Here is a 71867-nt window from a genome sequence, read left to right as displayed (position 1 = left end):
TCACTGGGAGGAATTGACCTCCAGGCCCATTGGCTGTGAGGATCAGCTGTGTCTACGCTGGGAGAACTTCTGTGCTGGAGACACCCTTATGAGACAAGACTTGCAAAAGCCTCTGTGTTCTGCTTGGATGGGGTGGAGTCTCAGGGTGGTGCAGACAGCAATGGCTTCCCATCAGCCCTGCCCTAAAAGGCCCCTGGGTCTCAGTGTCCTGCGGTAATCGCTGCTGCATGCACCTCAGAGAGAAAGCCTCCCTCGAGTTTCGCCTGCTGCCAGACAGTCCAATTTCTCCCAGAAATAGTCCCAGAGTCTCACCCGGAACTGGAGTTCAGAGCAGTCTAGAGCTTTTGTCTCCCTCCCGATTGAGAAAGCCAGCCACTACCCAGTTGCCAGCTCTCTCTGCGTGTGCCTCCATACATCTGCCTTCTGCAGCTCCTTGACTCTCGGTGTGCTTTTCTCCTTCCTTCTAGTTGTAGAATTTCCACTCAGCCAGCCTTCTTGTGGTTCTGGATGATGTCCGTTTTGTCTTTAAGTTGTAGTTTTGAAATTGTTGTGTGAGGCAGCAGTTCAGGTGTTTACCTATGCCGCCATCTTGGTTTCTCTCCATCTTTTCTCTGATTTTATTTATTTGGGTCCTCTCTCTTTATTTCTGGATTCATCAATTTTATTTATCTTTTCAAAGAACCAGCTCTTGGTTTCATTGATATTTTTGTACTGTTTTTTATTTTTTAGTCTCTATGTCATTTATTTCTGCTCTAATCTTTACTATTTCCGTCCTTCTATTTAGTCTGAGCTTTCCTTTAAAAAATTTTTTTTTATTGATTTTACATACATGAAGGGTGAGGTATGGAGAGTTAGAAACTTCAATGAGAGAGAAACATCAATAAAGAAATGGACAACACACAGAGGATTATTCAGCCATGAAAAAGAATAAACTCTTGCCATTTGTGATAACATGGATAGACCTAGAGGGGTATTATGCTAAGTGAAATAAGTCAGAAAAAGACAAATATTTTATCATTTAACTTATGTGTGGAGTCTAAAAAAATTAAACAAATGAACAAATAAACAAACCAACTCATAGATACAGAAAAACTGATAGTTTCCAGAGGGTTGGGTGGTGGGAGTATGGGCAAAAAGGTGAAGGGGATTAAGAGGTACACACTTATAACATATATTAGTCACACAGATGTTAAGTAAAGCATTGGGAATGCAGTCAATAATATCACAATAACTTTGTGCAGTGACAGATGGACAGTGATTTTTTTGTGATGATCACTTCGTAAGCTGTATAGACGTTATATACTTAAAACTAATAATATTGTATGTCAACTCTACTTTAATTAAAATTTACATTCCAGAATAAAAATTAGGTATGAGAAATAAAATTGTGGCATGTGAGTTTCCTGGATGAGTTAGTGATGTGGGCTGAGAATCACAAGAGATGTAGTAGAAAAGTCAGGGAAGAAAGATGTCACAGAAGTCCAGGAAAAAAGAATTTCAAATTAGTGATCAAAATCTCAAAATACAAGTGAAAGCCAAGTAATGTTTTACACTATTTATTTGTTTATTTTTAATTTTATTGTATTTATTATTTTTTAATTGTTTAAAGTATTACATAAGTAGTACATATATCTCCTTTTGTCCCCCGATTGACCTTCCCTCAGCCTCCCCTACCCCCTGTCGCATGCCCTCATCCCACCCCACAGTGTCTTGTGTCCATTGGTTGTGCAATTGTGTGCATACAAGTCCTTTGCTTGATCTCTTTCCCCCCCTCCCCAAAACTCCCAGCCTTCCCGCTGTAATTTGACATTCTGTTCGGTGCTTTACTGCCTCTGTATCCATCTTTTTGTTCATCGGGTTATAATGTTCTTTATTTTCCATAAATGAGTGAGATCATGTGGTATTTTTCTTTCATTGCCTGGCTTATTTCACTTAACATAATGCTCTCCAGGTCCATCCATGCTGCTGCAAATGTAAGAATTCCTTCTGTTTATAGCAGCATAGTATTCCATTGTGTAGATGTACCATAGTTTTCTAATCCACTCATCTGCTGATGGGCATTTAGGCTGTTTCCAAATATTAGCTATGTTGAATTGTGCTGCTATGAACATAGGGGTGCATATATCCTTTCTGATTGGTGTTTGTAGTTTCCTGGGATATAGTCCTAGAAATGGGATTACTGGGTCAAATGGGAGTTCCATTTTCAGTTTTTTGAGGAAACGCCATATATGTTCTCCACAGTGGCTGCACCAGTCTGCATTCCCACCAGCAGTGCACGAGGGTTCCTTTTTCTCCACATCCCCGCCAGCACTTGTCCTTTGTTGATTTGTTGATGATAGCCATTCTGACAGGTGTGAGATGGTACCGCATTGTAGTTTTGATTTGCATCTCTCAGATAATTAGTGACTTTGAGCATGTTTTCATGTGTCTCTTGGCCTTCCTTCTGTCTTCTTTTGAAAAGATTCTATTTAGGTCCGTTGCCCATTTTTTTATTGGATCATTTATCTTCCTTTTATTAACTTGTATAAGCTGTCTGTAGATGTTGGAGATTAAACCTTTATCAGTGATAACATTTGCAAATATGTTCTCCCATACAGTGGGGTTTCTTATTGTTTTGTTGATGGTTTCTTTTGCTGTAAAAAAGCTTTTTATTTTGATGTAGTCCCATTTGTTTATTTTCTCTTTAGTTTCCATTGCCCTGGGAGTGGTATCGGTGAAGAAATTGCTTCGGCATATGTCTGAGATTTTGCTGCCTGTGGATTCCTCTAGTATTTTTATGGTTTCCCGTCTTATGTTTAAGTCCTTTATCCATTTTGAGTTTATTTTTGTGTATGGTGTAAGTTGGTGGTCCAGTTTCATTTTTTTGCATGTATCTGTCCAATTTTCCCAACACCATTTATTGAAGAGACTGTCTTGACTCCATTGTATGTTCATGCCTCATTTGTCAAATATTAATTGAGCATAGTGGTTTGGTTCGATATCTGGGTTCTTTATTCTATTCCATTGATCTATATGTTTGTTCTTGTGCCAATACCAGGTTGTTTTGAGAACAGTGGCTTTGTAATATAGCTTGAAATCTGGTATTGAGATCCCACCTACTTTGTTCTTCTTTCTCAGGAGTACTGTGACTATTTGGGGTCTTTTTTTATTCCAGATGAATTTTTGGAGAGTTCTTTCTAGGTCTTTGAAATATGCCGTTGGTATTTTAATGGGGATTGCATTGAATTTATAGATTGCTTTGGGTGGTACGGACATTTTGATGATGTTGATTCTACCAATCCGTGAACATGGTATGTTCTTCCATCTGTTTATGTCTTCCTCTATCTCTTTTTCCAGTGTCTTGTAGTTTTCCACGTATAGGTCTTTTACCTCCTTAGTTAAGTTTATTCCTAGGTATCTTAATTTTTTTGGTGTGATGGTAAATGGGATTTCTTTTTTAGTTTCTCTTTCTGTAAGTTCACTAATGGAGTATAGAAATGCCATAGATTTCTTGGCCTTAATTTTGTATTCTGCTACATTGCTGGATTCATTTATTAAGTCTAATAATATTATGATGGAGTCTTTAAGGTTTTCTATGTACAGTATCATGTCATCTGAGAATAAGGACACATACTTCTTCTTTTCCAATTTGGATGCCTTTTATTTCTTCTTCATGTCTAATTGCAATGGCTAATACTTCCAGTACTATGTCAAACAGGAGTGGTGAGAGTGGACATCCCTGTCTTGTTCTTGTTCTTAGGGGAAATGGTTTTAGTTTTAGCCCATTGAGTATGATGTTGGCTGTGGGTTTATCATATATGGCTTTTATGATGTTGAGGTATGATCCTTCTATTCCCGTCTTGCTGAGAGTTTTTATCAAGAAAGGGTGTTTGACTTTGTGAAATGCTTTTTCTGCATCAATTGATATGACTGTGTGATTTTTATCTCTCAATTTGTTTATGTGATGTATCACGATTATTGATTTGCAGATATTGTACCATCCTTGCATTCCTGGGATAAATCCTACTTGGTCATGGTGTATGATCTTTCTGATGTACTGCTGTATCCGATTTGCTAGAATTTTGGCATCTATGTTCATGAGGAATATTGGCCTGTAATTCTCTTTCATTGTGTTGTCTTTATCTGGTTTTGGTATTCGGATGATGCTGGCTTCATAGAAGGAGCTTCAAAGTGTTCCTTCCTCTTGAATTTTTTGGAATAGTCTGAGGCAGATAGGTTTTAGTTCTTCCTTGAATGTTTGGTAAAACTTCCCTGTGAAGCCGTCTGGCCCCGGCTTTTGTTTGCTGGAAGCTTTTTGATGACTGCTTCAATTTCTTCCATAGTTATTGGCCTATTGAGATGTTTAGATTCTTCCTGATTGAGTTTTGGAAGGTTGTATTTTTCTAGGAATATGTCCATTTCCTCCAGGTTGTCCAGTTTGTTGGAATAGAGTTGTTCATAGTATTTTTTTAAACAATCCTTTGTATTTCTGTGGGTCTGTTGTTATTTCTTCTTTTTCATTTCTGATTTTATTTGGGTCCTCTCTCTTTGCTTCTTGGTGAGCCTGGCTAGAGATTCATCAATCTTGTTTATTCTTTCAAAGAACCAGCTCTTGGTTTTGTTGATCTTTTGTATTGTTTTTTTTTTTTTTTTTTTTGGTCTCTATTTCATTTATCTCCACTCTTATCTTTATTATTTTCTTCCTTCTGCTTACACTGGGCTTTTCTTGTTGCTCTCTAACTTTTTGAGTTGTAGGGTTAGGTGATTTATTATCATAGTTTCTTGTTTTTTGCAGTAGGCTTGTAGAGCTATGAACTTCCCTCTCAAGACTGCTTTTGCTGTGTCCCATAGATTTTGGATTGTTGTGTTTTCATTGTCATTTGTTGCCATGATATTTATTTCTTCCTTGATCTCTCTGGTAACCCAGTCATTGTTTAATAGCATGCTGTTTAGTCTCCATGTGTTTGATTTCTTTGGATTGTTTTTATTGTAGTTGATTTCCAGTTTTATGCCACTGTGATCTGAGAAGATGCTTGATATGATTTCTATCTTCTTAAATTTGAAGAGACTTTGCCTGTGACCCAATATATGGTCTATCTTTGAAAATGACCCATGTGCACTTGAGAAGAATGTATATTCTGTGGCTTTGGGGTGAAATGTTCTGAAGATGTCAATTAATTCCATCTGGTCTAGTGAGTCATTTAGTGCTGGGGTTCTTTTCCCAGCCTTACAAAGGGTTCAGTATTCTGGAGAAAGGGGCTGATGTGTAGATGATTAAAGAGTCCGGAGACGAAAGATAATTTTGAAAGGCATTGTGGGTCAGAGGAACTGAAGACTACTTCCTCGACTCAGGACCCTGTTTTTATTAACACAATTTGTCCTAAAGCAAGGTGGAGATAATAAACTTCAAAGGGTAAGGTTACAGAAGCATTATCAGTTTGGGGAATAGCCTACAGCTGTTCAGGTGCTTGGCCAACAGGAGGCAATAAAATGCCCTGAGTTATCTGGCAGCAGACAATCCTATTCAGGTTTGGGGGAAGTGCCATTTAGCCATTTCCAACAGGTAAACTACATATGTGACTCACCCTTGTTGAGCTGCCCAAGCTTCACCAACCTATTGGTGAAACTCTCATAATTATGACATGCTGGAATTGGTTCCCAGCAATTTAGGATTGATGTTTCTTTGCTGATTTTTTTTTTTTAGAGGATTTGTCCAATGATGATAGTGGGGTATTAAAGTCCCCTACTATGATTTTATTGCTGTCAATCTCTCCCTTGATATCCTCCAGTTTTGGTTTTTTTTTACATATTTGGGTGCTCCTGTATTGGGTGCGTATATGTTTTCCAGAGTTATTTCTTCTTGTTGGATTGTTCCCTTTAGTATTATGAAGTGGCCTTCGTTATCTCTTTTTATGTCCTTCACTTTGAGATCTAATTTGTCAGATATAAGTATTGCTACCCCAGCTTTTTTTTCATTTCCATTCACCTGAAAAACCTTTTTCCATCCCGTCACTCTCAGTCTGTGTGCGTCTTTTCTTCTGTGGTGGATTTCTTGGAGACAGCAGATATATGGGTCTTGTTTTCTTATCCAATCCGTTACCCTATGTCTTTTGATTGGGGCATTTAATCCATTTACATTTAAAGTTATTATTGATAGGTACTTGTTTGTCGCCATTTTTATTCTTTACCCCTGTTTTCCTTCTTTGCTTCCTATTTCTTTTTTTTACAGCAGACCCTTTAGCATTTCTTTTTTTTTTCTGTTCATCAGATTTTTTATTCACTTGATTTTTATTTATTTTTAAAATTTCTTTATTGATTAAGGTGTCACATATTTGTCCTCATCCCCCCATTCCCATCCCACACCCCTCCCCATGGATGCCCCCACCCCCCTGTTGTCCTTAACCATTGGTTAGGCTCGTATGCATGCACACAAGTCCTTTGGTTGATCTCTCCCCCTACCCCCAACCTCCCCTATCCTCCCTCTGAGGCCCGATAGTCCGATCGATGCCTCCTTGTTTCTGGGTCTGTTCTTGTTCATCAGTTTATGTTGTTCATCATTTCCCCTAGATGAGTGAGATCATGTGTTACTAGAAATATACTTATAAGAACCGAATGTGAGATGAGCAATAATAGTTATGCTGACAGGCAAATGAATCAGTCTGTAGTGAGTTTCTTTCTGGACCAACAGTTCTTTTGAGACCCAATTTCAATGTCCACCAGTTCCTTATGTGTACATGTCGGCACTGACTTTTCAGTTCTGGGTGGTGGACAAATGGTGGTAATGCAGGTCCGACTCCCTCTGGTTTGGTCTTGCCTGGACCCAGGGTCGCGGCCTCACCTGGACTCAGGGGCATGCGGCCTCACCCGGACCCAGGACCCAGCATCACCCGGGCCCCAGGGCACGTGGCCTCACCCGGACCCAGGGGTGCATGGCCTCACCCGGACCCAGGTGCGCGCCCTTTAGCATTTCTTGCATTGCTGGTTTGGTGGTGATAAATTCCCTTAGTCCTTTTTTGTCTGTGAAGTTCCTGATTTCACCTTCAATTTTGATTGATAGCCTTGCTGGATACAGTATTTTTGGATTCAGACCCTTCCTTTGCAGGACTTTGTATATTTTATTCCATTCTCTTCTGGCCTGATGAGTTTCTGTTGAGAAATCAGTCACTAGTCTGATGGGGGATCCTTTGTAGGTAACTTTCTGTCTCTCTCAGGCCGCTTTTAAGATTCATACTTTGTCGTTGGTATTTGCCAATTTAATTATATTGTGCCTTGGCGTCGGTCTTTGGGGTTCATTTTGCTTGGGACTCAGTGAGCTTCTTGGATTTGTGTGGGGTTTTTTATTCCCTATATCAGGGAAGTTTTGTGTCATTATTTCTTCAAACAGGTTTTCTATTCCTTGCTCAGTTTCCTTTCCTTCTGGCACCCCGATTATGCGGATGTTTTGTTTCGTGTTGTCTCAAAGTTCCCTTGGGCTCTCCTCCTGCTTTTTAATTTTTTTTTCCTAGAAGCTGCTCTACTTGGGTATTTTTTCCTAGCTTGTCTTCTAGCTCACTGATGCGGTCCTCTGCTTCTTCTAGTCTACTCTTGATGCTTTTTATTGAGTTCTTTACAGCAGCGATGTCATTTTTCATTTCTTCTTGGTTCTTCTTCATTTCCTCTTGGTTCTTACACATATTGTCGAATTTGTCTTCCATTCTTTTCATCCACCTTATGACCATTTCTCTGAATTCTTTCTCTGACAGTTTGCTTGCCTCCATTTAGTTTACTTCCTTTTCTGGTGTTGCCGGCTTTTCTTTCATATGCAGGCTGTTTCTTTGTCTCCCCAGGATCTCTCTTCTCTGGGTGTCTGGTTATGTATTTCTCCCTCTCCTTTCCGTGAGGAGTGTAGAACTCCTCTAAATCCGTGTGCTTGTGCCACTTGGGGACCAGTGTTCTCGGGTTTGCAGCATTTAGTGGGTGCCATAGTTGTAGATTCCCTGGGCTTTTCAAGCTTCCGATAACATCCACTTTCCCCTTCAAGATGGCATGGTCTCCGCGTCCAAGCCGGCCGCTCCAGGAGGGAACCCAGCAGCAGTGGGTGCTGCCCATTCAGGGGAGCCCCGTACGGCAGTCCCCCACAGTCTCCTGGAATATAGCTGTCCCTCAACTCACCAACAAACACTCCCCGTGTGACCACACACTCTCCCTTTTTTTCCTCACTCACGCACTATCTTGCAGTCTTCCTTCCCATCGGCAGCCATCTTCTTTCTCATGTTTTACACTCTTATTGAGAAATGGCCCTTGATTGGCAACATGTCTGTTATTGTTGGCCTGAGTGAGTGCCTTCATGAAGACTGGATGGGAAGTGGACACAAATTTGAAATTGTTCAGGCAACCTGACTGAGAAAAAGCAGGATTGTGTTTTTAATTTATTTGAATATAAGGGATATTTGCCTATTTGTGTGCTGAGAAAAAAGAAGCCATTCACAAAGGAAGTGTTTTGAGAGGAAATGGACACGAGCTCAGATATAGCTGAGAATCCAGCTTCATTCCATGTCTGAGTGCAATGTCTAAGAGCAAGATGTCTGGTGCAGAGTGGGAAATGGCTGATGGCCCAGTGAGGTACAGGGCAGAATTAACTAGATGAGCTTTGTCAACGTAAGACATATTCAACCCCGTTTTGTGAGTTTATTTGAGTCAAACTGTCAAGAATTGCCAGGAAGCAAAATCTCAATGGATTGAGATAATGCTATGGAGAATGGCAGTTTTGCACCTTATTTTATGCATTACAATTAAAAGAGGAGATATATGTTGGTTACATGAAACCCCTTGGTAATAGATTAGGGAGTCAGGAGAGAGCAAAGCAGGGAAATCTGTGGGATTGGATTAAAAGTAAAATGATGGACACATACTTCCTTTATTTAGATAGGTACAGGATAGTTAACAATTAACTCAATAACATGAGGGGATTTGTGGTCTCTCCAGAGCAGTGCTTGTGCTTTGAGGGGTTTAGAAAAAGGTAAATTACTTTCACATTACAACAATATGTTATCGTAGACAACATAGACAGGCTCAGTTAAGGTAAAGATTGACTTTTGTCAAGAAAGATATAAGCCTAGGACATGACTGCCACCATAAACTGCTTTTAGTTTAAAAAGTTTTTGTTTTTTTAAATATATTTTATTGATTTTTTACAGAGAGGAAGAGAGAGGGATAGAGAGTTAGAAACATCGATGAGAGAGAAACATTGATCAGCTGCCTCCTGCACACCCCCCACTGGGGATGTGCCCGCAACCAAGGTACATGCCCTTGACCGGAATCGAACCTGGGACCCCTCAGTCTGCAGGCCGACGCTCTATCCACTGAGCCAAACCGGTTTCGGCAAAAAAGTTTTAATTTCATTTTTTGTGGTTACTTTAGGTCTCTGAGCTAGTCAATTTAGCATGTGGCCTCTTTTCATCCACAGCTTGATTCCATATTTCCTGAGTACCAATTCTAACTCAGCCTAGCTGTGTAACCATGAACAAGTCATTTAACCTTTCTATATCCGTTTACTTATATGTCAAATGAAGAAAATACTGATACCTATATCAGTGATTGGGATGAAGATTAAAGAAGTTAATGTCCAAGAAAGTGCTTATAACAGTGCCTGAAAGAGCAAGCACATAAAAATGTCAGTTTTCATTCCCCTGGATGTATCTCCACAAATATCTTCATTCAAATTTCTGACTTACATAGTTTTCACTGAATTTTCATGTTTGAATACCTTATCATAATAGACTAGAGACCTGGAGCACGAAATGTGTGCAGGGGGCAGATCCCTCAGCCCAACCTGCACCCACTCCCAATCTGGGACCCCTCAGGGGATGTTTGACTGCCAGTTTAGGCCCGATCCCGAGATTGGACTAAACTGGCAGTCAGACATCCCTCTTGCAACCTGGGACTGCTGGCTCCTAACTGCTCACCTGCCTGCCTGCCCGATCACCCCTAACCACTCGCTTTGCCTGATCTCCCCTAACTACTTGCCTGCCTGATTGCCCCTAATCCTTCTGCCTGCCTGCCTGATTGCCCCTAACCATTTCTGCCCCAGCCCCCACCATGGCAGCTTCATCTGGAAGGACGCCCAGAATGACATCCGGGAGGTCTTTGGCTGTCTGGTCATATTAGCATATTACACTTTTATTATTATAGATTACACAGATACCCCCATTATGTCCCTTCTCATGATCAGCAGCACACCAACACAGCACAGACATGCCCCATTTCCCAGCCCCTGTCTGCCTGCCAACTGGTCTGTCTCCTCTCACAAACACAATTTTTGAGTTGATTCTAAAACATCCCTTTGTAATTTTCTATATAGTGAGTCATAAAGAATTTATTAACAATAAAGAAAAAGTACAGCTAAATATCGGACAGCCTGAGGAAATGAAAATTAAAATAAATTCTTATTTTGGGAAGGGACTGGGGGCATATATAATGTTTCAGCTAAATAATATCTGAAAATATATGACTATTAAAATGTGATAAAGCTGGGTGGTGGTTATACTGTGTTCATTATTTTATTCTGTACATTTTTGTTTGAAATATCTGAACTAATTAAGGATAAAAGTACTTACTGTGGTAGGGAAGACATAACATGATTGTGGTTAGAGTACAATGATTGCTGTGAAAGTAGGCAAGGTTCATGGGCATTTTTATTTTACTTTTATTTTTTTAAGGTTTAAACATTTTTTAAATCTTTATTGTTCAGATTATTACAGATGTCCCTCTTTTTCCCCCCATAGCTCCCTTCCACCCAGTTCCCACCCCACCCCAGGCCCTCAGCACCCCACTGTCCATGTCCATAGGTACTGCATATACACATATAAGATCTTTGTCCAATCTCTTCCCACACTCGCCATACCCCCTTCCCCCGAGAATTGTCCGCTTCATTTCCATGACCCTGATTCTCTTACATTCACCAGTTTATCCTGTTCATCAGATTTTTTATTCATTTGATTTTTAGATTCACTTGTTGCTAGATATGTATTTGTTGTTCATAATTTTTTATCTTTACCTTTTTCTTCTTCCTCTTCTTAAAGAATACCTTTCAGCATTTCATATAATACTGGTTTGGTGGTGATGAACTCCTTTAGCTTTTTCTTGTCTGTGAAGCTCTTTATCTGACCTTCTAATCTAAATGATAGCTTTGCTGGGTAACCTTGGTTTTAGGTTCTTGCTATTCATCACTTTGAATATTTCTTGCCATTCCCTTCTGGCCTGCATAGTTTCTGTTGAGAAATCAGCTGACAGTTGTATGGGTACTCCCTTGTAGGTAACTAACTGTTTTTCTCTTGCTGCTTTTAAGATTCCCTTTTGTCTTTTGCCCTTGGCATTTTAAATATGAAGTGTCTTGGTGTAGTCCTCTTTGGATTCCTCTTGTTTGGGGTTCTTTGCACTGCCTTGACTTTCACCAGGTAAGGGAAGTTTTCTGGCATTATTTCTTCAAATAGGTTTTCAATATCTTGCTCACTCTCTTCTTCGGACACCCCCATAATTCGGATGTTGGTACACCTGAAGTTGTCCCAGAGGCTCCTTACACTATCTTCATATTTTTGGATTCTTTTTCCTTTTTTGCTCTTCCAGTTAGGTATTTATTGCTTCCTCGTATTTCAAATCTTTGACTTGTTTCTTAGGATTCTCTAGTCTACTGTTGAATCTCTGTATATTCTTTATTTCAGTCAGTGTGTGCTTAATTTCTGACTGGTCCTTTTCCATTTTTTTTTTTTTTTTGGCATTCTCACTAAGATCCTTGAAGGTTTAAGTTCCTTGGAGGTTTCTAGAAGATTCTTGAATCACCTTATAACTGTGGTTTTGAACTCTATATCCAGTATTTTGCTTTCTTCCATTTCTTTCATTTGTGACATGTTTGTCTCCGCATTTTGGCTGCTTTCCTGTGTTAGTTTCTATGTACTGGGTAGCTGCTAAGTCTCCTTGAGTTGATAGACTGGCCTTGTGTGGTAGGTGTCCTATAGGGCCCAGTGGCTCAGCCTCCCCAGTCACCTGAGGTGGACACTCTTGGTGTACCCCTTTGTGTGCACAGTCTTCTTGTAGTTGAGTCTTGATTGCTATTGGTATCACTGGGAGGAATTGACCTCCAGGCCAATTGGCTGTGAGGATCAGCTGTGTCTACAATGAAAGAGCTGCTGTGCAGGAGAAACCCTTATGGGGCAGGACTTGCTTCAGTGGGACTTTTGTGCTGAGTCTGCCCCTTGAGTGTGTCACTTATGGATGTGAAGAGTTGTATTCTGGTATGGTCTCACACTGACCACAGGCTACATAGGCTACATTTGCTCTTGGATCTCCAAGGAAATGCAAAGTCAGCCACTGCCTGGGGCCACCCAGCAGGAGCTACAGAGGGATCTGCAGATTCCTCCTCTTTGTATCATGTTTGAAATTATCCAGATGAGGCCCAACTGTGAAGCAAGGCAGGCTGCTGCTGGTGCCAGCCTTGGGCCTTCTTTTGATAGCTTTGAGGCTCCCTGACCTAGCTTCAGCTTGTTTGACAAGTTTTAGGCTGAGAAAGGACAGGCCATTCATACGCAAAAGCTGCTGTGCACAGCTTGGGTGGGGCAGGGTCTCAGGGAATCTCCTGGGCGGAGCAAACAGCAATAGCTGCCAGTCAGCCCTGCACCAGGGAGGTCCCAGCACAGGAACAATGACCATTGCGAGCACCTCTGTCTGAAAGAAAGCTGCCCCCATGTTCCTGCCCCGATGCCAGACAGTTCAGTTTCTTCCTGTATGTATCTGGGTCCCTGAGAGTCTTGCCCAGCACTGGAGTTCAGAGCAAGCGGGAGCTTGTATCTCCCTCCGATTAAAAAGCGGCACACCCTGTTTCGTGCCTCCACACCTTCTACCAGTCTCAATGTGCTTTCTTCTTTACCTCTCTAGTTGTAGTGCTTCCACTCAGCTAACTTTCCCATGGTTCTGGTTAATAGTTCTGTATTTTAGTTGTAATTTTGATGTGGTTGTGGGAGGCAGCAAGTACAGGTGTTTACCTATGCTGCCATTTTCAAGCTGAACCTTTATTAACCCTTTGCACTCGCTTGCTTTTCTCTCGATTCCTTTATTCTACTCGGAATTTAATTTTTTAAATACCCCAGATTTTACAAAGCACAGCAGAAGAATAAAAAACTGGAGTTTCTTTTCATACAAACTTATTTATTTGGATTTTTTTATATTTCAAATTATTGATACATTCAATACAATTCGACATACGAGCTGCTACCGACGCTAACCGTGTCGAGTCACACTCGACATCCGAGTGCAAAAGGTTAAGATTTTAAATTTGATTTTTAGAGAGGGAGAGGGAGAGGGAGAGAAACACTGATCAGTTGCCTCTTGCATGCCCTCTACTGGGGATACAGCCAGCAAACTGGGCATGTGCCCTGTGGGGTACTGAACCAGCAACCTTTTTGTGCAAGGGATGTTGCCCAAACTGAGCCACACCAGCAGGGTGATAGTTTCATTTTAAAGGTCTCATTGAAAAATGCACGAACATACACACACCACACACAAGTTTTAGGCTGAGAAAGGACAGGCCATTCATACACAAAAGCTGCTGTGCACAGCTTGGGTGGGGTTGTAAATTGGGGTTAAAAATCCTTTAAAAAGGATTTTTAAAAACAACTGTCAGGACTGAAGGGTGTCCCCCCAAAATACACACACACACACACACACACACACACACATACACACACACATATATACACACACACATATACACACACACACACTTTATGTATGTATTTTAATAAACATCACCTTTATAATTATTCAAAGTGTATGTATACATTTTTGGGGACTATATATATCTAGAAAACATTTCACTAAAACTAGTTAATATGGATTTATGTTGTACATATATTAAAAGGACAGTAATTTTCAAACTTTCAGAGTTTATTTATTTACAAAGAAAAATATACAGAATGATTCTAATAAACAAAGCACCCGATTCCTACTTAAAATATATATATATATATATATATATATATATATATATATATATATATATATATATTTTAAATGATTTCAGAGAGGGAGAGGGAGAGACAGAAACATCAATGATAAGAATCACTGACTGAGCCTGCAATCTGGGCATGTGCCCTGACCAGGAATTGAACTGTGACCTCCTGGTTCGTAAGTCAACACTCAACCACTGAACCACACTGGCTGGGTCCAATTCCTACTTTTGTAGTGGGGGAAAAAAGGAAAATGTATGTGATACACAATTGTCATGGCCTGTATTGATTAATTTTGCAAATTAAATTGACAAAACTATAAAAATCTAAATTTTAGAGTGCTAATGTTGTCAACAGACATGTATGTCTACATTTATATAAATTTAGTCTATAACCATATAATTTCTTTTGACCCTTTCCTAGTACATTTGACTTTCATCACCCCCTTGCTGCCCCATCTCTAGTGTTGTGGAGCACCTGTGCCCTAGTCCTTTGCTCCCCATACATGTGCTAATCCACTGAGATGTACCTGAAAATACTAGATTCCAAGAAGGGGTGGGTACCTGGCACATGGCCTCAACTTCTACCAAGGAGAGGGGGCCTGGATGTGTTCCCAGCCTCCATGCACTCTTTTACTTGTATTCCCACTAGGCCTGCTTTGCATCCTTAGGAGATTCACAGGAAAGAGAGGGGCAGACTCTTTGTGCCACAAGATGACTGGAACCAGCAAATAAGTCTGGGCATTTCTCCATCCCTGGTGGTGCCCAGAGAACACAGGCAGGTTGGGCAGGGTGGGGCACTAAATCCACAGCCCACGTGGAAGGAGCTGAGGTGGGGAAGCATTGGGAGCAACTGGGTGGTTGCTGTGGTCAGCAGTTCGAGGTCTGATGATCTGATAAATGCCCTCATGTTCATTGGGCCCAACAGCACATCCCACCACTGAAGGTCTTGACTGAAGCACCCCACAGGATTCTTGGGTAATGGACATAAGGGGGGTCCCTGGTGGGTGCACGTGGTGTTCCTCTAGGCCAGAGCCCTAGGCATGGCTCCTCTGGGCTGTGTGAAAACCCCACCCCCAAAAGGGTTCTGCAGGTAAAAGGTGCCTACCCAGTCCTTACAGAAATAGTACAAGAAGGCAGGGCTGGTGTACTCCAACCAGGTCCCCAAAGAAAAATGATTGAGGGACTGAAGGATGCTATTTAAGGACCAAATCTTACTCAGATCCCTTCTCAGTCCTGTCTTCCCCAAGCTTCTGAGTCCACCAGACTGGGAACTTTCTGAAAGAAATGCCTGGGAACCTCTCAGGACCAGGACCAGGTGAAAGAATGTCAGTAATGGTCAAAGAAATCCTTATCTAAAACTGTTGCTGTGCACTATTGCCCCTACCTCTGGGCGGCACTGTCACCTCTGAACATGAACCCCTCCAGGGGACAGACTGGGTCCACCATGAGCCACTTCCTCCTACAGAAAACTGGTCACTGTTCAAAGACCTTCTTCCAGAGTAATATGCCCACCTCCTGGACCCCCGAGGCTTTCTTCTCCTGGTCTCAGCTGTGCCATAAATTCTCTAAACGATGTAGTTGGGCCGAAAATGAGTGGGAGGATGGAAGTCGTTGGCTTTGGGGGCCTCTTGGGACCAAGTCCTTCATATTCAATACCTACCACAGTGCCAAGACCATATGTGTTCTATAACATTTAAATAATGGTTGCATAAAATTGAAGTAACAAGAAACTCAAAGCAGAAGAAAAGCTTTAGGAGAGAAGTATGTGAGCATGCATGGAACAGGGCTATTCTGTGGCCAGGTTGGGTCTGGAGCCCTCACTACTGCCAGAATTTCTTTGAACCCCTATATGTCTTTATATACAGAAGCCTTGGAGGTCTAAGTGACCTCCCCACTTGGAGGGAAGTATCTAGAGGATGGGGGTATGTATCTGGACTACGTGTGAGCGTGGAGAGGCAGGACAGCACAAATGCTATGGGTTTCATTCTCAGTCTTCAGCTTACAAGATCCCTCCAGGGGCAGATACTGAGCCCAACCTGGCTGGGCCCTACTGAGTCCCACCACTCAGGAGCAGACTCCAGTCCTGGCAGCTCCCCTCCCCCAGGGCCACTCACATTTTTTTACACAGATAATCCATGGTCATGGTTGAAAAATGTCACCATCGCTCTTTATTGAAAGCCAGCACAGCACCAGACCTGTTCTCTCCAGCCAGTGGCACGTGGGCAAGGGGCTCCGACCCCCGTCCAGGAAACAGTGGGAGCCTGGCCCCGCCATCACTCTTCTAGGGCCAGCACCCTCCTCAGTGCCTGGGTTGCTCGCTCAGGTTTGTTCAAACTCCTGTTCACAGTAGCCTACACTGAGGGGCTGGGCCTGAACACCTCGTCTGCAAGAGGACATGTAGAAACAGGATGAGATGAGCCATTCAGAAGGGGATCAGTCTTAGGCCACAGCAACACCTCACCACAATAAAGTATTCCTTTCCCACATTTCAGTGTGTCACAAACTGTCACTGTCTACCAGTATTACTTGGATTCTCACCTCCAGAGATTCTCACTTCGGGTGGGGCCAAGTGCTGGCAAGAATCTGCATTCTGAACAGGTGCTCCAGATGATTCTGATACAGGGACACCCGGGAACTTTGGGGAGCACCTCCATATTTCTTTTAAAATTTATTTTATTATTTTCCAAATAATTAAAGACCATTTTATTACTCTGTGAAGATTAATAGTCCTAGTCAAATATTTCATTTTCAACAATAATCCGTTCCATCTGTAGAATCTAAAATGTATACATGCTTTTGCTATAATAACGATGTGAACTAATGCGCACTCTGCCGTGGTCTATAAGATACTATTGATTTTCAAAGGGATGTGAATTAATATTAATTTGGTAGCAAAGTTTTGTTAGATACTGAGCTTTTTTTTATTAAAAATTTTAATGTTGACATAATTGCAGGTGTCCCCATTCCTCCCCCTTTGCCCACCTCCACCCACCCTTAAGTCCGCCTCCCTTGGCCTTTGGGGAATGCCTATTTCTTTTTAAATTTATTTTATTTAAAATTTTTTATTTATTAATTGATTTTAGAGAGAAAAGAAGAGAGAGAGAGAAAGAGAGAAACACTGACTTGTTGTTCTACTTATTTATGTATTCATAGGTTGATTCTTATATGTGCCCTGACCAGGGATTGAACCCACAACCTTGGTGTACCGGGACGACGCTCTAACCAACTGAACTACCTGGCCAGGGCAGCGCCTCCCTATTTCTGACCTGTCTGTCTTGGTACCCCAGTCCTTAATACTCAGTTCCTTTAGAAAAAAAGTAGATGCCTGACGGGTATGCAGTATTCCTGGCCCACTGAGTCCCCCTTTAAGGGTTCTAAAATACTGTGAATGTGGTGGAGGTAGGGGACTGAGATGCTACCCAATCTATACAGGCATGAAAATCTGTCCTTCGTTCTCAGCCTCACCTCTAGGCATGACTCCTTCATTATCCAAGTAAGCGATGTGCTTAGAGACGGTCGGGAACTAGCTCAGTCACCCAGTGAATTACAGACAGTTGAGACGCTTGGCTCTCAGCCTGGGGCTCTGCTCTGCACTAGGCTGAATCCCTTAGGTCCTCAACCCCTCGTCAATAAATCGATCAGGGAAGTAACCATCTTATATAGTCTTATCCCCAAGAGGGGCAAAGGGGTCACGAGAGCCCAGTAAAGCATAGCTTAGTCTCTAAAGTTGGCCTGGTTCAAATCCTGATTCTAAGTGACTTTGGGCAAGTTCCTTAACCTCTCTGTGCCTCAGATGCCTATCTCTAAAATGAGGATAAAGCTATGTCTGCTATATGGAGTTGTGGTGAAGACTCAACAAAATAATGCCTGTAAAAGGTTAAGCACAGTGTTTACCACCAGTTAGCCTCTACCAGTGTAAGTGTTAGCGATTATTGTGTTCTTTTCCTGTCAGTAAGGGGTCCCAACCCCCTGACCCGCTCCCCTCCTTGGGAAGGCCCTATAGCCTGCTTACCTCAGCAGCTCACAGCGGAAGTGTGCCAAACGTTTAAAGGCAAAGTCCGGGTCAGTCACCACCTTGTTGCTCCACAGCCTTTCAGCAACAGCCCCTGCTCTGGGCCTGGAGGAAAGAGGATATGCACCAGGTTTCCCGGGATTCCCTGCAAGGAGGTGGGACACCCACAGGCTATTGCCTCTTGTTTAGCCTCCGGGCCAAGGGATGTGACCAACACCTATTCAGAGCGACAACCTGGCTGAAGGGCTCCCAGGGACCTCAAGGTTCAGCTCTATCTTCATTAAATGTGGTAAGTGATCCCACTCTTCTCTCCCACAGACCGGAGAACCAGAGCAAGTCTTAAAGGCATCATGTTACTGACAGTATCGGCAGTGGCAGGTGTTGTGAGAATATCAATTCCACACCCTCCCGGCGTGGTGAGGCCGCTGAGGCAGTCTAGGAAAGTCTTGCCATAGGAATCATGGACTCCCGTGCTGGATCCTGAGCAAATCATCTGTGCTCACCAGGCCTCAGTATCTCTTTCTGTCCTACATACCTAACTGGTGTTGGAGAAGCACAGGTGGAAGTCAGGTGAGAGGTGGGTATTACTACAAACAGAAGGATCACTGCAATGCCCCTCTCAGGCCTGAAAGAAGGATACTAGTCTGGGGGTGGCTAGACAGGATTGAGTCTGTACAGGAGACCCTATACCCACAACCCCAACTTCCATGTCCTCAGAAAACCCTTACCAGAGCCTGGGGACCAGGTTTGTGCTGTCCACATACTCTCCCCACATACAGGCCTCTCCACCAATCACCAGAGCCTTCTGCTCGGGACCACCTATGGGAAAACAAGCAACAACAGGTAACTCTAAGGTTCCCCTTCAACCACCTTCTCCTCAGATAGGTTGTTCCATCTCCTAACCTCAAATACCCAGCCCAGACCCTTCTGCCTTCCACCCTATGCCCAAGCCCAGCCTCCTTTGGTCAGTAAGGAGAGCACCCTGCTTTCACCTTCAAATGACAGGGGATCCACCCTGTAAAAGTCCTCCCAGTCAGGGCCATAACTTATGCGGTTCAGGTACCAGGGGGCAGAAAGCAGAGCGCGGAAGCCGGCTTCGGTGATCAGTGCCAGCTCCTTCAAATAGCTTACTGGTACTTCTTCTCGCCATACCTGGATGATTGTGTCTGGCCGAACCTGTCACAAAGGTCAAAGGGTGGTAATGGCATGAAGCTGAGGAGATTCCTGGGCCACACTGTTATACAGGCAACAGGCCAAGGGGTGTGTACTCCCTCTGCTTTCCAGCAGCAAAGTACTTCTCTGTGGCTCTGAACCACTGAGCTCCTAGCCCAGTGCAGAGGTCAAGGATTCCACAGGCCATCGGAGAGCTCCCTGTTGCTTCGTCCCCCTGTCTGAGATAGTAATACTGGCTGTGAGCTAAGGGAGGCAAGCAGTGAGGCCCAGCAGAATCATTGGAAGCTACCATGTCCGAGTCTCTAGATATTTCTGAGGATGCGACAAGGTTCCTGGGGAGCCCTGGCATGTGGAAGGAAGCTGGGATCTCATTGATGAACAATGAAGGAGAGGGAAACCCTGCTTTTGCAGACCTGTAAGACCTTAGTCTATGACTCGGGAAGAAAAACCTAACCCATTAAGCCAGTCTTGGGAATCCAAGTTACCTAGCAGCAGAAATAACTCTTGATCAATCTGTAGTGAGGGAAGCTACAGAGAGGCTCCAAAACCCACACCCAGATCTCTGCAACCTTTCTAGAGGGGAAAGAGGAGATGGCTCCTAGTATTCTGAACATTAGAGCCTACTCCAAATCAGGAGGACCAGGCTACGCAGGGAAGGGCTGGGAGACCAGAGGGAGGCACTGAAGGTGGTTCATTCTCCCCCTGCCCCTGGCTCACCTTTACTTTATTATCAAACACCTCCTGCCACACCACGTAGCCCTTGCCATAGGCAGAGACGATGTCGAGCAGCCTGAAGAGTAAAGAAAGTGTCTGCTCAGCTCAGAGAGGCTCTAGGCTATTGGTGCCAGTGATCTGGGGGTTGAGCCTGGCTAGGGGCCCATTCCTGATTAAACAGTGTCTTCCCCACTTTGGAAAGGACCACGCTAAGACAAGAGACTCTTTTCAGGGGCTCAGTGAGTTTGTCAAGAAAGGACCTCGCCCTGGTATGGTCTCCCATATGAGGTGACCCAAGGGATCCTGCCCGCCCTCCTTCCTTCCTCACGTCTGGATGTAGAAGGACTCCAGCTGTTTGAAGTCATTACCAAAGCCTTTCTTCTTCATAAAGGCCTGGACATCTGGGTTGGACTTCCTAAATCCCAAGAGAAAATGAAGATTAATTCTTTCACCATCCTAAAAGCCTTCCAAAGCCTGGGGACTAGTCACCTGGCTTCCCACAACTTCCTTTACACCTGAAATAATAATTAACGGAGGATCTCAGAGACCCCAAATATGGAAGGTATTGCTGAACAAAGCTGTATGAAGGGGCCATTGATATAGGCTGAGCCTGGGCCTGAACAGCTTTAAGTTCCAACTCTCTAAGAGAACACATACTGATCTCTCTGGACGGTGGCATGGAGCTCTGAGGTCTTGACCTGGGGCTCTGGCTTCCCTCTCCAACCCCCACCCTGGGCATGTTTTGTTTTTCTCTTATTCTTTATTCTCTATTCCAGTTGGATACAAGTGTTGTTGCCACTCCCTTGCCCCACAATGTCTTTTTTTTGCTCACATTTTCTCCTGGAAAGTTTTTCTCCTCTTCCATGTCTTGGAAAAAACCAAACCGCTTCCCCAGATCCAGCTCTAGTGCCCACTCCTCAGAGAAGCCCTTCAACCTCTTCTGAGCTAAGTAGATCTGAGGATTTGGAACTTACAACTTAACACTGTCATCTATTAGTCTCAAATTCATCCGTGTCTTGCCTCTTCAACCAGACTATTTTAAGCCTTCAAAGGCATAAATTATTTTCCCCTATCCTGGATTTTAACAAAACAATTCTGGGCCTAGAGCTGGTTTTCCCATAAATATCTCAAGGATATGGCAAGAGGAAGGGGGAGTTTCACATTCACAGCCTTGCCAAAACCAGGCAGGGCCGCTCCGTAGCTGGAGAGGGGAAAGGCCCAAGACCTGAGCCATCCAGACTGAGAAAGAATGCTGTCTCAGAGGTCAGTCCCTGAGCAGCACCTGGGACAGGTAGCCTGGCAGGGCTTCATCTCTAAACTGAGCAAGTAATTCATCAGGCTGAGAGGGGAATAGCAAAGGGCTCATACCAGCAGGCGAAATCAACCTCATCTCCTCCAAGGTGAAGATAAAAATCCGGGAAGACAGAGCTGACCTCCAAGAAGAATGTCTTCATGAACTCATAGGTACTGTTGAGAATGGGATTCACTGGTCCAAAGGTACCAGAGGGCTGAGACCCAGAGTAGCAAGGAGTCAATAATCCAGAGACACCTAAGCCAGTGGAGAACCCCACACAAGTATCACAAATACATAGACCCCCTTGCCCAGCCATATATATAAGGAATTAAGTCACACTAAGTATCATAAACATTATACTCACACAGGTAGAAACACCCAGGGACTCAAAGACACTGGTAATCATGAGTGTTTAGTCACAATCAAAGAAATACATCTATATCCACAATCACAGACAGATAGAGGGTGGCAGGTAGTCAAACTGTCAGCACACACTCTTGCCTTGACACACTGCTTCCAGCAGGGGTCACCCTCGCTCCCAACGGCAGCTCTCAAACTGCCTTTAGGAAAAGCAGAGAGCCAATTCAGCCAAATTGGCAAAATCTTTCCTCCCACTCTAGGGCATGACCACCCACAAGGGATTCATTAAGACAAGGACACCTGAGAAGAATTTGCCCATATTTTAACATTAAGAAGTGGTCTCCTTCGCCCAAAGTAAGTTCTGCCTATCTAATTCCCAGGTGGCAGAGGTTGACAGAAAACGTTCTTCTAGGAGAAGGTATGGCGCTAATGCCCTAAAGCCCCAAGGAGGGGAGGACTTCCTCCAACCCCTGACGTTATTCTTACCTCGTCCCCAGGAAAGAGTGTGGCCAGGAGTGTCAAATTCTGCCAATACACGGATCCCCCGAAGCCGTGCATATTCAATCACCTCCTTCACATCCTGTGCTGTGTAGATGTGGGTGGCAGGGTTATAGGACCCCTGAAAGCACAAGACATCCTTAAGGATCTTATTTCCTGAAGGCTTATATATTAGTGGATACTAACAATGCCTCCAGGACTCCCTGGATATCAGAAAATCTACCCATAGCCCTTTGGTATCAGGGACTATCTTTATAGAACTTATTCATAAATTCCCACAAGTTATCACATATATAGTTTTATTTGTGTACCACAACACCAGTGGAGTGAACAAGGTAGGTATTATGCCCAGCTGACAGAATATAAACAAACAAACAAAAAAAAAATGAGACCAGAAGAGATTGTCTCCTGAAGGTTACAGAGCAAATTAATGGCACAGCTTGGACTCGAACTCAGGTCTCCTGATTTCAAATCCAGTGCCCTTCCCATGTCAGTGTGTCCCTAAAACTGGCTGGGTAGGAGGAGAGCTAGTGTCCTTGCCATCAGCTCCACAGCTAGGTTCAAACATCATCCCATAAACTTGGTCAGGGTGAAATCAACACATACCTTTCTGGTGAGCTCTGGAAAAGCGAAGCTCTCGTATGGGAAGGAAGAGTCGTCGACCAGATGCCAGTGGAACACATTGAATTTATTGTATGCCATGGCATCCTGCAAGTTAGAGCATGCACTGTGAACTCACCACAGATGTTCCAGACTCAGCCTCTAGCCTGGGAAGCTGGGCAGACTTCCAGGCTGCTCCACATACCCTCAGCCAGCCCCAGCGTCCGGTTAAGTGTTAACAGGATCTATCAAACCTTCCCATCAGGGAGTGCCTGACATGGAGGGGAGACACGGCATATTTCTTCTTTCCCCAGGGCACAACCAAAGACGGCTGACAGAATCAGAGCCTCCTCTTTTTGAGGTAAGTTGTTGCCACACTGCGAGGAGGGTTGTAGCTATGTGTCCCCTGGAGTCTTCTAAAAGCTCCCAAATACCCCAAAGACTAACACTTCCTCCTGCCATTTGTTCTAGGTAATAAAAAACAAACAAGCAAGTAAATAAACAAATTGCTCCCAAACTGACTAGTATTTATCCAAATTGTGCGGTCTATTGTGAATTTAGTAGCCCCATAACCCATAAATCTCAGAAGCCAAGACTGATGGATGCCTCCACTCCTATGATTCCACCAGAGGAGCGAAGGAAAAGGCAGGCACCTGAGTTGGATCAGAACTGTCAGATAAGACTGCCCATCAAACTCAAGACAGTGAGAACCGTCCCCGGGAAGGCTTTGGCACATCGCCTTCCTACGACCTTGTCCTAACTAAACTAAAGTCGGCTCAGCTGGTCAAAGCAGCCAATCCCATAACACCGTCTGCATCCCAGAAGACAGGCTGGACACTGGTCCACAGTAACCAGGGGGGTAAATTTAAATCACCCTTGTTATGTTTTTGAGTTTTAGAGCACACCAGCCTTCACATTTTTCCTAGGAGCCCATAAAATTACTTATACTCTCCAACTCTTGAGGAATATGGCACCTGGGCTATCCCCTGACCCATCACCACAAAGAAGGCCTTAAGGCCTGGGTACCAGAGTGTCCAGGATGCTCTGCAGTGGGAGATAGTGTCGAGATGTGTCCAACAACAAGCCCCGGTGCGGGAAGCGAGGAAAGTCCTCAATCTCCGTCTTGTTAATAAAGAACTGTGTGGACCAAACAGTAAACATGTCAGGGTTCAAAGGGAACTCACTATGAGGGTGGGGTGGGGTGGGGTGGGGGATGAGGAAAAGTCTCCCAAGATCTCTGAAAAGCCACCCTGTGACCATGCTGCAGGGTAAGTGTCTCCCCAAATGTCCCACACCTCTACCCCAATGACAATAAGCAGGAACCTGACCAGAGGGCAACTGTCCCAGGCTAGTTAAATACAGTTGTCCCACAACCTCAGCCTCCAGAGCAGGGGTCCTCAAACTTTCTAAACAGGGGCCAGTTCACTGTCCCTCAGACCGTTGGAGGGCCGGACTATACTTTAAAAAAACTATGAACAAATTCCTATGCACACTGCACATATCTTATTTTGAAGTAAAAAAACAAAACGGCAAAAACACCCGCATGTGGCCCGCGGACCGTAGTTTGAGGACGCCTGCTATAGAGTCTACATTTTCACTGTTAATACGCTGTTTTCTTCAGAGCGATGTGTAAGTCTCAAGTCATTACTAAATAATAACTCAGGGGAACTAAATTACAGTGACTCCAAACAGGCCAAATCTACCAAACCAGTTTCCACGCTGTACACTCTTGCTGAGGCCATTTCAAGCCTTCAGGACTTTGTCTTAAAGCAAAATAAGATTTCCAGGACTATGGACATTGGTAGCAAACCCAAGTTTTAAAAGGAGCCCTTTTTTGAGGGCCCACACTTACTGTGCCCTCAGGAGATCTCCAAACAAGCTGGCTAAACGTCTCCAGACCTACAGGAAGTAGAGGCAAAATAAAGACTCCAGGAGGTGGGAAAAGATGGATCCATGTGGGAGGTGCCCCATGTGGCAGGGGATGACATCGGGGCATAAAGTTAAAGTGGGTGTAATGGAGGCTTGATGATTCTCAACACTACGAAAGGGGGATATTAGGATGCCAGTATCAATTTTTACTCTATTTTATTTTGGAAGGTGGCTGTATAAGGGGTTTTAGTGCCCCTTCTAGAAACACATTAAGCCTAAAAACCTACCTCCCTCCTACCCATATTTCCAAAGGTGTGAACTCACAAGAATAATAAAAAGATGTGTGCTTGTAAGGACAGATGCAGGGACAGTCGGCCTGCAAGAGCTTAAGGCTTTCTAAAGATAATACTCAGAAGAGCTAAGGGAGCTGAGAAAAGAACACCCAGTTTGCTGCCCCTTCACATCTCCTAGACGGAATTGTGAAAATATGATCATAAGATTGATTTCCACATCTGGACCTACAAAAAATCATCCCCCTTTCCTCCTCAGGGATTGAGAAGAGACCCAGCTAAATGGGTCTGAGGTGTAGCAGGCAGCAGCCACCCCAGTCCACAGGACACAGACTCCTAGATTTTGGCTAGGCCCAAGGGCAGGCAAGTTGAGTCCAGAGCATTGTATATTCTCAACAGCTGGAGGCCCCACGAAGGAATCCCAGTCTCCAGTTTTCAGAATGAGAGAATCCATGGTCACTCAGCACCTAATTTGAGGCAGACCCTAGGATACTGTTTGGCTTTTCTCCACTCTGACTCTGACGCCCAGCGCTCTGGAGTCACAGATTCCCCCTGTCTGACCGAAGTAATCATTAGCACGTGCACAAAAGGTACAAGAGGGCAGAACGGGAGTTGGCATGCTGTTTCTCCAAAACATAGGAGAGGGGAGAGGGGAGGCAAAGGAATAAAGACAAACCCAACCCAGGTTTGGAATTCTCGGAGAATGTCCCTCATCCTTTACGAGCAGGTGTTTTAACAAAAGTGGAGGTATTTGGCTAAGTCTGTATCTAGGGACCAAATTCCTTTTCAGTAAACCAAGAGGAGGGGCTTTTTTTACATTTATTTCTTTGATGTAGTTTCCTTTTTATAAAGCCTGGCCAGCTGAGTGTCTTCAATGAGAGCTGGACAGGCAGTGTTTGTGGCAGTCGCCCCTCTCCTCAGCTCCCTATCCCCCCTGGCACCCTGAACAGCAGCCTGCAGGGTCTCCCACTGTTTCCCCAGAGCACCCGCTCAGCGGAGCTGCTGCCACTCACAGGTAACACCTGTCACCTTCCCGGGAAAGCTGCAAGAACACTCTGGGGGCTGGGGAGGGGGGGAGAGAATATTCTACTTGCCCTCTACAAAGAAAGCTTCTGAAAATGCCAGTATGCGGGTAGTCACTGGGTCCCCAGTCCTGTCCTCCCACCCCACCAATGCCAACTGTCCCACATCACCGCTGGTCTCTCCCAGCCTCAGCTCCACCTTGTTACCTCGAAGAGCTCCCCAGACGGTCTCAGACAGAAGGAAACACTGCTCATTGTTTATGGTCAGGGTGTCTGGAATGACAGAAATGACCCAACGTGGTTAAAGATTTCTACTCTCAGATTACATACCACATGTTCTGTATTAAAAGACAACAGCAAGATCACTTTCTTTTTCTTTCAAAGAGGAGACATCCCCAGAGCAGGGCAATCGCAAGGCGGCCAGGCCTGAGGCCAGAGTGGAAGGGTGGTTACTTGGGGCTCTGCAGGCCCTAGGAGACGACACATGACGCGGGTCAGGCTACAGCAGAGTCCTCTACAAGCCACCACCTGCTTGTGGGCCAGTTTCTCCCCCCAAAAACATGAACTCCTGCCATCCTTTAGCTGGAAGTATGAAGTCTCCTGCTGGCAAAGGAACAGTGATGCTGGGGAAGGAACAGTGATGTTCGGACGGTGAGTGCAGGTTCTGATGTTCACAAAGACTTTGTAACCACCCTCCTTTCTCCAAGCTTCAGCAACCTCATCCAAGAATGTGAGGAAGAAGCCAAGACTTGAATTTCACTTTGGAGACTGGGAAGTGCCCAAATGCTGCCGATCAGGAAAGACAGGCAATTACAGGACTCGACCTCATCTCAATTCAAATGACCCAAGTCCTCCTCTTCCTGTGTAAGATCTCTCAGACAGTATCAGCAAAGTATACACATATTCCCAAAATGGCAAAAGAATTATGCTCAGTCCCGAAGGTCGGTGTACTCTGGGGCTCAGTTAACCGCCAGTGTGACAGTCCAGTCGGCCTGCAGGCACTGGTTAGAGGGCACAGGAAAAACCCACCGTGTATGGCTCTTGGCATTTAGTGGCCCCTTAGTCCCCACAGCCATGGACGGCTCCAGGCCACCCAGAGCTCCAGCTCCAGACAAGTGCTTGCTCTTCCAGAATGGGAACAGGGTACTTACAATTCTCTGCTGACTCCAAAGAAGGAAGCTGGTCACATCCAGGAGTGACCACAAGGATAACCAGTGAATCCTTCTCCAAAGTATGCTGTTCTCCTGCAAGGACAGTGTAAACTTAATGTGGCTGACCTGCTACCTGAGGCAGCAGGCAAAACCAAACCCCAAAGGAGGGTCCCTAGCTCTAGTCCCTTCAGTTTGCCTGCCTGTGGCAAGAGGGGAGGCAGGGCAGGGCATGCACCCTTGGCACATGCGCTGCCTAGTCATCTGTGCAACTTTTTCATTTTGGTTGTGCTCCCCTCTCACTATGTATGAATGATCCAGTGTCAGCCCTTTGTAACCGGGACTGTATATTTCTGGCTGGATACAGTCCAAATACACATTTTTAAGGCCCTAGCAACTGCTTTGAAACTAGAGGCAGCTCTAGAGCAGTGCTACTCAAAGTGTGCTCTGTGGGTTAGCTGCTGATCCGCACACTGTGTTACTGGTTGGTCACCAGACAGGAAGCTTGTATGATGCCAGAATGTAAATCAATTATGTCAGAACAAACACACTGTTAGTTCCAACATTTTTTTCACAGCTTCACATTCTGGTATGTATGCTTCCCATCGCATTGCAGACTGGCACTTGATGTAGCACTGCTCTTGAAGGCTCCAAATGAAGACTTTTCAACCTTGTAAAATGGGAGCTAATGTGAGCAGATGAAGACAGGGGGATCTCCTATGCGAAGGAGGCCTGAGATGATCCAGCTGGTGTCCTAGCAAAGGCGTATGGTCATCAGCCCATTCTGCTTCCTTCCCTCCTCTTCTCTATCCAGGCTTTCCCATCAGTGGAAAGCCACCTGGTCTGAGCCCAACAGGCTATCATAGAGTCTTACAAACCCAGTATACAGTGAAAAAAAGACAAGATACCAACGCTGTCTCTTCTCACCCTCCTACTAGTTCTTCTCTGTGACCGTCAGGGTGGTTGTGATTGTACTGTCCCAAGCCTGAGCCTCAACCAGTGAACTGCCACGTGTCCAAAATGGAAACCATCCTTGCGTCTATAGAGGCTTATGTCATACAAAGGGTCAATGATCTCTCTCTCTCTCTCTCTCTCTCTCTCTCTCTCTCTCTCTCTCTCTCTTACTCTCACTCTCACTCTCACTCTCTCCTTTCTGGAGCCACATGCATTGGCACTGGCACCACAGTATCTATGATTCCTATGGGACTACAAAGTCAGGGACAGAATGGCCTGGCAGAAGGCAGGGAGAGAGAATCCAGAACCAAGTTGGAATAGCAAATGTTATTTGTCTCTAGGCAGAAGGAACCCAAGAGCCTTGAACCATCTCAAGGAAAGCTTGCTCACCCCTCCAGAGCATGACTCCCGGCTGCATCTGAGCTCTCTGGTCTGCCAAGAAGGAACAATAAGGGCCCTTTCCAACTATCCTGAACAAAAAGATTCTTCTCCCTCCCAATGAACAGCCTGTATCCTCACTTTAATACCTACCTAACCTCTGCGGGGAAAAGGAATTTGAGGTACTCTGGGCCAGGCCAACTCACAACTCCATTTTAAATCCTAAAAACTCAACCCCATAAACACAGAAGGACAATCAGGCTTTCAGGGCCGGGACCAATCTCAAAGGAGGACTCAACTGAGAGGTGGTAGTGAAGAAACTATAAAAGAATATCCCTCCTTAAACTACGCCTTCATCCTGTACCTCCTTGATTCCACTCGGTCACATATCTCAGAGCCTCAATATCACTATGTGGAGAGTGCATCTGCGTATCTATCCAGGCAGCCTTCCCAAAGAGGGCAAAGTCATTAGCTTTAGTATTAATCCTCTGGATCTCACTCAAGCTATCAAACAGGAGAAATCACAAATAATCTGTATGCAACTGCCATGGTCACTGTCCCAGGGACAAGAGAGACTGTACAAACACCAAGTTTATCTGAATTATTACTTGAAGACAAGAAAACAACTAATTTTTGTTGTTGTTGCTCTATCTAATTTTTCTAAAACACATCTGCACTCTACTCTCTAAATCCATAGTCATTCAGGAAGAGGGTCACAGATTCCTTTGAAGATCTAATGAAAATTAAGGGCTCATCCCTCCATCCGTGCCACTAATCTCATGGTAAAGAATCCCTGTCCTAAGTGCCCTCAGTGACTCATCTGGGTTTGGCCTGCTGCTTAAACAAGCTGAGGGGGAAAATCTGGGGGAGATGGTGGTGTGAGAGCTGCAAAACAGGAGGGACACTGGTCACTTTAAAAGGAAGTAAATAGAGTATCAATGTGGTTTTCCACCTCCAACTTGCTATTCCGAGAGAAGAAAATAGGCTAGCCACCTCTACACATACCCACACAGACTGCACAGAGAAGCACCCAAGTGTGGGAGGCACAGGACAGGAAACAGCCCATCAGCAGCAACCTCATGGGCACATTCACAGTAAGCCCAGAGGGGACAGCAGGAAATCCTGAAGCCTCAAGAGCTCAGGAAGCAGCCTGGAAAACAGAACAAGGAGCTGGGAAATCAGGAAAGGTTAGGTTCTGGTTCTGGTTCCATTGGTGCCAGGCTGAGTGGATCTCAGGCTCCCATTTCCTCCCATGGAAACAATGACAGGGCGGGACCACATCATGTCTTCCAGGCCTCATTTCATGATGTGAGAAATATGGTGAGCCCCCCAAGTCGGGGGTCCTGGTAGAACACAAAACATACTCAGGAGCCAGGCAGCAAAGCAAAATCTTTACTTCTACATAGAAGGGTACACACACATGGTCTGGGAGCCCACACACACCGAGCAGGTGGTCTGCTCAGGATTTATAACCCCTGACGCATGTGATCTGTCTCTTGCTCTTGATTGGAGCTCAGGCGCACAGTCTTTTGCGATTGGCTAATTCAAAGGGAGGGGTTGGCCTTTGCTGTTTCAAAATGGAGACTCCAGGGGAGCTGCAAGCCATGCGGCCAACATAGTGGCTGCCAAGTCACTCAGTCCAAAATGGCGGCTGTCTAAACTGTTCTTTGACAGAAAAGATGACTTGTTTATTCTCACAACTAGAGGCCCGGTGCACAAAATTCGTGCACGGGGTGGGGGTGTCCCTCAGCCCAGCCTGCACCCTCTCCAATCTGGGACCCCTCGAGGGATTGTCTGACTGCCTGTTTAGCTGGGATCGGGCCTAAACGGGCAGTCGGACATCCCTCTCACAATCCAGGACTGCTGGCTCCCAACTGTTCACCAGCCTGCCTTCCTGATTGCCCCTAACCACTTCTGCCTGCCAGCCTGATCACCCCCTAACCACTCCCCTGCCAGCCTGATTGATGCCTAACTGCTCCCCTGCCAGCCTGTTTGCCCCTAACTGCTCTCCCCTGCAGGCCTGGTTGCCCCCAACTTCCCTCCTCTGCCGGCTTGGTCACCCCTGCCAGCCTGATTGATGCCTAACTGCTCCCCTGCCAGCCTGTTTGCCCCTAACTGCCCTCCCCTGCAGGCCTGGTCCCCCCTAACTGCCCTCCCCTGCAGGCCTGGTCATCCCTAACTGCCCTCCCCTGCAGGCTTGATTGCCCCCAACTGCCCTCCCTTGCAGGCCTGGTCCCTCCCAACTGCCCTCCCCTGCTGGCCTGATCGCCCACAACTGCCCTCCCTTGCAGGCCTGGTCCCTCCCCACTGCCCTCCCCTGCTGGCCATCTTGTGGTGGCCATCTTGTGTCCACATGGGGGCAGCCGTAGGAAGCGGTTATAGGGTTAAGCCTCGGACTGACCTGCTGGCAAAGTCGCAAACAAGTCCCAGCTTGAAGAGCACAGTCCTCTAAGCATAATTAAGCTTGATCTTGTAACTGCTCCCTAGATCTTTCCTGGATAGCTAGGGGGCTGTGGGAGGGGCAGCAAGTGCTGCCAAAACAAGTGAAACTTACAACATTGTAAATTACCTTGTTTGTCCCTGACTATAAATAAAGCCTCAGCTTTGCAGTCTGGATCTGTTCTGTGGCCTCAGCCAGGCACAGAAGATCCACCTAGACCCAGCTTTTTCTCTTTGTCTGTCATTTCTCCATCCTTCACCACCGCCCTCAGGCTCGTCGAACCCTTGGCTGTGCTGGCGCAGCACAGGCAGCCATCTTGTGTGTTGGAGTGATGGTCAATTTGCATATTACTCTTTTATTAGATAGGATAGAGGCCTGGTGCATGGGTGGGGGCCGGCTGGTTTGCCCTGAAGGATGTCCCAGATCAGGGTGGGGGTTCCCTTGGGGCGTGGGGTGGTCTGGGCGAGGGGCCTGTGGTGGTTTGCAGGCTGGCCACGCCCTCTGGCAACCCAAGTGGAGACCCTGGTATCTGGGATTTATTTACCTTCTACAATTGAAACTTTGTAGCCTGGAGCGGAGCCAAGCCTTCTGCTTGCTCCTTGGCAGCAGCCATTTCTGTTGGGGTTTATGTATCTTCTATAATTGAAACTTTGTAGCCTTAAGTGGAGGCCTGGGCCATCCAGGGTGTGTGGAAAGCTTGGCTTCCTCCATTGCCGGGGGCAACCCTAGCCTCCAGCTCTTTCGTGCTCCGTGGCTGCCGCCATTTCTGTTTGGATTTATGTATCTTCTATCATTGAAACTTTGTAGCCTGGAGTGGAGGCCTAGGCCGGCAAGGGCAGGTGGAAAGCTTGGCTTCCTCCATTGCTGGGGAAACCCAAGCCTCCCTCCTGCTCTCTGTGGCTGTAGCCATCTTGTTTGGATTTATTTGCATATTTGCTCCTGATTGGCTGGTGGGCATGGCTTGTGGGCGTGGCTTGTGGGTGTAGTGGAGTGATGGTTAATTTGCCCTCAGGACAATGAGGTTCTGGCCCTCATCAAATAATCTCAGGAACAAAGCTTCTGTCTGTTGACCACAGAGACAGAGTTTTGGCCACACTAGAGATACCATCTAGACCTCAGTTGTGTTTCAGCTCCAGGCCCAGAAAAGCAGCAAGGCCAACAGGGGTGGCCATCATGGCTGACAGCAGGATCAGCTGTGATGACTAATGACCCCCTGTCCTGGTACTGACCAATCAGTGGAGACCATGACCCTAAAAGAACACACCTAGAAAAACTGATGAATATTCCCTTGAGATCCTCCCTTGAGACTCTGCCTACAATTCCTGCCTTTATTTTTTTTTAAATATATATTTTATTGATTTTTTACAGAGAGGAAGGGAGAGGGATAGAGTTAGAAACATTGATGAGAAACATCGATCAGCTGCCTCCTGCACACCTCTACTGGGGATGTGCCTGCAACCAAGGTACATGCCCTTGACTGGAATCGAACCTGGGACCCTTCAGTCCCTAAGCCGATGCTCTATCCACTGAGTCAAACCAGTTAGAACCAATTCCTGCCTTTAAAACCCTTCAGATTAAGAACCCAGCATTGCCTTGGCCAGTATGGCTCAGTTGTTAGAGTGTCAGCCTGCTCATCCAAGGGTCACAGATTCAGTTCCTGGTCAATGTTTCTCTCTCTCTCTCCTCCTCCTCCTTCTCCTCTTTCTCCCCCCCCCCCACTATGCCCCCCCTCCTTTTTTTTTACCTTTCTACTCTCTTTGAAATTCAATGGGGGAAAAAATATCCTCAGATAAAAAAATAAAAAAAAAGAACCCACCATGTCTTTCTCCACCCCCTTCTTTCCCCAACATTCTGATCCCCTCTCTCCCTCTCTCGATCCCATCTGCCTTTCCTCCCCCTTTCTTCCCTCAAGGTGTACACCTTTGCTTTCTCCTAAGGTCCAAGGGCCCTTCTTTTGCCTCTGTAATTTGTTTCCTGAGCCCATGGACCTCACTTCTTCCACAGCTCACTTCTACCTCTGTGACTTTCTAAATAAACTTTTGCTAATATTTGAGTCTTGGCCTTGAATTCTTTCTTAGCCAAAACTCAAGGACTGTGGTCTAACATCTGGCATCATTCACTATTAACAATACAACTTTCAAGTCTATAGCTTGATCACCACCTCTGTTACTCTCAGGGGACAATTAGAAGAACTCTCATCCATCCCTACCTTCCTTTCTCCTCCCTGACAAAAATATCTACCGTATTTTCCAGCGTATAAGACGACTTTTTAACCCAGGAAAATCTATACGCCCAGTTGTCTTATACGCCGGAAAATACGGTACAACACACACTTGGTCTTCACCTTCTCCTCTTCCTACCCTGGTAGAAGGGATTTCCTTTCACCTGCACTCTAGATTTCTCCTTAGGCTCCTCTTGTATAAATTATTTCCCTTTCCCCCCAAAATCTTCACGTTATTTCTTTCGGGTGATTCTTTCCCATTAGCATTAAAATATTTGCAAGTCTCAACTGTATGTCATCTCAAACAGTCACTCTTTCACTTGCCATTCAGTCACAAAGAAACTCTGGAGGAAATGTAGCCTGAGCAGTCAGGTGCTGACAAAGTCAGACAGATCTGGGTGGAAGTCTTGGTTTTACATTTTGTTCTAGCTGTGGGACCATGGGCAAGTAATTTTCCCTCTCTGAGCTATAGTTTCCTCGTATGTAAAATGGGGATTGTAGCAATACCTACTTTAGTGGGCTGTTGGGAAGATTAAGAGTGCATGTAAAGTGCTTAGCTCAGTGTCTAGGACATGATAAGTGCTCATGGAGATGGCCATCCTAAGTCTTCTTTTCGTAGCCACTTCCTGGCATCCTATCTACTCCTCAGTCTACTATAATCTGGCTTCCTTCCACCACTACTGTGAAAATGCCTTAATCAAGGTACTGTGATTCTGTGACTAAATCCATTTTTCAATTCATTCATTCATTTAACAGTTATTTATTGAGTGTATATGTGCCAGGCTGTTCTAAGTGCTGGGGATAGTGCAGTGACCAAAACAACAAAAATCCCTATTGTCATAGAACTAATATTTTAGTAACCATTCACTCCCTCTGAGGTCTCATGGCAGCATCAAGCATCCCAGACCTTCTTAAAACTAAACTCCCTTGGCTTGGGAAACACTGCTCTCTCTTCGTTTTCCTTCTAACTTCTTGAATAAGCTTCATCATTCTTCTTTTTTTCACCAATGTCTATGTGCTAGTGTTCCCCAAGTCACACACTATACTCTTTTTCTCCTCACTTATGTTCTCCCTGGACAATCCCATCCACTCCCACGTAGGCTGATGACTCAAATCTTACTTTCTATGCCAAACCTCCTGAAGCTCTAGACTCATACACCTCTGCTCAAATGTCTCAAAAGCACCTTGAAGCTTAAATACAGAACTGAATCAACTCTTCATTCCTTTTCTTGGCTGATCATCTCAGTTTGATAACAGCACCATCTATTAAATCAATAGATCATAAACCCAGACCATAAACCTCCTCCTCCTCCTCCCACCTTTTTAAGTAGCTCTCAAGTTAATTCATTCAATATTTACTGTATGTTTATTATGTGTCAAACACTGTGTTAAGCACTGAGATTACAACAGTGGAAAAGAAAAATCCAATTAAGTCTTATAACTACAAATCCTTATTATCACAACATCATCATCATCTTCCCACTTCCATTGGTCAATGCCTTAATTCAGCCTCTCATAAATTCTCACCTGGATGACTATAAAAAAAATCTCCCAGGTGGTCTCTCCCTGCCTCCATATATACCCCATTTCAATCTACTACCCTTTGTGACCTTTTAATATGAAAATCAGATTATGACAATCTCTGCTCAAAGTCCTCCAATGGCTCCCATAGCGTTCAGGATAAAGTCCAGCATCCACTGGATGACAATAAACTCCAGCCGTGTCTTTTCCTGTTGTAGAAACTCTGTATAGAAACTCTCACAGTCGCACAATGAACTCTTTACAGAACCCTGAATACCTCCAATTTTCTCCATACTTTTCTTTGCACACATTGCTTCTTCCAAGTGAAACAAATCTGCATGGCTTCCACATCTCACCTGATGAAGAAACAGCGCTGGGTTTCCTTTTATAAAGCTTTGCTATTAGGCCCCCACCCTATCCTAAGAAACCTCCCTATGTGATCATGAATCAATACATACACACATCTTTCATGACATTTATATTAATATGCATTTATCTTAATATACGCTGTTTGTCCATTTCCTCACTGAGGCTGTGAGTTCCTCAACCGCAGGGACTAATCTCAGTGTCTTTGTATTCCCAGCACCTGACACAATAAATATTTCCTGAAAATAATGAATGACGCTAGAATTTAAAAATGCATACTTAATGTTATATGTGCATAATGATTAGGCTACATGATAATCAGGTATAAATGACAACAGTTAATGTAGAGATTACTTTTATACACCCAAACCTAGTATTTTGGGGACTGGGGTGGGAGATGGTAAGAAGATATACAGGCATACAGAAAGTACCTTTTTAGACACTTCTCTGAAAAGGGGTCCATACATCTAAAGATTCATGACTTTTCACTTTTCTAGACAGGACAACTCATTGCTACATTAAGGTATCAAGAAAGTCTGTCTTTACCTCAACGCACAACAGCCTCTCCCTCCACCAGCCCTTCTCCTCCCTCAATCAAAACATTTCTATCATATTGATGTGTTTAATTCACAGAATCTTAGCAGCATGGAGAAAACACATACATTTTGGTTATAAATTGGCATTTGGTTTGCTTTCTGGAGCGGAAACTAGGAAAGTCAACCCAGCCTTTGGCACATGCCCACTCTTTCAGGTCTACCCTGCCCTGTATCTCCTGTACTTGCCTAGGTTGGTGCCAATGTTACTGGTTCTCCACGCACTTTGTTCCCCTCCCCCAACTCCTTTATATACGTAACATCAGGCTTCCTTTCCAGATACTCAACCTAATAAAAACCCTTGAAATAATTCATTTCCCACTCATTTTTTCATTCCAACCAAAATATACTGAGCACTTACTGTGCATCAGGAACTGTGCTAGGTGCTGGGCCGTTAAAAAGAAAAACAAGCCCTGGTCCCTGCCCTTGAGGGGCTCACAGTCTCGTGGGAGAGACAAATACAAACGACAATTACAAAACAGTGCGATAAGGACTGCTGTAGATATCATAGCTAGCTCCAAAAAGGGAAGCAGGCTTAACCTTGGAGGGAACGTCTGAGCAGGAACCTTGAACCCCAAGTTGGTGTTTGCCAGGCCATCAAGAGGGGATGAGGAACTCCAAAGCCTGGGAAGCAGTTAGTGCAAAAGTACACTGGCGTGGTTGGGGAAAAAGGCAAGGCCACCCTGTCAAACTTCTTATCCCAGTAAAGCAGGAGTCTGAGAAAGCAGCTGCCCTGAGCTCGGAGCCCCTCCATAGTGCTGCTGAATTCAGTTTGGACCATGGTGCATCCTCCAGAGACGTCTAATTACTACTCAGAAGTGCAACTGGTCCAGACCACAGATCAATCTTGGATGCTCCTCTTTCCATCTTCTTTTGTAAAAGTTGTAGTTAAAAGTTTTATTTTTCCCTCTACTTTTAAAACGATGTATTCTCCTCCTCTTCCCCTATGACCCCATTGAAAACATCTCCCTGTAATTATACATTCCAAGAGATAACCTGGTTAACATTTTGCAGTCTTTCAATTTTTGAAAAGACATAGATTATTAATTTTTAAAACAAAAAGAGAGCCTAATAGATATTAGTAACTTTTTTCCACTTACCAAAATGACCTGCAGATCTTTTAATATCAACATATATAAACCTACATCATTTTTAGATGCTGAATAGAATCCCGTTTTTGAGATATACTTTAAAGATTTAAAGTCCTGCACTGACTGGTTTGGCTCAGTGTATAGAGCGTTGGCCTGCGGACTGAAGGGTCCCAGGTTCGATTCCGGTCAAGGGCATGTACCTTGGTTGCGGGCACATCCCCAGTAGGGGTTGTGCAGGAGGCAGCTGATGGATGTTTCTAACTCTCTATCCCTCTCCCTTCCTCTCTATAAAAAAATCAATAAAAATATTTTAAAAAAAGATTTAGAGTCCTAATTTCTTTCCTCTTTGTTGACATCTGGACATACTTCTAAGTTTTTGACACAATAAACAATATCTAGTAAATAGTTGTGTGTATCCTTTTTAAAAAGTGGTTGTGAGATTTCTGTAGGAAAATTCCTAGAAGTGAAAATGTTAAGCCAAAGATATGAAATATTTTTGTTTTGATACTGTCAAATTACTCTTCCTAAATTATTGCACTGATTTACATCTGAACCAACATATGTGATCCCATCTCTTCACATCCTTCCAAAACTAGACTGTCTCAATGCTTTTTCATTAATGCCAGCCTGATAAACATATCATTTTAAAATTTGTATTTCTTTAATAATGAATAAATTTGAGCACTGCTTTGCATTTACTGTCCGTATTCTTTGTACTTTTTTTGGTTAATTTTCTTTTATTGATTTGTAAAGGTCTTTCTAGATTTTAAACTTGTCTTCTAAAGTTACAAATATTCACTCTATTTTGACTTTTATTCTATCATTCATTGATTCATTCGTTCATTCATTCATTCATGTTCATTTTCACCTGAGGATATTTTTCCATTCATTTTCAGAGAGAATGGGAAGGAGGGAGAGAGGGAAGAGGAAAGACAAGGAGAAACATCAATGTGAGAGAGACACACAGATTGGTTGCCTCCCACCCGTGACCTAACCAGGGCCGGGGACAAACCCACAACCCAGGTCATCAAACCCAGGATCCTTCTGTGCACCGGCCAACACCCTATCACTGAGCCACACCGGCCAGGGCATGACTTTTATTTTTTAATCTTATGGGTTATTTTGCTTTACTTTTATGCAGTGAAATCTGTTCATTTCTTCCTTTATGGTTTCCTTTATTTGCTGGCGTAGCAAGTGCTCCTCTACCCTTAGGAGTATATGAATAGTCTCCTTTATTTCCTTCTAATATTTTTATGGCATACCTTTTATCTTTAGATCTTTAATCTACCTGGAATTTCTTTTTGTGATTGATGAGGTAAAGATTTAATTTTTTTCCAAATGGATAATAGGCAATCCCTACCCATTTATTGACTAATCTATCTTTTCACTTTTAATTGGACATTCATTCTGTATCACCTATTAAGTTCTCATGTATATATGAACTCTTACTTATTTCTGGAACTTATTTTCTTGGCAATCTTACAGGCAGGGAAGTCATATTTCTATCACCTTTTGTCACTCTGCCCAATATATAATTGCCTCTGCTCATTTTTGGACCCACACTCCCATTCCTGTCTAAGTGTTTGCTCTCCTCCACAAACCACCTGTACTACATGTCACCCACTCCTCAGTCTTTTCTACTTCCTCCTTAATGGAAGTTGGCTCTCCTAGGAATGCTACCATTCCTACAAGTCATTCTGAGATGGCTCCTTCTCACATCCTCAGGTTGGGATTTGGAGTTGCTGTCAGGTCCTCTAGCATCAAGTAAAAACAAAATAAAAACGCACCTGACTGGTGTGGCTCAGTAGTTGAGCATCGACCTACGAACCAGGAGGTGATGGTTCAATTCCGGGTCTGGGCATATGCCTGGGTTTTGGGTTCAATCCCCAGTAGAGGGTGTGCAGGAGGCAGCCGATCAATGATTCACTCTCATCATTAATGTTCCTATATCTCCCTCTCCCTTCCTTTTTGAAATCAATAATATATGTTTAAAAAAAACACACACAAAAACGCTCTTCTGTGGCTCATGCCATCCAGCTGTAAAATCTTGGGCCTCTCCTTGTCACAACAGTCTGCAACTTCCTGGTTACTTCTTTATTTACCCAAGACTTTGGATCTTCCTTCCCATCCTAAAGCTTGCTATTATCCCAGATGATTTTAATACTCAAGAAGAAGAACTAACCCACATTCTGGCTTAGCAGTTATCCAACACCTTTTTCCTCCTTCCCCCACCCCACATGGTTGGTCACCTTCTGGAAATTCTTGTCCCCGGGAAGTGCTCCAACTCATCCTCTCAAGCTTCAGTTCCATGTAGCTGTTTGCTAGAAACCAGACACTTCACACTTACCAGGTCCAAAATCAAACTCATTTTTTATTATTCTCACCCCACTTCTCACCTCTTAATCAGTATCTGTCTCTTTTCATTCCATCCTCCGTCCCTTCCCTTCCTGTTGTTTTCCACATCTTTGTAAGTGGCAGCAGAAGACATTCAAATTGCTACATCATAAATCTGGAGTGTTTCTCAGATGATCTGGGTCTACTTCTCTAGCTTCAGAAATTGCTGGCTCACCCTGGAACTGTTTGCTTCAACCATACTGAACTCGAGTTCCTTTAATATGGCATGAAAGCTTCTTTCCTGAAGGCTTTTCCCACATGCAGTTTTTATGTGGATTACTACCTCCATCTCCACCAACTCCTACTTTCAGATCTCATTAGACAGCTCTTTATGGAAGCCTCTCAAAATGTACCTACAAATGCACACACACACTTGGTTCAGGTGCTCCCAAAGCACATTATACTTCAACTAGAAGCCCGGTGCACGAAATTCGTGCACGGCGGGGGGTTGTCCCTCAGCCCAGCCTGTACCCTCTCCAATCTGGGACTCCTGGAGGGATGTCCGACTGCCCGTTTAGGCCCGATCCCGGTGGGCAGTCGGACATCCCTCTCACAATCCAGGACTGCTGGCTCCCAACTGCTTGCCTGCCTGCCTTCCTGATTGCCCCTAACCGCTTCTGCCTGCCAGCCTGATCACCCCCTAACCACTCCGCTGCCAGCCTGGTTGATGCTTAACTGCTCCCCTGCCAGCCTATTTGCCCCCAACTTCCCTCCTCTGCCGGCCTGGTCACCCCTAACTGCCCTCTCCTGCAGGGTTGATCACCTCCAACTGCCCTCCCTTGCAAGCCTGGTCCCTCTCAACTGCCCTCCCTTGCAGGCCGGGTGCCTCCCAACTGCCCTCTCCTGCTGGCCATCTTGTAGTGGCCATCTTGTGTCCACATGGGGGCAGGATCTTTGACCACATGGGGGCAGCTATATTGTGTGTTGCAGTGATGACCAATCTGTATATTATTCTTTTATTAGATAGGATAGAGGCCTGGTGCACGGGTGGGGGCCAGCTGGTTTGCCCTGAAGGGTGTCCCGGGTCAGGGTGGGGTTCCCTTGGGGCGTGGAGCGGCCTGAGCGAGGGGCCTGTGGTGGTTTGCAGGCCGGCCACGCCCCCTGGCAACCCAAGGGGAGGCCCTGGTATCTGGGATTTATTTTCCTTCTACAATTGAAACTTTGTAGCCTGGAGCGGAGCCAAGCCTGCTGCTCCCTCCAAGGCCGGCAGCCATCTCTGTGGCAGTTAATTCACCTTCTACAACTGAAACTTTGTAGCCTTAAGCGGGTGAGCCCGGCCAGGGTATGCGGAAAGCTTTGCTTCCCCTGTTGCCGCTGGCAACCCTGGCCTGCTCTCTCAAGCTCCATTCTGCCGCCATTTGTTTGAATTTGTTTACCTTCTATAATTGAAACTTTGTAGCTTGGGTGGAGGCTTAGGCCTGCAACGGCTATGGAAAGCTTGGCTTGCTCTGTTACCTGGGAAACCTTGCTCACTGTGGCTGTAGCCATCTTGGATTGGGGTTAATTTGCATACGTGCCCTGATTGGCTGGTGGGCGTGGTTTATGTAGCAGAGTGATGGTTAATTTGCATATTACCATTTTATTAGAGAGGATTACCAGCAAAAATCACACTTCTTTGTATGCCTGAATTCCCACTCCCAGAGACTGTAAATTCTTTAAGGATGGGGGCAGTTCAATCAATATTCTTTGCACCAGAGCTACTGACAAACTATAGTTGCTTAAAATCCTACTGGTACTAAAAACTATAGTTGCTTACAATCCTAATGGATGGAAGGAAAGAAGCCAGCCAGAAATACTCCTGGAATATTGATCATGATGGGCCAGGTATCAAAATATTCATAGCCTGAGTGCTAGTGATTAGATAATTAGATGTTAGAAGTGTGATTCAAATCTCTAATTGTTAAAATATTTGATGAAGGTATTTATGAGTTCATTACCCCAGGATTGCACAGTAAAAAGAGCACAATATCTGTAGTCAGACAGGCCTGACTGGAATTTTTGCTCTACTACTGCCAGCTGTGTAACCCTGGACCTATCATTTAGCCTCTGTGAGGTTCAGTTTTGAAGTTGGAGATAATACCAATCTCATAGAGTTGTTATGAAGGGCATAATATACAGCAAGTGCCAAACATTCAATAAATGCTAGTTTCTTTCCATTTTCTACTTCCATTTTCCCCATAAGTCAGGGACTGGGGGCCTTGTGGGATAACCATACCATTAGCAGCAACTTCCCCAGGAGTGTTTCATGAACTTCTTTCAGAAGCCTGAAGGCTCCATGGCTGTGTGATGCCACCTTGTATGACAAACAGGCTGATACTCCAACATATAAGAGGAACATAAGCTTGGCACTCTGAATCTGCCTCAAACTAGGCTGTGGCCCCAATCAAAAGATCAAAACTACTAATGTGGGATCCCAGTACTAGTTACCATCAGAACAAAGTCAAACAGGACAGCATTTAAAAGTTTTCAGTGTACCTGGTAAGCCATTTCCCTTGTTCCCATTCTAAAGCTTTACAAAAGAAGGGGAGACTGCTTACTGACACCTGAGCTGGCAAATGCCCAAATTCTACATCTGAGCACACATGTCCAAAGCAAAGAGCTCTACACTATAGCCAAACCCCAACCAACCTCAAATGTGGCCACAATGATAGCACACCACTACTGGCTGGAGATCAGGATAGAGTGCATGGCCAGGAAGCTTCCAGCGGTCACCAACCAGTGGTCCACAGACCACTGGTGATCCATGAGGTCTGAAAGGTTGGCGACTGCTGGTTAAGCAATAACTGAAGCTTAAAACAGAAGCAAAGGAAATGAAAGAGAGAAGTTCCTGACCCAATAACAGATCTTATTAGCTAGAACCAGGAATAGAGAAGAGAATTTCTCTATGACAATGAACTACAGACCATAAACCTTGAGGCAGATCACAGAAAACCATTCCACAAAAACCTATCTCACGTCTACAGACACAACCTCCTCTCTTCAGCTGACCTTGCTGTCGGTGCCCCCACAAAGTGGGAGAAAGGTCCTACTTAATCCAACTGGTTAAACCTCTTGATGGTGCACACTGACTCTACTCTTATCACTTATTTCCAGGGCCAGAAAGGGAAATTTACAAAAATGCAGAAACATATCAGTGACCTCCTTCATTTCTAAAAGAAGCATTGGCTAGGCAGTAAAACTTTCCTTTTGTATAATCAACAGGATAAGGATTAGTTTTATGCCTTTAACAGGCTAATATATTGACAACAAGCCCCAGAAAGAGGCTGTACAGCTCTAAGAAAAAAAGAAAAAAAGCCTATACCTGCGATTAGAAACAAAAACAAACCAAAAAAGAAGGTACCGACAGGCAAAACTCTACGATGCCCTGCTTCGCTCGTTTGGTGAGAGGAAGTGGGTGAAAGAAGAGCAGGAGGGACGCCACTAGGGCTGACTTGTTATTTTTGTTTTGTTTTAAAGTCACTGGGCTCTTCCTTCTACTGACATGTGAAGACATTCATCACTGTCTCCTTGTTGTCTTCAGAAATGTTTGGAACATAGGCAGATTATTTTTTTAAACGCAGCAGTAGCTGCTTGGAAATTAGGCAGGTTGCCTGTGGGCACATCCTATATAATAAAAACCTAATATGCAAATCTACCGAACAGTGGAATGACCAGTAGCTATGACGTGCACTGATCACCAGGGGGCAGATGCTCAACACAGGAGCTGCCCCCAGCCCACAGGCCCCAGGCCAGCCAAGGCGGGTGCCAGCAGGGGGGCAGGGAGGGAGCCCAATCGCCCTGCCCGTTGCCCCACAGATTGGTCCTGATCACCAGCCAGGCCTAGGGACCCTACCCGTGCACTAATTTCATGCACCGGGCCTCTAGTAGTTAAATAAGTGACTAGTAAACATTCTCTGGCTGATTCCTGAATAAATCATGCTCCAGACCAAGTACTCCACTGTATACAGTCTTCAAGCAGAAAATACAAGGCAGGGGGAGCAACAATGGCTCAAGGAAATAAGACTTAATTTTTCACTAACCAGGTCCAGACTACCACACGCATCTTGATCAGGCAGAGCTCCCTGGGCTCAGTGCTATCCAGGGTTATCTAAAAAGCATTACAAACTAGTAGTAAAGAAAAAAAACAGGGAGAGGCTGATTGAGGCACAACAATTATTCTGCTCCTAAAAACTAGATCCTTCTACCTATCTCCTTTCCAAATCTTATTATTTCTCCTCCTTTATGTGTCCCTCTATTCTCCTTCACAAGAAAAATAATTCTACTATAGAATTCTATGTTGTTTTCTTCCTCTTTTGCTTTTAAAAGAAGAAACTTAGTGGAAATCAAGTTAATCATTATTAACTAAAGCCTTGTCCTTGTTATGGGAAAGGTTAAAGTGTACACAGCTACTAGTCCAATTAGAGTGGAGAAAACTAATCAGCATTAGTTTTTTATTCTTTCTCTCCAGCCATTAAATACTATGGCTTCAATCAACTAGTTTCAGGGAAAGCAAAGAAGACAGCAGGCAAATGACATAATCAGATTTAGCCACTTATCCTGAGAAATTAGGGCTTTATCAGCTCCATTAATCACCCAAAAAAGTATTTGGGCAACATTAGATGGGTGCCATCCCAAATGATCAGATCTTTGATTTGCAAACATGATGTGGCTTAATAACAAAACACAGAAATAGATATCTACAGCCTAAAATAATTCCATTTAACAGGTTTAACAATATGTAGCACACACTCTCCAGCTGACAGAAACACCCCTCAATGACAGGTAGCAAATCCTCAACATCTCCACAGATCACTTAGCAGCTGGAGGGCTATGGCTAACCCTGGAAGGTGAATTCAGAATAGAATGGAAACTCAGTACTAGACTTGTTTTTCAGAAAAGGGAAGTATGAATCTCACTGAATTCGAGGTTCAGATCAAAACCAGAAGTTGTGCTGCATTAAGAAAAACACTGGCCTACAACTACAAGGAAGTTATTTGGAGGAACGGGATGAAAAGCAGTTAGTTAAGATTTAACTTGCCTATGTTGTTTTCTTTACTAAAATCAGCCCCCAGGAGAAATATACCCTTGTTTGGGCCTTGTTGATGGTACTTTCCCCTCCATCAATTCATCTCTTCCTACCCCCTCCCCAGAAATAGGATTATAGGTCAAGTCATCTGAAAGCCTCCCCAGAAAACTGTGTTTCAAAGGGAAGGCTCCATGGGAAGAACAACAGAGAAAGAAGTCTTTGGTAATGTTCATCCAAACCAGTTTTTATTATCTTTCAATGGATAAGAACTCCTCAACTAGCAGAGTAAATTCATTCACAAAAAGGTAATAAAATGAAATAAACACTTTATTTAATTTCTTTTTAATTTCTTATCTGCCTCCAAATCTATTTCATTAGGAATTTACAGCATCCTACTGTCACATAACCGTGGTTTCTATTTTCTTGATTAAACTGTAGCTCTACTGTAATGGAGGTAAAGGCTTAATTTAGAAGTACAGGATTATCCTAATTTATACAATAGTAGTAAACATCCTAATTACCACATTTTGAGCATTTTATAATACATTGTGTCCTTTTGCTTCATATTTCCCCACTTGGACTGCAAAGCTTGAACCTAGGTCTTCTACTTTTCTTATAATATCCATAGTGCCCACCACTGGGATAGGCACAAAGCAATTCATGACAGATCTGTGTTTTTTTGCACAAGCCAGGCCCTAACTGTTCTATATAAAACTAAACATACTTTGAGTGCCAATCCTGTGTAAGGCATTCTAATATTTGTCACAAAGTAATAAGAGAAATACGTGCTATACCACACAACCAGAGCAGGCCTTTTATCCTCCCAGCCTAACGCATTTCACCTTGAGGCCAAGACTCTCTGTCATTCTCTAACCGCCATCTGTTTAATTACATGCTTTTAATTCTCTATCAAATGAAATTTTTGTGTGAAAGTAATTTAAGCACAGTTGAAATATCACTCAAAATGATGTTACCATGTGGCCCAACCATAAATATGGTTTCCACTCATAAACACCTACACGTCACAACCAGAGAATTAGATTCCAGATTTTCAAAATTCTAAATTTTATATGCATAAAATAGAATTTGATTCCTTTGTGTTGATGACTGCACTCATTAATTTGCTTTAAAATAATAATCCTCAAACACATTTTCAGCAGCTGCCTTAAAGAAAATTGCTAACCCCTGCTAATTTTGATAAGACCAGTAGCCAAAGCACTCCTGACTTTCCATTTAATCCCACTTTATCTCACCCCGGAGCCCCCTCACCACACAGCCCAGCCCAGCACTGGGGAGACCACCATGCGCTGTGGGGCCGGTCCAGCCGGTGCTTCCGGGGGCCGTCCTTCGGGCCCAGGCCTGCACTCAGCAGCTCTAGGGGCGGCTCACCCTCTCTTCCGACGGGTCCGGCTTCCCCGCCGCCTACGCGCCCTGACCGCGGCGTCAGGCACTGTCCTGCACTTGCGCGTGGTCCGTGCATTCCTCGTTTTGTTACGGGATTTTGGGTGTCAGCTCTGGTCTGTACCCGCTCTGGCCTCAGCTCCCCGGGGCCCGGGCCCTGGGAGGGTCTGCTCAGGGCCTGCTGGCCGGGGGGCCGGGGGGTCGGCACCGGACCGGACTGAGGCCTCAGCGGGCGTTCTGGTGACACAGGCCGGAGGGCGGGAGCTCGGTGCGGTGAGGGCGCCGCGGACTGACCCCCGGGGGCCGGGGCCGGCTCACCTGTGCGCGCAGGACGCCGCCCGGACGCGGCGCCGAAGAGCAGGCCGCGGTAGCGCCGGAAAGCCTCGTCCAGGACGGAGCAGCCCGGCTGCGCGGCCGAGCGGTCGTGGTAGCGGAACCGGAAGCTGCGCGGGGAGACGGGGTAGCGGCGGTCGGAGGCCTGGACGGACTGGGGCCAAGGCCACAGGCCCGCGGCCGGCCCGGCGCTCGCCGCCGCCAGCAGCAGCGACAGCCAGAGCCGGGAGCCCGCCATGGGCGCCGCCTGGTCCCCGCGGGCCGGCCCGTGACCGCCGTCAGGTGAGCGGCGCCCGCGTGACGACCGGCGTGACGACCAGCGTGCCACGTGACCGGGTGCGGCCCGAAGCCCAGCCGCGGCCCGAAGCCCAGCCCCGGCCCTCTCCTCTCCGGCGGCCCGCGCCGCCCCACAGGGCCGGGCCGGAGGCAGCGGCGGGAGGTCCTGCCTGGGGCCTCCCGGGCCGAACCCGAAGGGGCGTGGGAGTGCCGGGGAGCGGAGAGGGACTGGAGCCGCAGACTGCGGCTGGGATGCTGGGGGGCTGGGGGGCTGGGGGCTGGGGGGCTGGGGGGCTGGGGCCTGGGGGGCTGGGATGCTGGGGGGCGGGGGGCTGGGGGGCTGGGGGGCTGGGGGGCGGGGGGCTGGGGGGCTGGGGGGCGGGGGGCTGGGGGGCTGGGGGGCGGGGGTTGGGGGGCTGGGATGCTGGGGACTGGGGACTGGGATGCTGGGGGGCTGGGGAGGCAGTAGGAGCGGCCCTTCTGGACGAGGACCTGAGGTCACAGACACAGGGTCTGCTGCGGCTCGGGGCGGGGGGTGTTCAGGGCCCGCTGGAGGGGCTGCAGTTCCGCCTCTCCGGCTCTTCCTGACGGCGGATAGTCTCCGAGCAGCTTCCCCGCACACGCCTCCCTCCAGCCCCAGCTTCCCGCGGGGCCTGTGCTCCCTGCAGTGGTAAGACCACGGTTGAACTTGAGGTTCCATGTGCAGAACGCCCAGAGATCAGACGGGCCTGGCCCCACAGGAGCTTGTATAGAAGTCCAAGGCCAGGACCTGATTCTGTGTGCGATCGAAAACCACCCCGATATCTGCATTTTAGAAATCTCATGTTCGGTAGTTGGATGAATAAGGATCCAGTTAGGTTCTTTTTAAACTTGTACATGGAGAGCTTGAATTATAGCAGTGGGGAAGGAAGAGAGCTACAGACCCAGGAAATAGTGGGTATTCAGAAGCACAGGGCTTAATGTAGAGAGGTTTGAGGGCTGGTCAATGAGGACCCACAGAGACTTGAGTCAGGGACACTGTCTTCCCTTTTCACCATTATATTATCAGAGTTTGGTTGAGTCACAGACTAAAAAAGGAGAATAAAATAATGCTATTGTGTGGCATTATTTGGTTGGTACATAAGTTTTTTAAATCATAAAATTTTATTTTAGTATTAGAAAAGGTGTGAAGATCAGGAAAATGAACCTTTCAAAATAAAGGGCTCAGATGAACAACTATATGCCAACAAGCTGGACAATCTGGAGGAAATGGACAAATTCCTAGCAAAATAGTCTTCCAAAACTGAATCAGGAAGAATCAGAAAACCTGAATAGTCAATAATAATGAAATTGAAGCAGTAATAAAACAAAACAAAACAAAAACTTCCAGCAAACAAAAGCCTGATCCAGATGGCTTCACAGTGGAGTTTTACCAAACATTCAAAGAACAGCTACACTCCTCAAACTATTCCAAAAAAAAAAAAAAAATCCAAGAGGGAGGAACACTTCCCAGCTCTTTTTATGAGACCAGCATTATCCTAATTCCAAAACCAGATAAAGACACGACAAAGAAAGAGAATTACAGCCCAATATCCCTGATGAACATAGATGCTAAAATCCTCAATAAGCCCATCAGAGAAAGATAAGTATCACATGATCTCACTCATATGTGGAATCTAATGAACAAAATAAACTGATGAATAAAATAGATCCGAAATAGAAGCATGGGACAGATGGTCAAATCTCAGAGGGAAGGCAGGAGTGGGTTGGAAGAAATTAACCGAAGAACTTTTATGCATATATGCATAACTCATGGACACAGGCAATAGTGTGGTGAAGGCCTCAGGCGGGGGTTGGGGGGCTGGTGCGGGCTAGTAAGGATCAATGGGGAAAAAAAGAGGACATATGTAATACCTTTAACAATAAAGATAGATAGATAGATAGATAGATAGATAGATAGATAAATGGCTCAGCCCAGCTGGTGTAGTACAGTGGTTGGGCGACAATCTATTAACCAGGAGGTCACTATGTGAATCCTGGTCAAGGCACATGCCTGGGTTTTGGGCCCGATATCCAGAAGGAGGTGTGCAGGAGGCAGCTAATCAATGATTCTCTCTTATCATTGATGTTTCTATCTCTCTCTCCCTCTCCTTCTCTAAAATCAATAAAAGTATCTTCTATAATAATAATAAAAGCATAATATGCTAATTAGACCAGACATCCTTCTGGATGAAGCTGGGGCTGTGAGGGAAGCCTGGGTCCCAGGTGCTGGAGGGAAGCCAGTGCCAGCAGCTGGGGGGAAAGAAGGCTTATTCTTGCACGAATTTCGTGCATTGGGCCTCTAGTATTTAATAAAATTAAAAAAAACACACAAAGGGCTCGCCTACACTAATAAGTGTCTGGGTACTCCACCAGTTGTTTTTGCTCAGTGTTTAGAGCGTTGGCCTGCAGACTGAAGGGTCCTGGGTTCAATTCCATTCCCAGTCAAGAGCATGTACCTTGTTGCAGGCTCAATCCCCAGCCCTGGTTAGGTTATGTGTGGGAGGTAACCAATTTATGTGTCTCTCTCACATCTGTGTTTCTCTCTCTCTCTCTCTCTCTCTCTCTCTCTCTCTCTCTCTCTCTCTCTCTCCTTCCCTCCCTCCCTCCCTCCTGTCTCCTTCCCCTCAACTCTCTCTAAAAAAATCAATGGGAAAAATATCCTCGGGTGAGGAATAACAATCCTATATAATAAAGAGGTAATATGCAAATTGACCCTCACATCCTCACAAGATGTCTGCCTATGACCAGGCCAGCAGGGGGGTTAGTGAGGGACGACCAAACGACTAAACAGCAGGCTGCATGGAGTGGCCAAGCTGGAAGGGGGGCCAGTTTGGGGCAACCAGGCCAGCAGGGGGGCATTTGAGGGTGACCAGGTCAGCAGGGGGGGGCAGTTAGGGGCGACCAGGCCGGCACAGGGGGGCAGTTGGGGACAACCAGACCAGCATGGAGGCAGTTGGGGGTGATTAAGCTGGCAGGGGTGGCAGTGAGGGGCAACTAGGCCAGCGGGGGTGCAGTTGGGGGTGACCAGACTGGCAGGGAGGGGGCAGTTGGGGGAGACCTGGCCAGCAGCGGGGGGCAGATAGGGGCAACCAGGCCAGCAGGGGGGGCAGTTAGGGGCGATCAGGCCAGCACACAGAGGCAGTGAGGGGCAATCAGGCCGGCAGGGGGTGGGCAGTTAGGGGCAACCAGGCAGGCAGGCAGGTGAACGATTAGGAGCCAGCAGTCCAGGATTGTGCAAGGGATGTCCGACTGCCAGTTTAGGCCCGATCCCTGGGATCGGGCATCTCCCAAGGGGTCCCGGATTGGAGAGGGTGCAGGCTGGGCTGAGGGGACTCCCCCGTGCATGAATTTCATGCATAGGGCCTCTAGTAATAGTAATAATAATAAAATAAAGGGCTCTTTAAAATCATGGTAATTTGCCCTAGCCAGTTTGGCTCAGCAGATAGAACGGTGGCCCATGGACTGAAGAGTCCCAGGTTCCATTCCGGTCAAGAGCATATACCTTGGTTGCAGGCTCCATTCCCAGCCCCGGTTGTGGCATATGCGGGAGGCAACCAATCAATGTGTGTCTCTCACATTGATGTCTCTTCCCCTCCCTTCCACTTGCTTTAAAAATCAATGGAAAAAGATCATTGGGTGAGGATTAATGAACAAACAAACAAACAAAATTATGGTAATTTATATAGGGTGGGGCAAAAGTAGGCTTACATTGTTTGTATGGAAAATAATACAACAGTCCATATACACTGAGTGGCCAGATTATTATGATCTCTGAATGCATAATAATCTGGCCACTCAGTGGTGTGTGTATGTGTATGTGTGTGTGTGTGTGTGTGTGTGTGTGTGTGTGTGTATTAGAGTCCGGTGCATGAATTCGTGCATGGGTGGGGTCCGGCCAGCCTGGCCAGGGGGAGGGTACATGGGCGGTTGGCTGGCCTGCCTGCTGGTCGAACTCCTGGTTGAGGGGACAATATGCATATTAGCCTTTTATTATATAGGATATACACTGAGTGGCCAGATTATTATGCTTTCAGAGATCATAATACCGTATTTTCCGGCATATAAGATGACTGGGTGTATAAGACGACCCCCAACTTTTCCAGTTAAAATATAGAGTTTGGGATATACCCGCCCTATAAGATGACACCTGGCGTATAAGACGACCCCCGACTTTTGGGAAGATTTTCCTGGGTTAAAAAGTCGTCTTACACACCGGAAAATATGATAATCTGGCCACTCAGTGTATATAAAAGCCTAAGTGACCGAACAACTGAGTGACTGAACGACCGGTTGACTGGTCGCTCTGATGTGCACTGACCACCAGGGGGCAGACACTCAATGCAGGAGCTGCCCCCTGGTGGTCAGTGCGCTCCCACAGCCAACCTCCTGCGGCCCCTGCCTCCCGGCCAACCTCCCACTGCCCCGATCGGCCCCAATTGCTGGCCAGGTTGAGGGACACTACCCATGCACAAATTCGTGCACCGGGCCTCTAGTTAGTAAATAATAATACAAGAATAAACTCTCTCTTTCACATATTCACAAGTGTAAACTGATTTTCCCCTTCCCCTGTATTTAGATATTTAGCTACTCATTTTAATAGTTATATGTACACTAGAGGCCTGGTGCACAAAATTTGTGCACGGTGGCGGGGGCGGGGGGAGATGTCCCTCAGCCCAGCCTGCACCCTCTCCAATCTGGGACCCCTTGAGGGATGTCCAAATGCCCGTTTAGGCCCGATCCCAGCGGTCATTCGGACATCCCTCTCACAATCCAGGACTGCTGGCTCCCAACCGCTCGCCTGCCTGCCTGCCTGATTGCCCCTAACCACTCCCCTGCCAGCCTGATTGACACCTAACTGCTCCCTTGCTGGCCCCATTGCCCCTAACTGCCTTCCCCTGCAGGCCTGGTCCCCCCCAACTGTCCTCCCCTGCAGGCCTGGTCACTCCCAACTGCCCTCCCCTGCATGCCTGGTCACCCCTAACTGCCCTCCCCTGCAGGCCTGCTCACCCCTAACCATCCTCCCCTGCAGGCCTGATCACCCACAACTGCCCTCCCATACCGGCCATCTTGTGGTGGCCATCTTGTGTCCACATGGGGGTGGCCATCTTATATGTTGGAGTGATGGTCAATTTGCATATTATCTCTTTATTATATAGGCTGACTCATAATGGGAAATCAGATAAAGAAACATCATCTCTCACTGCTGTAGATTCCAAGAATTCATCAAATTTCTCTTAGAGGGTTGATTATACTAAGATGGAGCTTATAGCAAAAAAAAAAAAATTTAAAAAAATGGAAATTCAATCTCACAAACATAGTTTCAATGCTCAGATTGCATTTTACACTAGTACCTACCTTTCTTTTTTTTTCCATTTTAAATTTCTTTATTGATTAAGGTGTCACATATTTGTCCTCATCTCCCCCTTCCCATCCCACACCCCTCCCCATGGATGCCCCAACCCCCTGTTGAACTTAACCATTGGTTAGGCTCATATGCGTGCACACAAGACCTTTGGTTGATCTCTCCCCCCTCCCCCAACCCTCCCCTATCCTCCCTCTGAGGCCCGATAGTCCGATTGATGCCTCCTTGTTTCTGGTTCTGTTCTTGTTCATCAGTCTATGTTGTTCATCATTTCCCCTAGATGAGCGAAATCATGTGTCACTAGAGATATACTTATAAGAATTGAATGTGAGACGAGCAATAATAGTTATGCTGACAGGCAAATGAATCAGTCTGTAGTGAGTTTCTTTCTGGACCAACAGTTCTTTTGAGGCCCAATATCAATGTCCACCAGTTCCTTATGAATACATGTCGGCACTGACCCCTCAGCTCTGGATGGTGGACAAATGGTGGTAATGCAGGTCCGACTCCCTCTGGTTTGGTCTCGGCCGGACCCAGGGGCACGGCTTCACCCAGATCCAGGGGCCCACGGCCTCACCCGGACCCGGGACCCAGCCTCACCCGGTGGCAGGGGCACACGGCCTCGCCTGGACCCTGGATCTAGCTTCATCCGGACCCAGGGGCACTTGGCCTCACCAGGACCCAGGGGCGCGTGGCCTCTCCCAGACCCAGGGTCGCGTGGCCTCACCCGGATCCAGGGGCCCACGGCCTCACCTGGACCCGGGGCCCAGGCTAACCCGGATCCAGGGGCCCACGGCCTCACCCGGACCCGGGACACAGGCTCACCCGGATACAGGGGCCTACGGCCTCACCCGGACCCGGGACCCAGCCTCACCTGGAACCAGGGGCACACGGCCTCGCCCAGACCCAGGATTCAGCTTCACCTGGACCCAGGGGCGCGTGGCCTCTCCCAGACCCAGGGTCGCGTGGCCTCACCCGGATCCAGGGGCCCACGGCCTCACCCGGACCCGGGACCCAGGCTCACCCGGATCCAGGGGCCCACGGCCTCACCCGGACCCGGGACCCAGGCTCACCCGGATCCAGGGGCCCACGGCCTCACCCGGACCTGGGGCCAGGCTCACCCGGATCCAGGGGCCCACGGTCTCACCCGGACCCGGGACCCAGGCTCACCCGGATCCAGGGGCCTACGGCCTCACCCGGACCCGGGACCCAGCCTCATCCGGATCCAGGGGCACACGGCCTCGCCCAGACCCAGGGGCGCGTGGCCTCTCCCGGGCCTGGGTCCCAGCCTCACCCGGATCCAGGGGCACACGGCCTCGCCCGGACCCGGGATCTAGCTTCCCCCGGACCCAGGGGCACGTGGCCTCACCCGGACCCAGGGTCGCGTGGCCTCACCCGGATCCAGGGGCCCACGGCCTCACCCGGACCCGGGACCCAGGCTCACCCGGATCCAGGGGCCCATGGCCTCACCCGGACCCGGGACCCAGGCTCACCCGGATCCAGGGGCCCACGGCTTCACCCGGACCCGGGAACCAGGCTCACCCGGATCCAGGGGCCCACGGCCTCACCCGGACCCGGGACCCAGCCTCACCCGGATCCAGGGGCACACGGCCTCGCCCAGACCCAGGATTCAGCTTCACCTGGACCCAGGGGCGCATGGCCTCACCCGGACCCAGGGGCGCGTGGCCTCACCTGGACCCAGGGGCGCGTGGCCTCTCCCGGGCCTGGGACTCAGCCTCACCCGGATCCAGGGGCACACGGCCTCACCCGGACCCGGGACCCAGGCTCACCCGGATCCAGGGGCCCACGGCCTCACCCGGACCCAGGATTCAGCTTTACCTGGACCCAGGGGCGCATGGCCTCACCTGGACCCAGGGGCGCGTGGCCTCTCCCGGGCCTGGGACTCAGCCTCACCCGGATCCAGGGGCACACGGCCTCGCTCGGACCCGGGACCCAGGCTCACCCGGATCCAGGGGCACATGGCCTCACCCAGACCCAGGATTCAGCTTTACCTGGACCCAGGGGCGCATGGCCTCACCCGGACCCAGGGGCGCATGGCCTCTCCCGGGCCTGGGTTCCAGCCTCACCCGGATCCAGGGGCACATGGCCTCGCCCGGACCCGGGATCTAGCTTCCCCCGGACCCCGGGGCACGTGGCCTATCCCAGACCCAGGGTCGCGTGGCCTCACCCGGATCCAGGGGCCCACGGCCTCACCCGGACCCGGGACCCAGCCTCACCCGGATCCAGGGGCACACGGCCTCGCCCAGACCCAGGATTCAGCTTCACCTGGACCCAGGGGCGCATGGCCTCGCCCGGACCCAGGGGCGCGTGGCCTCACCCGGACCCGGGCTCCAGCCTCACCCTGACCCAGTTCCCAGCCTCACCCGGACCCAGGGGCGCGCGGCTTCACCCGGATCTGGGACCCAGCGGGGTTTCGTCTTCTTGATCCCAATTCCTGTTGGTCAATTCCCTCTCAGCAATTCCTTCGGCCATTTTCTCAGAGCTCCAGGGCAGCCACCGCAGAACTCGTTGGGCGGCGGGCTCGGCGAAGCTCCGGTGTGCCTGGTGCGCGGCGGCGGCCTGGTCCGGGGTGGCTGCGTCGGCCCTTGGGTCTGCAGCGGTGGCCGGTCGCCGAGCGTGTGCACCTGGCCGCTTCCGGGGCGTTGAGATTCTTGAAGGACTCGGAGGTCAGCAAGCGCGTAGTCTCCCACCCCATGTCTCCCAGGGGTTCGTCTGTCCGTGCTCGGCAGCGAGTGGGGCCTTCCCCTCAGCCGGAGACCGCTGGGGGAACTGCGCCTAGCACGTTCCAGGCCCATTGTGTGCCTGAGCCGTAGTTTTTAAAGTGTGGTCTTTGGGTCATCGGCATCAGCTTCATCCCGCGTACCCCTCTCTTTTATTCTAGTTGTAGAGCATCTGCTCAGTCAGCCCTCCGGTGGTTCTGGATGGTGTCTGCTCTGCTCTCCCGTCGTAGTCTCAAAATTGTTGTGGTAGGCAGCAATCAGGCTTCTGCCCTATGCCTCCATCTTGGTCCTTGTTTGTATAGTTAAGTCTTGATTGTTGTTGGTGTCACTGGGAGGAATTGTCCTCCAGGCCACTTGGCTCTGCGGACCCTCTGTGTCTATAAAGGAAGAGTTGCTGTGCGGGAGACACGTTTATGGGCCGGGTCTTTGTGCAGCAAGGCTTTGGCGCTCACTGCGTCTGCCTCTTGAATGTGTCCCTTATGCGAGTGGTTGAAATCTGGTGTCATCTCACACCGACCACTAGATGCCTTCGTTTCTGGGTCTCCAATGGAGTGTAGGTCAGCTACTGCCTGTGGCCCCTCAGCATGAATTACAGCATCCCTTATATTCGTGACCTGTTTCGGTGTCTTCCCCTTTTGGCTGCCTCCCTATCGCTCAGCTTCCCCAATCTCCCTAGGTGGTCGCTCTTGATACCCCCCTTTGTGGGCTGAGTGCAAAGTCTTGGTGTTGTTAAGCCTTGATTGCTGTTGGTACACTGGGAGGATGTGACCTCCAGTCCAATTGGCTGTGAGGATCAGCTGTGTCTATGCCGGGAGACAGCCCCATTCAACTAGACTTGCAAAATTGTAAAAGCCTCTGTGTTCAGCTTGGATGGGGCGGAGTTACAGGGCGGAGCCTACCGCCTTGGCTTCCCGTCAGCCCCGCCCTATGAGGTTCCTGTGTCCCTCTGTACTCCCAGCAAACACCTCTGAGAGAAAAGCGCCCTGGAGTTTCGCGCGCTGCCAAACAGTCTAGTCTCTCCCCCAATGAATCTGGATTCCCAGATTCTCGCCTGGAACTGGGTTTCCGTGTAGTCAGAACTGGGGCTCACCGCAGTCTGGCGCTTTTGTCTCCTTCCCACCAGGGCGACTCAGCGGCACAGTCAACAGCCCATCCTCCACGCACAATCCCGTGCGCGCCTCCGGTGCTCTGCTCTTCGCCGCCTCTCTGCACCTCTGCCCCACAGCCCAGCTTTCCCCAGCATGAGCCTGGCTTCCCCGGGTCTCTCCCAGAACTGGGGTTCAGTGCAGTTGGAACTGGGGTTCAGCACGGTCAGGAGCTTTTGTCTCCCTCCCGCTAGGGCAATCCAGCGGCACAGGCAACAGTCCCTCCTCTGCGCACATTCCCGTGCGCGGCTCTGGCGCAACTCCTCTGTGCTTCCGCCCCACAGCCCAGACTCCCCCAGCCTGAGCCCGGCTTCCCAGGGTTTCGCCTGGAACTGGGGTTCAGTGCAGTCGGAGCTGGGGTTCAGCACAATCTGGCGCTTTTATCTCCTTCCCGCCAGAGAACGCCAGCCAGGCCGTCAGCCGCCCCTTCCTCTCTGGCTCCGTCTTCCCCGCACGCGCCCGGGCTCGTGTCTCCGCCCGTGTCTCCATACCTCAAGCTTTTACGGCTTCTCTGATTTTCCTTGTGGTTTTCTCTTTCCTTCTAGTTGTGGGCATTTCAGTCAGCCAGCTTTTCTGTGGTTCTGGATGATGTCCGTTTTGACTTTTAGTTGTGTTTTTGAAATTGTTGTGCCAGGCTGTAGGTTAGGTGTTTAACCTATGCCGCCATCTTGGTTTCCAAGTTTAGGTAACACCCATCACCTCATATAATACAAAAATATAAGAATATATTTTTTTCTGTGTGATGAGCATTGTTAGGACCTACCCTTTTAACAACTTTCCTATACATCATACAACAGTGTTAGCTATAGTCACCGTGCTGTACATTATAACTGCAAGTTTGTGCCTTTTAACCACTTTCTTCTATCCCCCCTCTCCAGCACCATAATATTTTTTTAAAGCTGAATAATAATAACAATAATGATAAACAAAATTTATTGTGTACTTAGCATGTGCCAGACACTATTAAAAGGACTCTATTATAAGCTAATTTATTTAAGCCTTACTATAACTTTATGATTGCTCTTATTATTTCCATTTTATAGATAAGGAAATCAGAATTGAGAGGTTAAATAACTCACCCAAGATTATATAGAGTTGGAATAGTGTAGCTATTCCATCGTCTATTTACCCAGTTCCCTATTAATGCACATTTACATTGATTCACATTTTTTCAGTTATAAACAATACTACAATGACAATTATAGAGGATATTGGTTGTTGTGACAGCATCTATTTTTATCCTGTCTCACCATTAATACCTCATTTTTCACTTGGAAATTTCATCCTTTAGTTTTGCAGCTTGGATGAAATTGACCATATCCCCAGGCCCTCCCTGGCTTAAACCATATAATCAGGGCTACTTTCCTCAACCCCAACGCTATAAACACTTAGAAGCACAGGATAAAAAATTTATATTCCCACCAATAATGTGTGAAAATATTAATTTCATTACTCTCCTCCAACTTTAGTGTTATCTCTTCATTGCTACTATTGATGCCTTGGATTTAATTTTTTTATTAAGATATTATATGTGTACATATCTTACCATTGCCCCCCCCCCCACTCCATACATGCCCTCACCCTCCAAAGTTTGGCATCCATTGGTTATGCTTATATGCATGCATACAAGTCCTTCGGTTGATCTCTTATCTCCCCCACCTCTCCCTAACCTTCCCACTTTAATTTGACAGTCTGTTTGATGCTTTACTGTCTCTGTAGCTATCTTTTTGTTCATCAGGTTATAATGTTCTTTATTATCCATAAATGAGTGAGATCATGTGGTATTTTTCTTTCATTGACTGGCTTATTTCACTTAGCATAATGTTCTCCAATTCCATCCAGGTTGCTGCAAATGGTAAGAAGTCCTTCTTTTTTATGGCAGCATAGTATTTCATTGTGTAGATGTACCATAGTTTTCTGATCCAGTCATCTGCTGATGGGAACCTAGGCTGTTTCCACAACTTAGCTATTGTAAATTGTGCTGCTATGAACATAGGGGTGCATATCTCCTTTCTGATTGGTGTTTCTTTTTTTTTTTATAGTTGATGGTGTGAAGTTTTATTTTTTTAAATTTCTTTATTGATTAAGGTATCACATATTTGTCCTCATCCCCCCCAATCCCATCCCACACCCCTCCCCATGCATGCCCCACCCCCCTATTGTCCTTAACCACTGGTTAGGCTCATATGCATGCACACAAGTCCCTTGGTTGATCTCTCCCCTTTACCCCCACCCTCCCCTACCCTCCCTCTGAGGCCCGACAGTCTGATCCATGCCTCCTTGTTTCTGGGTCTGTTCTTGTTCATCAGTCTATGTTGTTCATTATTTCCCCTAGATGAGTGAGATCATGTGCTATTAGAAATACACTTATAAGAACCGAAAATGAGACAAGCAATAATAGTTATGCTGAGAGGCAAATGAATCAGTTTGTAGTGAGTTTCCTTCTGGGCCAACAGTTCTTTTGAGACCCAATTTCAATGTCAAACAGTTCCTTATGTGTACATGTCAGCAATGACATTTCAGTTCTAGATGGTGGACAAATGGTGGTAATGCAGGTCCGACTCTCTCTGGTTTGGTCCTGGGCAACCTGCAGTGATGCACAGCTGCTAACTGCTAGTATGGCAAGGCGACGTCAACGTCTTCCATCTCTGGAGAGCTTCTTTTCTGTCTTCATGGCTGGAGTAGTCCTGTCGATTCCTCTCTGTTGCTGGAATCCACATGGTCTCGGAGTTGTTTTCTGAAAATATACAATCATATTCTCCACCAAAAGTTAATAAAGGAATATTTTCTATAAATTTGACTTGGGATCCTATTTCATTTTTTGCCCAAATGATTTTCCTCTGGCTTGTTTTGACACCTTGTGTGTTTTTCATGGGTGTCTTGCTTTTAGCCTTACAATTAATTTTCTAAAGTATTAATTTTCTAGATGTAATTTACTTACAGGATATTTTTCCTTACATGATATTCTTCTACTATCCCCCCTTTCTTGATTTAAATATTAGGAGGCTTTTGAAAATTTTATAATGTAGTCTTGATGGCTTTTAAATTTTAATTTTTTGCACTATAATGACTGTTTTAGGTTCATTACATGGTGCACAATTTTATCATGAGATGAACTACCATTAAAAATTTTAGTTAACACTTTAGGAACACCTTTTTGTCCAGTACAATTAATTTTTCTAGCATATTCGCTTGTTTCAACTAGCCAATTTAAATTTGCCTGAAAACTTGACTACTATTTTACTGTCCAATTGGTACTCTAACAACAATCTTATTTTACCCTGTAAATATTAGTGGAAACGATTATTTGCCTTCTTGAGTAGGTCCTGAGCATTCCTGGTGGTAGGCTGGATTTAGATATCATAAACCCACTTCCCCACACCATGGGTACAAGACAACTCAAACAATTCTTGTTGGAGTGAGAGGGCATCTGCTGTCGGCCACGTCTCTGTCAGTCACCTGGGTCCTGATTTGATCTGGGCATGGGAAGCACGAAGCAGCCATGGGGGCAGAAGACCTCCCTCAGAAGGGGCTAGGGTTCAGGCCCCTGCAATGTTGGGGGGGGGGGTGAGGATCTATGCCGCACCTCTGTTGACCCCCAAGTTCTCTCCTGATGGCCCCTCTGTGACTGTGCCTGTCTTAGGTTGTTCCTTCCCTGAGGAATCTTACCCGTCTATGGTTAACCAGCCATCCTCCGGGGCCAAGCAGGGTGACGTGAGGTTCAGTTTTGTCTCCTTGGTAGCCTATGCCCCCGTGGCCTCCATGCCCAGCACCTGCCTTGGGATCCCCTCTTCTGCTGGTGGGGCCCCAGCACTGATCACATATCTTGGGGAACCTGGGTTTTTCTCCAGGGAGGGCTCAGTTTGCCCCACTGGGCGAGAGACAGATCCATGGCACCAGTCATCACGAGACTTCAACCTCGACATGAACAGAGAGCTCATGCAACAGCTGTGAGCAATTGAATTGTGAGAAGAGGGTCCCTCTTGGCCTAAAGGGTAAGAGGGACCAATATAGAATGCTCAGGTACCTTCCCAGGAGGCCCTCTACACAATGAAAGGGATTAAATTCTTACATGTCCTTTTTAAATTGCTGCCAGACATTCAAAGAATCAGTTTGTTAGTTTGCTTGGGATAATTGTACATTATGCTGTTGTAATTCTAAAATATCAAGAGATGTGTTACGTTTGTCTCCAAGCACCAAACAGATGATTTTTTTTTTTTATTCCCAAGGGTGCGAGGAACTATTATAAGTACTGGGGGTGATCCAAATCTGGGAAGAATTTTAATGACAGTGTAGAATAATATCATGTAAGGATATTCTTTGTTCTAGTCCATGGCAATTCCCTTTCAAACTGGCTGTCCATTTCTTTTTATATAGACAAGGTCTTAGTTACATTTTCTGCACCTCTACCGGGAGCAAGTAGTGATAGTAGTGACACCCTTTCTTTGGTGTCCACACAAGCCAGAAACCTCTCTTTAATTTTACACACAAAGGGGCATTGTTTTGATTTTGTGTCATACAAAAGGGAAGCTGGGTGGAGACCCCTGTGTATTTATTTATACTTTCTTGCCCCACCCAAGGACCTCCTGGATGACCAAGGTGTTTGGTATTATTGGTAACTACATTAGTCAGGGGATCAGCCCACGTAAGGGGTCTTACCCATGAAGGGTCAGGAGCATAAGTCCAAAATACTTACCCTCTTGTCCCAGATAAAATTACCGTACATCTGATGATTGCTAGCGTGGCTAGAAAGGCATACTCAGGCATTCTTGGGTTTCTGGTTACCTCACAATTTCTTCCCTGAGGTTTGACGTTCTGATTGATATTTCTCTGTTTCTGGATCTATTTTTCCCCCCATCAGTTTATGTTGTTCATTATATTCCACAAATGAGTGAGATCATGTGATATTTATCTTTCTCTGCCTGGCTTATTTCACTAAGCATAATGTTCTCCATCTCCATCCATATTGTTGCAAATGGTAAGAGCTCCTTCTTTTTTTACCACAGTGTAGTATTCCATTGTGTAGATGTACCACAGTTTTTTAATCCACTCATCTGCTGATGGGCACTTAGGCTGTTTCCAAATCTTAGCTATGGTGAATTGTGCTGCATATAGGGGTGCATATATCCTTTCTGATTGATGTTTCTAGTTTCTTGGGGTATATTCCTAGAAGTGGGATCACTGGGTCAAATGGGAGTTCCATTTTTAGTGTTTTTAAGGAAACTCCATACTGTTCTCCACAGTGGCTGCACCAGTCTGCATTCCCACCAGCAGTGCATGAGGGTTCCTTTTTCTCCACATCCTCGCCAGCACTTGTCATTTGTTGACTTGTTGATAATGGCCATTCTGACAGGTGTGAGATGGTACCGCATTGTCGTTTTGATTTGCATCTCTCTGATGATTAGTGACTTTGAGCAGGTTTTCATATGTCTCTTGGCCTTCCTTCTGTCTTCTTTCGAAAAGTGTCTATTTAGATCAGTTGCCCATTTTTTTATTGGGTTGTTTATCTTCCTTTTGTTAAGCTGCATGAGTTCCCTGTAAATGTTGGAGATTAAACCCTTATCGTTGACATCATTGGCAAATATGTTCTCCTATGCAGTCGGCTTTCTTGTTGTTTTATTAATGGTTTCCGTTGCTGTGCAAAAGTTTTTATTTTGATGTAGTCCCATTTGTTTATTTTCTCTTTAGCTTCCATTGCCCTAGGAGCAGTATCAGCGAAGAAATTCTTTTGGCATATGTCAGAGATTTTTCTGCCTGTAGATTCCTCTAGTATTTTTATGGTTTTCTGTCTTATGTTTAAGTCCTTGATCCATTTTGAGTTTATTTTTGTGTATGGTGTAAGTTGGTGGTCTAGTTTCATTTTTTTGCATGTATCTGTCCAATTTTCCCAACACCATTTATTGAAGAGACTGTCTTGACTCCATTGTATGCTCATGCCTCCTTTGTCAAATATTAATTGAGCATAGTGATTTGGATCGATTTCTGGGATCTCTATTCTATTCCATTGATCTATATGTCTGTTCTTGTGCCAATACCAGGCTGTTTTGAGAACAGTAGCTTTGTAATATAGCTTGAAACCTTGTATTGAGATCCCTCCTACATTGTTCTTCTTTCTCAGGATGGCTGTAGCTATTCGGGGTCTTTTTTTATTCCAGATGAATTTTTGGAAAGTTCGTTCTAGGTCTGTGAAGTATGCCATTGGTATTTTAATGGGAAGTGCATTGAAATTATAGATTGCTTTGGGTAGTATGGACATTTTGATGATGTTGATTCTACCAATCCATGAACATGGTATGTTCTTTCATCTGTTTATGTCTTCCTCTATCTCTTTTTTCAGTGTTGTGTAGTTTTCCACGATTAGGTCTTTTACCTCCTTAGTTAAGTTTATTCCAAGGTATCTTAATTTTTTTGGTGTGATGGTAAATGGGATTGCTTTTTTAGTCTCTCTTTCTGTAAGTTTATTACTGGTGTATAGAAATGCCATAGATTTCTTAGCATTTATTTTGTATCCTGCTACTCTGCCGAATTCATTTATTAAGTCTAATAATTTTTTGATGGATTCTTTAGGGTTTTCTATGTACAGTATCATGTCATCTGCAAATAAGGACAGCTTTACTTGTTCTTTTCCAATTTGGATGCCTTTTATTTCTTCTTCTTGTCTGATTGCAATGGCTCGTATTTCCAACACTATGTTGAACAGGAGTGGTGAGAGTGGGCATCCCTATCTTGTTCCTGTTCTTAGGGGAAATGGTTTTAGTTTTTGCCCATTGAGTATGATGTTTGCTGTGGGTTTGTCATATATGGCTTTTATTATGTTGAGGTATAATCCTTCCATTCCCATCTTGCTGAGAGTTTTTATCAAGAAAGGGTGTTGGACTTTTGTCAAATGCTTTTTCTGCATCAATTGATATGACTATATGGTTTTTATCTCTCAATTTGTTTATGTGATGTATCACGTTTATTAATTTGCGAATACTGTACCATCCTTGCAGCCCAGGGATAAATCCTACTTGGTCATGGTGTATGATCTTTCTGATGCACTGCTGGAGCCGATTTGCTAGAATTTTGTTGAGGATTTTGGCATCTATGTTCATGAGGGATATTGGCCTGTAATTCTCTTTCATTGTGTTATCTTTATCTGGTTTTGGTATTAGGGTGATGCTGGCTTCATAGAAGGATCTTGGAAGTGTTCCTTCTTCTTGAATTTTCTGGAATAGTCTGAGGAAGATAGGTTTTAGCTCTTCCTTGAATGTTTTGTAAAACTCCCCTGTGAAGCCGTCTGGCCCCAGGCTTTTGTTTGCTGGAAGCTTTTTGATGACTGCTTCAATTTCTCCCATAGTTATCAGCCTATTGAGATTTTCAGTCTCTTCCTGAGTAAGTTTTGGAAAGTTGTGTTTTTCTAGGAATGTGTCCATTTCCTCCAGGTTGTCTAGTTTGTTGGAATAGAGTTGTTCATAGTATGTTTTGACAATCCTTTGTATTTCTGTGGGGTCTGTTTTTATTTCACCTCTTTCATTTCTGATTTTGTTTATTTGGGTCCTCTCTCTTTGCTTCTTGGTGAGCCTGGCTAGAGGTTCATCAATCTTGTTTATCCTTTCAAAGAACCAGCTCTTGGTTTTGTTGATCTTTTGTATTGTTTTTTTGGTCTCTATGTCATTCATTTCTACTCTGATCTTTATTATTTCCTTCCTTCTGCTCACTGTGGGCTTTTCTTGTTGCTCCCTTTCTAATTCTTTGAGTTGTTTAGTTAGATTATCTATTATCATTTTTTCTTGTTTTTTGAGGTAGGCCTGTAGAGCTATACACTTCCCTCTCAGGACTGCTTTCATTGTGTCCCATAGGATTTGCAATGTTGTGTTTTTATTGTCATTAGTCTCCAGGATGTTTTTAATTTCTTTTTTGATCTCATTGATAACCCAATCATTGTTTAGTAGCATGCTATTCAGTTTCCAAGTGTTTGAATTTTTTGGAATGTTTTTATTGTAGTTTATTTCTAATATTATGCCATTGTGGTCTGAGAAAATGCTTGATATGATTTCAATCTTTTTGAATTTGGGGAGACTTTGCTTGTTACCCAATATGTGGTCTATTTTTGAGAATGTCCCATGTGCACTTGAGAAGAACATATATTCCATGGCTTTGGGGTGAAATACTCTGAAGATGTCAATTAGGTCCATCTGATCTAGTGTGTCATTTAGAATTGCTGTTTCTTTGCTGATGTTTTGTCCAGAGGATTTATCCATTGATGTCAGTGGTGTATTAAAGTCCCCTACTATGATTGTATTGATGTCGATCTCTCCCTTGATATCTTCCAGGAGTTGTTTTTTTATGTATTTGGGTGCTCCTGCATTGGGTGCATATATGTTTACCAGAGTTATATCTTCTTGCTGGATTTCTCCCTTTAGTATTATGTAGTGGCCTTCCTTATCTCTTATTATGGCCTTTACTTTGAGGCCTATTTTATCTGATATAAGTATCGCAACCCCAGCTTTTTTCTCATTTCCATTTGCCTGAAAAATGTTTTTCCATCCCTTCACTCTCAGTCTGTGTGAATCTTTTGCTCTAAGGTGGGTCTCTTGTAGACAGCAAATATATGGGTCATGTTTTCTTATCCATTCAGCTACCCTATGTCTTTTGATTGGTGCATTTAATCAATTTACATTTAATGTTGTTATTGATAATTACCAGTTTGTTGACATATTTTTCCTTAGTGTTTGTTTTTCTTCATGCCTTTCTCTTTCTTCCTTTTACAGTAGTCCCTTTAGCATTTCTTGCATTACTGGCTTGGTAGTGATGAACTCTCTTAGCCCTTTTTTGTCTGTGAAGCTTCTGATTCCGCCTTCAATTTTGAATGATAGCCTTGCTGGGTATAGTATTCATGGATTCAGTCCCTTGTTTTGCATCACTCTGTATATTTCATTCCATTCCCTTCTGGCCTGGTGTGTTTCTGTTGATAAATCAGTTGATATTCTGATAGGAGATCCCTTGTAGGTAACTTTATGTCTCTCTCTGGTAGCCTTCTAAGATTCTTACTTTGTCATTGGTCTTCGTCAATTTAATTATGATGTGTCTTGGTGTCGGTCTTTTGGGGTTCAAATTGTTTGGGACTGTGTACTTCTTGGACTTGGATAGTTTTGTTCTTGCCAATATCAGGGAAGTTTTCTGTCATTATTTCTTCTAACAGGTTTTCTATTCCTTGCTTCTCTTCCTCTCCTTCTTTTATCCCTATTATTCAAAGGTTGTTTCGTTTTGTGTTGTCCCAGAGCTCCCTTAGGCTCTCCTCTTGCTTTTTAAGTCTTCTTTCCAGTTGCTGCTGTGTTTGTGTGTTTTTTCCTACCTTGTCTTCTAATTCGCTGATGCGGTCCTCAGCCTCTTCTACTCTACTCTTTAAGCCTTCCATTGTGTTCTTTATTGCAACTATGTCGTTCTTCATCTCCTCTTGGTTTCTTTTCATGTTGGTGACATTTTCATTCAGCTCCTTATAGTTCTCATTGAGTTGTGTGTATTTGTCATCCATCCGTTTAAATATCCTTATAACAAATACTCTGAATTCTTTCTCTGTTAAGCTGCTAGCCTCAAGTTCATTTAACTCCCTTTCAGGTGATTCCTCTTTTTCTTTCCTTTGGAAATTTCCTTTTTGTCTCCCCATGTTTTCCTGTAATGTTTTAATTGTAGTTCCAATTGCTTTGCTACCCAGGATCTTTTGGTGATGGTGCTACTGGTGTAATCTCTCAGTTCTCCTGGGCTTGGTAATCTAGAGTAGTTCCCTACTTGAACTATTTGGGTTCTCTTGATGTAGGCCTGCGAGTTTGAGAGGCACAGCTGCGGTGTCTAGAGGTCAGCAGTCATGGAGGGTAGTATCCCAATTTTTCTGTCTTGCACCCTAAATTGAAATTATGCTTGCCCAGTGGGGACTCACAGTGGCTCCAAGGAACTGTCTGTCAGGGTGATGTGGCTCAGGGGGCCTGCACCCTGGAAAGGCGTGACTGTGTTGCCCAGAATTCTGCAGTCGTGGGGTGGGAAGACTCAGCTTTTGCTGCTGTACCTGTGGTGGATAGGCGCTTACTCCCAGTGGCAGCTCACAGGAGCACCCACGGTAAGTTTGCCAGCTAGGCACACTGAAGCACTCTGGAGAGCACCGGCAGTGTAACTGCGTAATTGAGGTGCCTAGCTGCTAAAGGTTTTTCTTTTGGGCAGTTCCTCTGGCCTCAGGGAGTATTCAGATTCTATGGTGATAATCAGGGTGAAATCAGGGTGTGGCTATATTGGTTGCCTGGAGACTGGAGGGAGGGGCTATTTCTCAGGAGAAAATGGCGACTGGGGATCCGATGTGAGTCAGCACCAGACACGCTTCCACTTCTCCTGGACCTGTTCGCTACCTACTCTCCCTAGATTCCACAATTCCACCCCTTCTCCTGCACCTCAGCCATGGGTAAGTGAAAGGTCCTACGAACTAGGTTCAGCAGAGAAAGACGCAGGCCCCAGCGCGAGGAGGGACTGTGTCTTTACCAGCTCCTCTCTTGCCGGCACTGCACGGTCGGGCAGTTAGCTTTTCAGGGCTGCCTTTGAGCTCAGATCCCAAATCAGACTCCAAGGTCTAAAATATACTACCTCCCGCAGTCCCGTGGACCCTTTTTCTCACAGTCAGACGCTTTGCCTGTGTTCAGGGATGCGGCTTGGCACCGTGTAGTTTTCCCTGACCTTCTGGGCTTAGAGATCCAGGAGATTCTATTGCCCAGATCCTTGTTTTACCTTTTTCCAGGAGATCTCTGCCCTTACCAGCTGCAAACTGTCTCACCAGCTGCATCTCCTTCGCCAATTCGGGCTGGATTCCTCTCGTTTCAGCTGCTCCCTCTATTTCCTCCTGGAGAAGGATCAGGACACATCTGCCTATTCTGCCTCCATTTTGTCCCTCTGTTTCAAGTTTCTTAGGATATATTCCTAGGAGTGGGATTACTGGGTCAAATGGGAGTTCCATTTTCAGTTTTTTGAGGAAACTCCATACTGTTCTCCACAGTGGCTGCACCAGTCTGCATTCCCACCAGCAGTGCACGAGGGTTCCTTTTTCTCCGCATTCTCGCCAACACTTGTCGTTTGTTGATTTGATGATGATAGCCATTCTGACAGGTGTGAGATGGTACCGCATTGTCGTTTTGATTTGCATTTCTCGGATAATTAGTGACTTTGAGCATGTTTTCATGTGTCTCTTGGCCTTCCTTCTGTCTTCTTTTAAAAAGATTCTATTTAGGTCCGTTGTCCATTTTTTTATTGGATCATTTATCTTCATTTTATTAAGTTGCATAAGCTGTCTGTAGATGTTGGAGATTAAACCTTTATCAGTGATAGCATTTGCAAATATGTTCTCCAATAAAGTGGGCTTTCTTGTTATTTTGTTGATGATTTCTTTTGCTGTAAAAAAGCTTTTTATTTTGATGTAGTCCCATTTGTTTATTTTCTCTTTAGTTTCCATTCCCTAGGGGCAGTGTCAGTGAAGAAGTTCTTTTAGCATATGTCTGAGATTTTGCTGCCTGTGGATTCCTCTAGTATTTTTATGGTTTCCTGTCTTATGTTTAAGTCCTGTATCCATTTTGAGTTTATTTTTGTGTATGGTGTAAGTTGGTGGTCTAGTTTCATTTTTTTTTGCATGTATCTGTCCAATTTTTCCAACACCATTTATTGAAGACACTGTCTTGACTCCATTGTATGTTCATGCTTCCTTTGTCGAATATTAATTGGGCATAGTGGCTTGGGTCAATATCTGGATTCTCTATTCTGTTCCATTGATCTATATGTCTATTCTTGTGCCAGTACCATGCTGTTTTGAGAACAGCGGCTTTCTAATACTGCTTGAAATCTGGTATTGAGATCCCTCCTACTTTATTTTTCTTTCTCAGGATTGCTGTGGCTATTTGGGGTCTTTTTTTATTCCAGATGAATTTTTGGAGAGTTCTTTCTAGGTCTGTAAAATATGCTATTGGTATTTTAATGGGGAGTGCATTGAATCTGTAGATTGCTTTGGGTGGTATGGACATTTTAATGATGTTGATTCTACTAATCCATGAACATGGTATGTTCTTCCATCTGTTTACATCTTCCTCTATCTCTTTTTTTAGTGTCCTGTAGTTTTACGTGTATAGGTCCTTTACCACCTTAGTAAAGTTTATCCCTAGGTATCTTAATTTTTTTAGTGGGGTGGTAAATGGGATGGCTTTTTTAGTCTCTCTTTCCGTTAGTTCACTATTGGTGTATAGAAATGCCATAGATTTCTTGGCATTAATTTTGTATCCTGCTATATTGCCAAATTCATTTATTAAGTCTATTAGTTTTTTGATGGAGTCTTTCAGGTTATTTATGTACAATATCATGTCATCTGCAAATAAGGACAGCTTTACTTCTTCTTTTCCAATTTGGATGCCTTTTATTTCTTCTTCTTGTCTAATTGCAATGGCTAATACCTCCAGTACTATATCAAACAGGAGTGGAGAGAGTGGGCATCCCTGTCTTGTTCCTATTCTTAGGGGAAATGGTTTTAGTTTTTGCCCATTGATTATGATGTTTGCTGTGGGTTTATCATATGTATCTTTTATGATGTTGAGGTATGATCCTTCTATTCCCACCTTGTTGAGAGTTTTTATCAAGAAAGGGTGTTGGATTTTGTCAAATGCTTTTTCTGCATCAATTGATATGACTATGTGATTTTTATCTCTCAATTTGTTTATGTGATGAATCACGTTTATTGATTTGCAGATATTGTATCATCCTTGCATTCCTGGGATAAATCCTAATTGGTCATGGTGTATGATCTTTCTGATGTACTGCTGGAGCCGATTTGCTAGAATTTTGTTGAGGATTTTGGCATCTATGTTCATGAGGGATATTGGCCTGTAATTCTCTTTCATTGTGTTGTCTTTATCTGGTTTTGGAATTAGGGTGATGCTGGCTTCATAGAAGGAGCTTGGAAGTATTCCTTCCTCTTGAATTTGTTGGAATAGTCTGAGGAGGATAGGTTTTAGTTCTTCCTTGAATGTTTGGTAAAGCTCTCCTGTGAAGACGTCTGGCCCCGGGCTTTTGTTTGCTGGAAGGTTTTTGATGACTGCTTGAATTTCTTCCATAGTTATTGGCCTATTGAGATGTTTAGATTCTTCCTGATTGAGTTTTGGAAGGTTATATTTTTCTAGGAATGTGTCCATTTCCTCCAGGTTGTCCAGTTTGTTGGAATAGAGTTGTTCATAGTATTTTTTTAACAATCCTTTGTATTTCGGCGCGGTCTGTTGTTATTTCACCTCTTTCATTTCTGATTTTGTTTATTTGGGTCCTCTCTCTTTGCTTCTTGGTGAGCCTGGCTAGAGGTTCATCATTCTTGTTTATCCTTTCAAAGAACCAGCTCTTGGTTTTGTTGATCTTTTGTATTGTTTTTTTGGTCTCTATGTCATTTATCTCCACTCTGATCTTTAACATTTCCTTCCTTCTGCTTACACTGGGCTTTTCTTGTTGCTCTCTTTCTAACTCTTTGAGTTGTAGGGTTAGGTAATTTATTACCATTGTTTCTTGTTTTTTGCTGTAGTCTTGTGGACCTATGAACTTCCCTCTCAAGACTGCTTTCGCTGTGTCCCATAGATTTTGGATTGTTGTGTTTTCATTGTCATTTGTTGCCATGATATTTTTTATTTCTTCCTTGATCTCTCTGGTAACCCAGTCATTGTTTAATAGCATGCTGTTTAGTCTCCATGTGTTTGATTTCTTTGGATTGTTTTTATTGTAGTTGATTTCCAGTTTTATGCCACTGTGATCTGAGAAGATGCTTGATATGATTTCTATCTTCTTGAATTTGAGGAGACTTTGCCTGTGACCCAATATATGGTCTATCTTTGAAAATGACCCATGTGCACTTGAGAAGAATGTGTATTCTGTGGCTTTGGGGTGAAATGTTCTGTATATGTCAATTAATTCCATCTGATCTAGTGAGTCATTTAGGATTGAAGTTTCTTTGCTGATTTTTTGTTTAGAGTATTTGTCCAATGGTGATAGTGGGGTATTAAAGTCTCCTACTATGATTGTATTGCTGTCTATATCTCCTTTGGTATCCTCCAGGAGATTTTTTTTATGTATTTGGGTGCTCCTGTATTGGGTGTGTATATGTTTACTAGAGTTATTTTTTCTTGTTGGATTGCTCCCTTTAGTATTATGAAGTGGCCTTCATTATCTCTTGTTATGTCTTTCACTTTGAGATCTAATTTGTCAGATATAAGTATTGCTAGCCCAGCTTTTTTTTTTTCATTTCCATTCGGTGAGAAAACCTTTTGCCATCCCTTCACTCTCAGTCTGTATGCATCTTTTTTTCTGAGGTGGGTTTCTTGTAGACAGCAGATATATGGGTTTTGTTTTCTTATCCAATCTGTTACCCTATGTGTTTTGATTGGAGCATTTAATGCATTTACATTTTAAGTTATTATTGTCACCATTTTTATTCTATACCCCTGTGTTCCTTCTTCGCTTCCTATTTCTTTTTTTTACAGCAGACCCTTTAGCATTTCTTGCATTGCTGCTTTGGTGGTGATAAATTTCCTTAGTCCTTTTTTGTCTGTGAAGTTCCTGATTTCACCTTCAATTTTTATTGATAGCCTTGCTGGGTACAGTATTTTTGGATTCAGACCCTTCCTTTGCATGACTTTGTATATTTCATTCCATTCCCTTCTAGCCTGATGAGTTTCTGTTGAGAAATCAGTTGCTAGTCTGATGGGGGTTCCTTTGTATGTAACTTTCTGTGTCTCTCTGACCACTTTTAAGATTGTTACTTTGTCATTGGTGTTTGCCAATTTAATAATAATGTGCCTTGGTGTCGGTCTTTTGGGGTTCATTTTGCTTGGGACTCAGCGAGCTTCTTGGATTTGTGTGGTTTTTTTCTTCCCTATATCAGGGAAGTTTTCTGTCATTATTTCTTCAAATAGGTTTTCTATTCCTTGCTCAGTTTCCTTTCCTTATGGAACCCCTATTATTCGGATGATGTTTTGTTTCGTGTTGTCCCAAAGTTCCCTTAGGCTCTTCTCCTGCTTTCTAATTTTTTTTCTAGAAGCTGTTCTACTTGGGTATTTTTTTTCCATCTTGTCTTCTAGCTCACTGATGTGGTCCTCTGCTTCTTCTAGTCTACTCTTGATGCTTTCTATTGAGTTCTTTACAGCAGTGATGTCATTTTTCATTTCTTCTTGGTTCTTCATTTCCTCTTGGTTCTTATTCATATTGTCGAATTTGTCTTCCATTCTTTTCATCCACCTTATGACCATTTCTCTGAATTCTTTCTCTGATAGGTTGCTTGCCTCTAATTAATTTCCTTCCTTTTCTGATGATGCCTGCTTTTCTTTCCTATGCGGGCTGTTTCTTTGTCTCCCTATGTCTCTCTTCTCTGGATGTCTGGTTATGTAGTTTTCTCTCTCCTGTGTTGATTTAAAGGCACAAAATACAACACAACCAGGTACAACACACAAGGCACTGAACAGAATTGTATTCACGATATTAATAACCTCCAATAAAGGTGACCACCAGACAAAGACAAATTAGGGGATAGGAGAGGAAGAGGAAGAGTAAAAAGAAAGAACAAAAAAACAAGTGTGAAAATGGATTTGGGAAAAGGAAAAAAAAAGTATGAGAGACAAGAATGAGACTAAGAGAGATAAGGGGAACAAACTCTTTATATGGGGAGTAAACTCCAATAGAACAACCACTAATCCCAGCAAATGCCAGCAACACAAACCTGGAGATTAATACAAACTACAACACCAACTAATATCAAGCGAGGCATGGGAAAACAGAAGTAAAAAACAAACAAAAACAAAGGTAACAAAAAAATAAACAAACAAAAAAAAGAATAAGCAAAACAATCTCACAAAAAAGCATAAAAATTCGATCAAATCAACATTCAAGCAAACAACAACAAAAGGACAAAGAGAAAAACATTTTTTTTTTAGTTAAGATAGCATAGAGAGAGGTGTGTATGGACTTGAAGTAGGGGATTGGAAATTAGATATATAAGTGGGGTGAAATTTTAGCAGAGGGTAAACAGAAAGAATAGGGAAAATCTAAAGCTGGAAAGGGTTAAGATAAACAGGAGACCAAAAGGGGAAAGGTTAGGAAGAGAGCGATGGCATAAAGATAGCGTTGAGATAGGGTAAAATGATGCTAAAGGAAAGATGCAAATAGTATGTAGGACACTAATCCCAAAGTAAAACAAAGAGAAAATCAAGTGACACTTAAAAAAAAAAAGTAAAATAGTAGTAATAATAATGCTGATTGAAAATAAAAATGTAGTTATTAAAAAGGTGAAAATTGAGTGAGGAAAAAAGAAAAAAATTTAGTTTCTTAAGTAAAAGATGCAAAAAAGGAAAATAAAAAATTAAAATAAAAAATAAAATGTGCAGTAGTGAAGGTCATTCACTTCCTCTATTGTTCTGTTTGGCACGCCTGTTTCCCAGTCTGGACAGTATTGCAGTTCCCTGTGTTCCACTGCTCCTCAGTGTTGTAAGCCAGTCCTGATTTTTAACGGGCCGTGTTTTAATTTCTTGTATTTATTTTTGATTACACACGAGACAATTTGTGATTCAGCCCCTGGGTGGCAGTGTTTCTGTATTGACTTCTGGGCCTCTCTAGGCTTTTTTCCCTGTGGCACTCAATACCGGTTTGTGGAGGTGTGC

At 45.1% G+C, this 71867-nt stretch overlaps 1 protein-coding gene across 1 annotated transcript; it reads right to left on the bottom strand.

Moving 5' to 3' along the window:
- Positions 1–16099: 16099 nt before the first annotated feature.
- HEXA (hexosaminidase subunit alpha) lies at positions 16100–46014 on the bottom strand. Its single transcript, XM_079789420.1, has 14 exons — positions 45623–46014; positions 26944–27036; positions 26000–26065; positions 24464–24510; positions 23638–23748; positions 22618–22719; positions 22000–22132; positions 21228–21408; positions 20188–20274; positions 19863–19935; positions 18965–19148; positions 18701–18791; positions 17973–18077; positions 16100–16343 (listed from the first exon to the last, which is right to left on the bottom strand). The coding sequence occupies exons 1-14, from the start codon at positions 45873–45875 to the stop codon at positions 16280–16282; spliced, it is 1590 nt and encodes a 529-aa protein (XP_079645546.1). The 5' UTR covers positions 45876–46014; the 3' UTR covers positions 16100–16279.
- Between the last annotated feature and the right edge of the window lie 25853 nt (positions 46015–71867).

The sequence above is a fragment of the Cnephaeus nilssonii genome, assembly GCF_951640355.1.
Source record: "Cnephaeus nilssonii genome assembly, chromosome: 1".
Classification (NCBI taxonomy): Eukaryota; Metazoa; Chordata; class Mammalia; order Chiroptera; family Vespertilionidae; genus Cnephaeus; species Cnephaeus nilssonii.
The sequence above is the reverse complement of the archived record's forward strand: the minus strand, read 5'-3'. Positions and strand labels throughout refer to the sequence as shown.

Coding starts and splice junctions, on each gene's coding strand:
- HEXA (XM_079789420.1), bottom strand. CDS start 45,875: ATGGCGGGCTCCCGGCTCTGGCTGTCGCTGCTGCTGGCGGCGGCGAGC. Junction 26,066..26,943: donor TTTGGAGTCAGCAGAGAATT/GTAAGTACCCTG, acceptor CTGTCATTCCAG/ACACCCTGACCATAAACAAT. Junction 24,511..25,999: donor CGTCTGGGGAGCTCTTCGAG/GTAACAAGGTGG, acceptor TACTTCCTGTAG/GTCTGGAGACGTTTAGCCAG.